At 41.9% G+C, this 71467-nt stretch overlaps 2 protein-coding genes across 6 annotated transcripts; one reads left to right on the top strand and one right to left on the bottom strand.

The window, feature by feature from the left end:
- Positions 1-30085: 30085 nt before the first annotated feature.
- On the top strand, positions 30086-48987 carry USP44 (ubiquitin specific peptidase 44). 4 transcript variants are annotated; one of them, XM_040061765.2, is made up of 6 exons: positions 30086-30209; positions 35975-37483; positions 45409-45607; positions 46080-46188; positions 46977-47182; positions 47588-48987. In XM_040061765.2, the coding sequence occupies exons 2-6, from the start codon at positions 36056-36058 to the stop codon at positions 47785-47787; spliced, it is 2142 nt and encodes a 713-aa protein (XP_039917699.1). In that variant the 5' UTR covers positions 30086-30209; positions 35975-36055; the 3' UTR covers positions 47788-48987. The 4 variants fall into 4 exon arrangements, with proteins under 4 accessions (XP_039917699.1, XP_039917696.1, XP_039917698.1 ...); XM_040061762.2 differs by lacking the exon at positions 30086-30209 and adding an exon at positions 30466-30521; XM_040061764.2 differs by lacking the exon at positions 30086-30209 and adding an exon at positions 30720-30806.
- Positions 48988-53861: 4874 nt separating this feature from the next.
- On the bottom strand, positions 53862-71251 carry METAP2 (methionyl aminopeptidase 2). 2 transcript variants are annotated; one of them, XM_040062371.2, is made up of 11 exons: positions 71043-71251; positions 70152-70253; positions 66672-66737; positions 66227-66329; positions 60883-61044; positions 59027-59208; positions 58848-58942; positions 58665-58761; positions 58017-58120; positions 55656-55771; positions 53862-54574 (listed from the first exon to the last, which is right to left on the bottom strand). In XM_040062371.2, the coding sequence occupies exons 1-11, from the start codon at positions 71197-71199 to the stop codon at positions 54322-54324; spliced, it is 1437 nt and encodes a 478-aa protein (XP_039918305.1). In that variant the 5' UTR covers positions 71200-71251; the 3' UTR covers positions 53862-54321. The 2 variants fall into 2 exon arrangements, with proteins under 2 accessions (XP_039918305.1, XP_058276290.1); XM_058420307.1 differs by having other exon boundaries at positions 71061-71214.
- Positions 71252-71467: the final 216 nt, after the last annotated feature.

The following is a 71467-nucleotide window of genomic DNA, read 5'->3' as shown; positions in this document are numbered from 1 at the left end:
TCGCATATCTGTACCTCCACAGAAGCAGCACATCCTGCCCCGTGACTTGGCCCTGGCCGCAGCCAACATCTACAAAGGCAGGAGGAAAAAAACAACAACAAGAAAACAGAAGCCAAGTTATGCAGCAGAGGGGGAATAAAAATATTTCCCTGGTCGCAGCGGGTGACCGGCAGAAACCCCGAAAGGCACTGTAAATACAATGTGCCGCGGCTCGGACGAACAGCCCGGCCTCGACGCTCCGAGGAGCAGCCCCGGCGGCAGCGCTCCAGGGACCAGCGACTGTGGCGGTGCCGGTGGGACGGGCCAGCACTCCCAGTCCTGGCCGGGGACATAAACAGGACGCCCCACCTCTGGCTGATACCGATCAGCTGGACAAGGCAGAAGAGGGAAGGGGCAGGGGCCCCGCTGCGCCCCGGTCACCTCTGAAATGACAAAGCATTATTGCAAATGACAAAATACAAGCGATGTTGCAAAGAGCTTCCACACCGACGGGCAAGAGGAGACGATCCGCGGGAGCTCTGCCGCAGACTGCAGCCGGGTCTCCTCCCTTGCCTGTGCTCCACGCTGGTGACTATTTAACACATTAAAAGCAGCAAAGACTGAACTCCTCTGAGCAAAAAGCACTTATAATTGGATAATGGCCACTGAGCATCAGTAGGTGGGTTGCCTAAAGCCTGAAGAAAACCATGAGAATTTTTTTCCACCCAGAGCACTATTACAAAGCTGACAAGGTCCTGCTCTCTGTAATTCCCATTAATTTTACTGCCTGACCTTCAAGATTTATGACAGCTTTGTCTGACACTCATGGGGCAGACAGGTATTGTTACATGCCGACGTAACCCAGGTAGCAGCCACAGGTTGTTCTCCACAAATGACTGCACTCCAGTCAGCTTTGGAAAACTCCCTGCTTTTGTACAGGGAAATACTAAATGAAGGAGAATCGCTTTAAATTCCAGGGACCCTTTCCACCCTCAGGGAAACACAACACATGCCAAGGAACAAAAATCACTGCTCATCCCGTATTCAAACAAGAGGCTAACTTAAATCCTTAGAAATCCTTAAATACCCAGCAGATGATGACACATGCTGAGGCCATAGCATACCTGTCATTTAAACCTACTGTGACTTGAAAAAATCAAACACACTGCAGTTATACTAGCCAGGAGCAAAGGAGGAGTGACCAGCTGGCATCCTCATTCTTTTTCTTCTAGGACTCTGATTTCTCCAGCAGAGTCTTTTTTTTTATCCTCTATGTAACATCCAAAATAAAGAGAAATCAAAAAGAACTAAAATAGCAACAGTACAAGAAAAAACACCATCAGGAGTTCCTGTTCACAAGGCTGTCCTGGCATTCATCTGGGGCTGTTGACGTATTTAATAGTCATCCAGTCTCTGCCAGCTGGATGCCAGCTTCAACCTCGAACCCACAGCTGTGCTAACTTCTTGCTTCATGCTACAATTCATGCACTGCTATTTTTCCTGTAGTGTGTTAGAAGCACAGCTTATTCTGAGGAACAGGTTATCTGAAGGCATCCTGAAAAACAGATCTACACAGATAATCTCCAAGTTTCCCTCAGCTGGGGAAGCAAGGATTTTGCTTCCATGTTATGTTAAGGAAGGCTTTTTCTGAGTGACTTGTAGCAAAGAAAGTCTATTGCTTTGCTGGCAAAGAAATACAAGTGTAACCATCATTTTAGTACAATTTCTGTAATGTTATGAATGTTTCTTCATTAATTCCCCCTCTCAAGCTGGTGCAGAATTGCACTCTGTTGGTAGATGCTGGTGCTGGATTATACTAAGTGCTGTCCAAAGAAGTTTTCTCCCAAAAGACTGCGGTGTCTGAGGGGTACAGGGAAACCAGAGTTTGGGGGAGAAGTATTGTCCCCTTTGTCTTCTTTGGAGGATTTTGTTTTCCTTCCCTGGCATTACTTGGGAGCAGCGGGGAGCTGGGCCTTCGCAGCTGGCAGGGCTCACATGGTGAGACCACCACACCTCCCACCTTCCACAGTCCCAACAGAGGTTTTGCAGCCCATCCACTCTACCAGAAGGCCACTGTCAAGCAGCAGATGCCACAGGGTGGAGGCAGAGACCACTGTCTGGCTGCAGGACCCCCTGTCCCTGGGAACGCCTGCTAGCTCACAGACTGCTGGTGACAGCTTAGCTACCGTGGAACCAGCCTGCTGGAAACCATTAATATATGGCACTTCAAATTCTCTGGTTTGAATCCACCCACCTTGCCATCCCTGGAAGTGTTCAAGGCCAGGTTGGATGTCTCTGTGAGCAACCTGGTGTAGTGGGAAGTGTCCCTGATCGTGGTAGGGGGGTTGCCAAATAATCTTCAAGTTCCCTTCTAATCCAAAACCATTGTGTGATTCTGTTTTCCAGCACATATGAAAGCTGTATCAAAACATAAAGTGTAGCTTTGGAGCCCATCAAATGCCATTTCTTGTAGCCTTGGGGCAGGGGAGATCCCTCAGTGAGCATGCAGACATCTGAGAGTCAATAAGGGTCACATTTTGCAAACCAGAGGTGCTACAGACTTCACTCACTGCAACCAGTGGGTTTATCCTAATGACTCACAAGCTGCTAAAAGTACCACTTCCACTGCAATTTTCTCCCTGCCACTCACTGATTAAATACTATTTTAATAATAAGCCATGAAGATTAATGACTCTTCCTTTCTTTTACTGTTAAGGAAATGGTTAATTAGTCAACTATATTAAGCATCACAAAACTCAAAAGAAATGAGATTCCTGTGAAGAGATCAACTGTTTTGCCCTTTACAAACTGAGAAACAACCTTCAGGTATCAGTTCCCAGCCAACACAACATTTGCATGTGTTATAAATAGATATTGGTTTTGTTGCTGCTCAAGGCTGCAGTTAAGGCGCTTTTCACTGCAAACCTACTTGAGCTGTGGGACTTGGCCAATGATTCTCCAAACCTTTTCTCATAAAAAAACCACAAGTTATTTTTGAGAGAGCTGGTGCCTCCACATGCTTTTCTTCCCTTGATGCTGCCATGCATCCATGATAACCTTATTAAGCAGAGAAGGAAATAATAAAAGTGACCTATTGTAGCATACACTGAGAAGGATTTTTTTAAATGCAAACGGTACACAATAAAATCCATTTTGACTCTGTACCACATTGTGTGACAAGGGAATGAACAAACAGAGATAGCTACTGTTCTGAGCAAACAGACACAAAATAACACAGTTAATAAAATTTTTCCTTGACTTTGCCTCCCTCATATTCACAGCCTTGGAGCCCTCCAGTATCTTTAGCTGCTGATACGCTGGATGCTGTGCTCAGTGTGACAGTGAATTCCAGATCCCTGTGCTGTGCCTGTTCCTCCAACTCTTGCTGCCCTGGGAAGGTCCTTCCTGGCACTGGCTTCTGTCACATCCTTCACACAGAGCAGCACAGGGGGCCCTTAGGGCTGCTTTTCTCCCACATTCACGGCAGTTCACCACACATTTCAGGGCACTCTTGCATGAACAGCATGTTCTTGGGTGCAAGGGCAGTATTGCTGCTGAGCGTGAGTGCAGGGAGCTTTTCCAAACAAGTGACTGCACAAAACAGAGACAGGAAAGGAGACAAAGTGACAATAACATCTAAATGGAGCAGTGATTGTTGCTGCAGGCAGAAATGTTCCCGCTACGCATGAGTATCATGCATGGGCACCGTGAGCTTCTCAGAACAGAGCATCTAAAAATAACCTTTTGTAAAGAGAAACGGGTAACCTTAGCTGGTGGCAAGGAAGAATCTGTACAAAGATATCAAGTATGGTATCATGGGTTGGCACAGTTTTGTTTTCTGGTTATAGAGAAATGTGAAATGTTTTTCCCTGCCATGACCATGGAGTGGTTTTGTGGGGGAGGACAGGGACCTATCAAAAAGCTAGCCAAGAAATTGGCAGCTAGGGTGACCAATAAGGAACGTCAGTGCGACTCTGGAGGGGACATTTAAAACTAACCTGCAGCAGATCAGGGTCTCTCTCGCTTCAGAATCAGCCATGAGGTAACATCAGAGGCGGCGGGCTGGCTCGGGTCGGGCCCTGCTGCCCCTCTGGGCCGGGCCGGGCCTCTGAGGGCCGCTGCCCGCACAGGGAGGGCCTGGGCCGGCTGAGCCCCTTTCCCCTGCTGCCGGCAGGGAAGAGGAGCGGCTGCAGCTCGGCAGTGCTGGCCACGGGCTCAGGGCCATGGCAGAGGGGCCAAGCCTTGGCCCAGCTTTTAATTGCTGCTGGCAGCAGAGAAAGAAAGCCTGCAGCTCCATAACAACTCTGAGCTGAGCCGCCCTGGATGAGACCGAGGGGTGGAAAAAGGCCATGTAGCAGCTTCCTCCATCAGCACAGCTTTGCATTTCCTTCAGCCTCATGCACCTTGGGATGTGCACTGGCCCTTGCAGTCCTGGGCGGATTTAACCATTTCCTAGCAAAATGGAACTTTTAAAGCACAACACTTCTTTGAGAGAAAGAAGAAAAAAACCAGAGGGTACGTAAAATAGACACTGAACGAAGTCAATTAAGTTAAAAGTGAAAGAACTAATAATATTGGAACATTATTGAAGAAGTGGACATTTTTAACTGGACTTCTCTAAGGTAAATTATGGAGAAATGGACTGTTCTTTGCAGCATCCTAGTGTTGTTGGGTAGAATGCAATTCTAATCAAAATTGAGAACTGATGTAATTAAGATTTATTTAGGAACTTTAAAGCCCCCCACTCCTGGGTTAAAAGGAGGTCTCAGCCTTTGAGACGAAGATGATTTTAGACTAGAAGTATTCGTAAATAGTTCCCCAGATACACTGAGAAGTTTTGCTGATAGAACATCACACTCTGCGAAAACTCCGGGCAACAGCAGATGTGTGACATTGGGAGCACTGGATTATTTTGTCTTGTGACAAATGTCTTCATGAAAAGACCTTAGAGAGACTCTTCTCCTAAAAAGTAATGAGTGATTTTGTCTAAATAATGAAACTGACTGAAGATCTCAAGTTGTATCTTTCTATGTTAGTTAATAAGAAAGTTAATAGATTGTAAGAAGAGAGAAAAGTGTTTTAAAGTGACATTCTGTTTTAATTTAGGTTTTCTTTTTCTCAACTTGTTTTTCATTCATTTAGTGTGTGTTAATAAAGCCATTTTTGTTCATTTTTAAGCTTAAGGCTGCTTTGTTTTTTCTCCTAATCCCTCCCTCCCACAGAAAAATAATAAATACTAAAACCCTTACATTAATTGGTGTTTCTGCCTGGTTTTATTAAATTAAGATCATTACATATGGCCAAAACCCTGGAAGTGGAAAAAAAAGACAACCACTCAAAATAATGATAACCACCTCAAATGACCTAGCAGGAGCTGGTAGCCAAGGGCTTGAAAGAGCTGAATATCTGTAGGTCTTGTTTTCTTTTCCAATACAAATCAACCAGGCACATTACAAAACACTGAAAGCTTGCAGTTCATGTTTAGTAAGGAACTTTCAGTGGCAGGTATGGGGATGCATGTTGGGGAATCTCTGAGAAGCAGTCTCAGCATGGGTGCTCAAAGACTTGCCCTTTTTTCAGCTATGCCTCTTGGTTTAGTAAAAGGTGTCACTCCTTGATGAATACCTGCTTTTACATCTTCCCTTAGACCATCACAGACACAAGGCTGACTTGATAGCACTCTAAACCTCAGATCCCTAAAGGCAGAGATATTTTTGCCCCCACCAGCGCCTGACCCCACTTGGGCCAGGGCTTGGCTTCTGCCCACAGCCATCCAGGCGCCAGCTGGGAGCAATGTCCACATTGGGAATGGCTCCTGGCTGACACCTCGCCGGCCTTGCTCTAGGCAGACTAGGGCAGAGCTCAGTTCCTCGGGTTGATTGCTGCACCGAAAGCCTGCAGGGTAAATTGCACCACACTACCTGGCACTCCGCAGGAGGCATGGATGTGCACCCGTGGGCCTGCAATTTACATTTAAAGAATTAATAAAAATTCCAGGCTACAGAGCTTCTGTGGAGTTTATAACCTTGACATTTTTTTATCACCCCCTGCCTTGTTTCTTTTCCCTTTTTTAATCAAACCAACCCATACAAATTAGTATTTGAAAGTATGCAATTAGCAAGCTGCTCCTGCAGCTATGCAGTTCTCCTGCCACCCAGTTTCCCAATGGGGGGCAATCAACAATAAAGAACAAAGAAAAGAATTTGCTGCCTCATATTAATGACTGCTGTTTGAGGACAGCATTTGTATTTTAAATGAATAGCTTGCTGAGGACAAAAAGGTCAGAACTGCATTTTATGGTAGTGATAGAATAGCAGGAGGACAGAAGAAAGGTGAAAGCTGCGAGCAGACAGGCGGAACAACATGCTCTGCCTGCTGGAGAGGCTGGGATCAGCACCCAGACACGCTGAGGCCACGCGTTCAAGAGTCAGGATATGGGCACGGCCCTGCAAGGGGGTGAGGACAGCAGTGGGAGAGAACACACATCCCAGCCAGCTCAGTGAGGTCTGAGGCATACAGCTCAACCCAGTGATCCCCCCAAAATACTTCTCTTCTGCAAAGCCATATGGATCCATCTCCTTGGAAACGGAATTTTTTCATGAACTCTGAGGCCCTGATTGTGCATTGTACATCAAGACACTGCCTATGGATACAACAAGATCCTGCCAACATCCAGCAAGAAAACCTGTGCCTTTGTGTTGAGTGCAGCTAGCTGGGAATGTGCCCTTCGGTACCTTAACATCTTCTAATTGCCTGAAGTGAAATCTAAATTTAGGAACCCAAATGAAACCTGATATTGATTCAAGTATATTGCAGAACTCCAGCCCATATCCATGGGAATTGACCAGCACCTTCCTGAGAGCTGAGCCTGCTGGCTCTCTGAGGCTTCAGGAAAAGGTGGGCCAGTATGGGATAATTTTAACTAATAATATGCAATCAGAATGAAATAGTCACTCCACAACTGATGACAAAGCTAGCCAGAAAGGAAACACAAAGTCACCCAGGGAGCCCTGAGATGCACACTCTACTGGGGTATTACCTGAGTAGCCAACTTATAGTCAACTTCTGCAAAGTTGTTGAGAGCAGTAAGAAGCTTCTCCAAGCACAAGGGCTTGGGCCACTGTCTTGGTTTGAAAGACAGGTATCTGCTAGGGAGAGGCGGGGCCTCTCTAGGAATGGGGAATTCCAATCCCTTCCCTCCAAGTTATTATAATTTAGAAGATTAAAGAGGCTTTTCAGGCAGAGCTATGGGGAAAGGAATAACAGTTCTTTACCAGTAAATATAAGAGGACAAACAAACAACAACTACTACAGCAATAATAATAATAATAATTATCAGAACCAAGAACCTCGAGGGGCTTTGTTTCACAAGCCCCAGGCAGTCTGATCTCTTGGGACCCTCTGAGCACCAAGCCGAAATGGTGGAAACTCCGGTGCTGATGACTGGAAATGGTGGGTTGTCCCGGCAGGCAGGGGGGTGTCCTGGCAGGCCAAGTGAGCAGTGCTGAAGAAGCCACAATGGCTGGACAGGGGCTGAACCAGATCCAGCAGGGCAGGCGAGGGGCTCCGAATTTCTGGGCACTCCAGCAGATGATAGAATTCCCAGGACCAGACCCTCCGTTAACAGTGGACTCTACGCAGCCAGCAGTCGCCCGACCGACCTCTCCAATGCCGAGAGCAGGAGGAGGGCACACTCAGCTCCTGGAGCCCCTGAGCCTTTCCATCCCCTAAACTTAAGTCATCTTCCCCCACCCTCGACATTTCTTTTGTGTGGGTCAAGTAGCCTTTAAGCATCAGTATTTAGTCTCTTAGCAAATTATGGTGGGGGAAAAATTCCATAGGGAAAGAAAAAAAACCTGAAACTAAACCTAACCCCCAACAGCCACTAACCGTTCCTGGTGTGAAGCAGCCCATGGTCCCACTGGGCCACAGGGACTGACTGGATCCCTGCAGGCTGTGTCTGGGATGTATGGCTCCCTGCCAGACCCCTGGGTGAGCGGTGCCAGACTTGACATGCACAGGACACCTGCCCTTCCTTTGCTCGGGAACATCCCCAGCCTCCTGAGCAGCCTCCCTGCTGCTTTGAACTGCAGCACTGTGACTGTACAGCTCCAGCAAGGACCAAACAGCAGAATCATATTTGCACACAGTCAGAGAGAGAGTAAAATCTGGGGCTTTGCACCCACCATCCCTTTTTTCCAGTGGTTTTATTCCTGGTGCTCTGCAGTGCCCTCTTCTCCTCCTTGGGGTCATTCCTGTTGCTGCCACCACCTCCTGCTAACTGCACGTCCCGGCTGTATTAGCAGGAGGCCACAGTGGCTAGTCTGGTCCTCAAGCGTTTGCACCCATTTAGGGCCTTCCTCAAAGGAAAGAGGGACCTCTTGCCTCAGCCTCACAGCAGCTCTCACTCCAGAGCAAAGCTTTTGAGGAAAAAGTACGGTATGTTAAAGCTGGGTGACTGTTGAGCTCTCTTATTGACCATAATAGGACAGTGAATGACTTTTCATTAAGTGCATGTTTCTGGCAGTGTAACAAGCCCTTACCTGCAATTGTGTGTGAAGCAGAAGTGGCCTAAAGGCATTACACCTGAAGGAAAAATTCCAGGCCCTTCAATAATGTATTAACATTTTTAGCATACATTCAAAATGTTTAGTGCAGTAAGAAAAGCATGTGTTCTGTTCTCTGATGCCTTGGTAGTTCCTGAGAGACAAGAAAGAAGGTTGCAACTTTCCAGCAGTGACTTCCCAGCATGCATATTTCTTTTAAATATTCAAGCCAGGACAGAAATCAGAAAATGAGCTGGAAAGCAATGATGGCTGTTCAAAGAAAAAAAAAAAAAAAAAAGCACTTTTTGAACCAGAGTAGTTAGGAATGTGCTCCTGGAAAGTGACTGTAAATCCGTGAGCCAGATAAAACTGATCCTCTGCCACCCTGACTCCCCGACCTGTGATTCTCCTACAGTAGCTCAGAGATGCCTGAGAATCACTCTTGTCCTTTCTCCAGGCACTTTGGCTATGAAAAGAAACAGCTAAAAATGTATCTCTTTAAATAGGTGTTCCCATGGTGCAGGTTAGTCCTTACCTTGATTAGAGGTCACAAAAAACACACTGCAGCCAAGGCGGGGTGGGAAAAAGGTGTTCTTTCAGAAATCATCACCCAGTAGGATTGACAAGCTGTTTTGTCTGTTATGGAAGTGGAGAGAAAGAGGTGCTGGTGTTGGACAGGACGCAGAAGCAGCAAAGGTTTTACTGATTTTTCTTCCACAATGGCACCAGAGGCACTGCGTGGAGTCCTGGCTGAAGAATCCATAGCAGCAGTGGCCAAGCATGACTGGGAGCACGTTGCTCTGGGCTTCTGCATGGCACCAAATGCACCTGCAAGAGCAGCTAAGAGCAGCTTCATCAGAATTTGCTGAATGACCCCAGGTGCTGGGAGAGGCTGGTGAGAGCTGGCCATCACCCTAGAATAGGGTTTCCACAGCAATTCCAGCTGCTGAAGTGCTCCTGAGAATAGGTAGCACCCTGACATGCAGCACTCCTCCCCCAGTTCTGCCACAGGCTTCTGGGGACAAAGATGCTATTTTTTGCCTTGACTTTTAATTCTTCTTATCTTAAAAACCCAGTTTGTTTCTGGCTTACAGGTATTAATCGGACAAAGGTGCATGGATACAGGAAAACAACTTTGCACCTTCCAAAGATGATTTCTGGTTTTGCCATTTTTCAGTGCTTGTACCAAGGTTTCACCAACCTACAGCCCAAAAGTCTGCCTGGAAATATTCTGTATAAACTGTGCCAAAGTTCAGCAAAACAAATTTGCCTGGCATGAGTGAGACTGGGAGCAGGAATTCTTCAAAAATGCTAATAATGTCTCAAACTATTTTTCCCTTTGCTGGGAAATCATTCTGCTTGAAATAGAACAGGCAGGAAGATGATGGAGAATTTTTATAGCAGTCCCTGAGCCACTGAACATGAGCAAATTTTGTACTTTTTGGGATGGCTTAGAAAACACTTTCAGCTGTTTTGTGTAGATGAGTTTTCCATTTAGTGGAAGGGAAAATAACAATATTACTGGCCTCTGTTTGCACTGTCAGCCTCTGTACTTCCATAGAGAGGGAGACACAGAATCTGCGTGCGTCCTTTTCCTTCACATTGCATTAATGTGAATGAAACACATTCACACTATGTAAATGGAGGACTTAGCACAGCAACCCTGCTTGCATTAATAAGTCTTTTAAGCCCCTCTGCCCTTTCTGCCCCATGGCTGCATAGATAAATAAAGAAAAAGCCTTATTTGTGGTGGCTAAAATTACAGGTCTATGCTGAACAAAGTAAACTAAGCCTTCACACTTGTCCCCTATCGCTTGCTGCTCCTTAATTCCCTTTGCTTAGGTTCTCTTAACTTGGTGGGAGCACACTATTCTGGGAGAGTGCTAAAGCTGGAGGTGCAGTTGTGTACTGACAATGGTGGGGGCTTTGCCATATATGAAGCCCAAAGGCACAAGACTGATACTTTGCATCCCCTATGTTTATATAAACAGAGAGTGCTTTATCCACATTATTTTTATAGTTACTGAGATGCTGTTAAAAGGGAGAGAGAATCCATGACAAATTTTCAGACTTGAAAGCCCACCAGGTTTTATATCCCAAATACAAATATATTATATTGGGATATAATTGTCTGGGTAATCTGGAAGAGGATGAACGAGCCACCCCTTGTCATTTATGCATGCATCCATCTAGGTGATGGCTGACATGTTTTTTGGAAACAGAAAAAGAAAGGAGAGGGTGAGGAAAGACTACTCCACCCCAACACTGCATCCCACATTCTGCGAAGCACAATTTTGCCCCTCACATGTGCCTCCATTCCCCTAAAGGTATCATCCCAGTCTTGTCCACAGCCAACTGGAGCACTGTACTGTGCACCACCACTTTTCCCAGAGCCCTCCCAAGATCCTGCAGCCACATCACAACTTTCCTTCTCTCCAGATGTCCCCACTTCTCCTTCATGTCCTGGCCATCATTCACTTTTCTCCACCAAGCGTGTTTAGTCCTCCTGGCCTCTCTCCCAGTCCTGCTCCCCAGGTGTTTGGGGAACATGGCTGTTGTCTCCTCACTCCCTTGTTGTCCCATAACACTGTTCCTGCCATGGCTGGTGGAGTCACCTGTTCCATCCCTTCGTGGGCTCACAGATCCTCTGTGAGTGGGTGAAATCCCAGGGTATGGCACCATGCATCTTCCAGGCAGTTTCACAAGAACATCATCCCTCCTAAGTAGAGTCAAAGTTTCTAGGGGATGCAGAACTAGAGATGGGATGCTGAAAGTCCCAAATTGCTAACACTTACAGACATGAGAGACCTTTCCTATCACTTGCCCTGACCTCTCCACCACAACCTTACTCCTTTGTGCTATGACAGTCCTCTCCTCCAGAAACCACGTTGCTTTTTTTCCAAGGAGTGGGAAAAATTGCAGGGTCTGTACCGCCAACCCTTTGCCTTTAGTCACCTGTTAAAAGAGCAAAAATTAGAGGCTGAAGGTCATGACAAAAATGGTGATGGGAATGGGTGGGATGAACATCTTCAACATCCCTCAAAAAAACCTCTGAGAAACATGCAGCTTTCCTGGGATGTTTCAAATGTTACTCTTCAAAGAGAGAAACCTAACAACTAAAACAGGCTCTTGCAGAAGGTAGGTGCTGCCCCTGGGTACCAATCAGCATCTCCCTCCTTACTCCTGCTGCCTTTCAGCTCACAGCCTGATCCCAGCAAATCCTCCCACCTGGCAAACCTTTGGATTTGCAGACTCAGAGTAACTACCATTTTACTGCTCACACCTGGCTCATGTCACACTCCTCCTCGCAGAAATAGCCCTGTTGCCACAAGCTTTGCTGTGTCTTCAAAGTGTTCAGGTCTCCATCAGACCAGGGTGTGCAGCAGAAAAGAAAATTCAGACCTTTTTTCCTCAGGGAAAGAGAGCCATCTCAGTGTGTGGGCAGCCAAAGAACCAGCACTAGGACTGGCTGAAAGGACTTCATCCTCTCCACACTTGCTGTCCTTGCAGCAGAAATATTCCTGCTGTGCTAATGGGATTAAAAAGATGGGTACCCAGGAACTTTGAATTAAGAGAATTTGAGTTCAAAACACCTTTGAGGTTTCTTTTGAAATGGCTGTGTAAATTCACAAATTATTAGCATATAGGGATCAAAACTTCCACGTTAGTAAACGCAAAAATGGACTTGGCACTTTTTCTTAAATGAAAATGTTATGAATGTAGTGGAGTTTATTTGTAGACCAAGGCACTATGGTAATAGAACATATATTTTTAGGGCAGACAGTTATCTGGCATAATAATTCTGTCTTTTCTCATTAACAAACGTCAGTAAATGCATGCTGTAGAGAGCAATACAGGGAAGTGTAGGGTACAGTGGCTTCTTTGTGAATGAATCGCCTTTCTCTGAGAAGTAGACCACTGATAATTAATTATCTCAATGTCTTTGATCTATTTACTTTGCACATATTTCATCTGTTTTGGTTTGTTACTTACATTTCAATGACCTCTCACATTATGGAGCAATTCCTTCTATTGGGAAAGTTGCCTTTTCCTTTCCCATGGGAGGAGAGCAGTGGACTAACTGCTTCTCAGAGATGACAGGTCCATTTTTTACTTCTGTGAAGAAGACTGCATTGATTTAAGGAATCTGCCCATATACAGCAGAGGAGTTCACATTGCTCCTATGAAGCCTATGTGCATTTAGAGCAAACAGCAAACTCTCTTTGGACTGTGAAGCTGTTTGCCTGTTCCCTCAGTTTTAAAGTATAAAAGCAAACAGAAATGGCAAAGGATCACTTTCATTAAAGATCTGTATTCTATTCATAAAAAGCAAGATCATCTCTATTTGTAATTATGAGTTAAACACTTAATTGTATTTAACACAGTAATGACAGTGAGATGGAGTGTGTTTTGATTTACTATAGATTTTCCCAGGAGCAGTTTCATAAGTATTACTGTCTTGGTTTTGAAAGACAGTTGTCTGCCAAGGAAAGCTAGAGCCTCCCTTGGAATGGAGAATGTAAAACCCCTTCCCTCCAAATTATTATATTTTTGCAGTTAGGGGCTTTCAGGCAAAGATATGGGAATAGGAGTAACAGTTCTTTATTAGGAATTAAAAACAAACAAACAAACAAACAAACAAAAAGCAAGGAAGCAAACAAAAATCCTGGAAAAAAACCTTGACAGAGTCAGGGATATGATCTGGCACCCTGGTGGTCAGGGTGTTGGAAGCAGTCCAAATAAGTCCTCCTGGAGTAACAGATGTGGTTCTGTGGAGTAGAGATGGTCCTGTAGAAAGTCCAGTGGTGGCGAGATGGGTCCAGTCTTCCTCCAAGAAGCCAGTGGAAAAAACAGATACCTTGTGTCCTTCAGTCCCAGTTTTTATCTAGCTGGGAACAGTTGGCTCCTCCCCCATTGTGTGGAGCATCTCACAATGGGACGATGGAATGTGTCATGTCATTGGTGGGCCCTAATGGCCCATTATCAGAAGATGTCCCCCTGGAGGATGGAGGGGTGGTGAAAGAGATAAGAAACACTGCCCCACCTGGTTTTAATGGCTGGGCCATTTTCAGAAGGCATCCGCCCCCCTCCCCCCTGGAGTTACAAGAGAAGGATAACACATCTCCCAAAAAATGATGAAACAAAACACACATTTTTAGGTTACATAGTCCAATACAATTATAAGCTTGAGTTTTAAAAAAAAGTGTCCTTCCTTCCTTCCTTCCTTCCTTCCTTCCTTCCTTCCTTCCTTCCTTCCTTCCTTCCTTCCTTCCTTCCTTCCTTCCGTCCGTCCTTCCTTCCTTCCTGCCTTCCTTCCTTCCTTCCTTCCTTCCTTCCTTCCGTCCTCCTTCCTTCCTTCCTTCCTTCCTTCCTTCCTTCCTTCCTTCCTTCCTTCCTTCCTTCCTTCCTTCCTTCCTTCCTTCCTCCTTCCTTCCGTCCTTCCTTCCTTCCTTCTCCTTCCTTCCTTCCTTCCTTCCTTCCTTCCTTCCTTCCTTCCTTCCTTCCTTCCTTCCTTCCTCTTCCTTCCTTCCTTCCTTCCCTTCCTTCCTTCCTTCCTTCCTCCTTCCTCCTTCCTTACCTTCCCTTCCTTCCTTCCTTCCTTCCTTCCTTCCTTCCTTCCTTCCTTCCTTCCTTCCCTTCCTTCCTTCCTTCCTTCCTTCCTTCCTTCCTTCCTTCCTTCCTTCCTTCCTTCCTCCTTCCTTCCTTCCTTCCTTCCTTCCTTCCTTCCTGCCTTCCTTCCTTCCTTCCGTCCTTCCGTCCTTCCTTCCTGCCTTCCCACATCCATGAAATCTGTGTGGGACTTTTTTTCAGATTATTGGGATTGGAAAATCTTGGGGCTGTTACTTTTTAGTGTCTGGTGTTTTTGACTTTTAACAATTTATGCCATGCATTATATGTTCTAGTAAAATCAGACCTGTTATTTTTTTAGTGTCTGGTGTTTTTGACTTTTAACAATTTATGCCATGCATTATATGTTCTAGTAAAATCAGACCTGAGGAGGAACTAGCAAATATTTTATATACTTTTGGTTTCCACTCTTGAAAAACAACATTGAAAAATGTACAGCAAACAACTTTAACTGGAACTATAACCTTGCCCATTCCCATACAAATCAGTACTTTATTTCAGACAAAAATAGTTCTAGGTTGATCTATACTGGACAGATTGAGCTCAAGACAAGGATGGTATATTGCCAGAAAAAAAGTTATGTCACCTCAACACTGCAGGAGAGGGACAGCAGGGGTCTGCCAGGGACACTGGAGTGCAATTCACACCCTGTGTCTGAAGTCCAGGCATTCAACCTCCCACCCTTGAATGCTGCTGTGGTTTGAATGTAGCCTGCTTCTGTGCTCCAGCATCACACTGTCACCAGCCCTCTCTGGTGTTTGCCTCCCTTCATGGTTCTTCTTGCAGGAAGGGCCAAATTTGATTGGTTTTGCCTTGCTGGGTGATTCTAGGGTATAAACAACATTTGCTCTCTTTTAGTTTTTTTAATTGACTGAACAGCTGCCCTTGAGCTGCACCATGAAGCAAATTAATTTGTTTGAACTGATAAAGTGTAAAATGTATTGGACAAAGAGCACAGCAAAAGGATGTTTTAACAAAAGATGTTTTGTACTTATTTTGAGCCGTATTATGATGCCCAGGCAGAGGAAGGAAGAAGAGGTGGCATTTCACTACCTCTCCCAGCTCTGGACCTGAGGTGCTTGCAGCCAGACTTGGAGTTGTCCTATCTGCTACTGCCCCACTAGTCCCTCAGCAGTACCTTGATAGGCAGCAGCCACTGCAATTCTAATCCTCTTCTCCTCCACTTTTTGTGCCAGGCCAACAACAGAAACCAAGGGCTGGAATGCCAGTGCATTATATATCTGACATGGAAGAGCAGTGCTGGCAGCATTTTAGGGCAGTCTTTGAATGACCCTGTGGGAAGTATCCTGCCTCCATTCATCAGGGGCTTATGCTTAGGGGACACAAGTGCCTTGCCCAGAACCACAGAAAGATAAGTTGGGGCTTAAAGAGAAGGAGATTTTGTCTTCCAGACCCCAGCAATCAGACTAGCAGCAAGCAACCATTTGAAGTCCTGGACCATGCTGGCATTTTCAACATTAGAGATTGTGTGCACTGGGAAAAACTCAGCAGGAACTAGGTGGGTCATGGCTTTTGGCAAGACCTAGTCTTCTCAACAGAAAGACCTCAGAGCCCCTTATAAACACCTCTCCAAAGATGCCATAGTGCTCCATCCTTGTGTTGCAGTTACTCTGCTCTTTCACCATGAGTATGTGCTGCCATGATTTACTTCCCACATTAGACCCCATAGTTTTTCCACTGAAAGGAAAATTCAAAATTTGTGTTCCTAGTAGGAGAATACAGCTGTGCAAAGAGGAAATCTCATCCCCCTGACTCCTGAGCTCAGAACTCAGACAACATTTTATGTCTCTTCCAGGAAAATAGAAATTTGTGTTTACAGCAAATGCTTCCTTTTACACTCATTATATGACACCAGTTGCAAAAATTCCTTCTAAAATTTAATATAAGACTTCAGCTTGAGACAAGTCATTAATTCCTACTTTTTTTTTTTTTTTTTAAGGAAGAAAAACTCAGGTCCTTGCAAGGTAACTCGCCTATGTGGTTATCTCAGACTGCCCTCTGATGGCAAAATTTTAAACTGTAAGCTTTCTCAGGCTTTTCAAAGGTTTTGCAAGTTCAGTTACTGAAAAGTCTAGTCTTAAAAATTACTGAACCATGAGAGGGAAGAAGCCATGGTTGCTTGATTGATTTCTGTTCCACACAGGTCCTGTCACCCAGTCATCGTGCCAGTCCCAAGCACTGCCAATCCCCTGATCAGCCGCTTGGCCAACGCCTGGTACCCTTGTGTTTGCCCATCCTTCCTCCTCTGGCAGAAGTATGCCCAGCTGGTGCGTGCGTTCAGCAAGTTTTCTAACACACCTATGCTTTACACACACATACACACTGCTCTTCACATACATTAGAGAAGGCCTGACTTCTTGGAAGTGTGTCTTTCATGCAGGATGAAGGCTCTCAGTGCTCTCCAAATCCCTACAAACTGGAGGATTTTTTCAAACCCAGGGCCAGCTGTAACGAGGTTTTGCTGAAGCCATAGGTGAGCTCTTGCCATGCTGCAGACAGCCCCAGAAAACCAAGACTGAATTACTGGCCACCAAAGCGATCCTAAAGGATCAGCTGGCTATAGACAAAAACGTGAATGTTGCAGAGCTCTGCACGGAAATGAGTGGAAATGAGCAAGCAGGCAGGATAATCTGCAGCCTCCACCCCAGATCTTTGACGCTGCTCTGATCACTTTGGTCCTGGCTGCTCCTCCACAGGGAACTCATCTTGCCTCACACAGGGTGGCCTCTTTTGTGGTTGAAGAAAGACACATGCAAAGGAGCTTCTCGGCATTTTAGAGCAAGGGTGGGGAGGAATCGACCTAACCTGTGCATTCACTCCATCCATTCAATGCACAAATGCCTTAAAAAACCAGCAGTCACTTCAAAGGCGAGGTCTATCCGAACGGTAGAGAGGGCCGGAGAGCGCACTCGCCCTAAGCCTTCCGGGCCTGGCTGCGGCGGCTCGGAACCTTGCTGCGGGGCATGGGCCGCGTCCGGCCCTGATTCTCACCCGGTGCTCCCACTGGGGCTGGGCGCTCCAGCGTGCCCGAGCTCTTCCACATCCACCCACTAGAGGACGGCAGGAGGGTGTCCCACAGCCGGCGGCTTGTCGCAGCCCGCAGGCACGGCCGATGCATCCGCCTGGGTATAAACACGTCGAAGTTAGCAGAAAATAGTCTGTGCGCACGAGAGCGAGGGACTGACAGCTCAGGTGACTTTTTGGTAGCAAGGTCTGGCTCAGGAAGGAAGCCAAAAGAAACCGCTCTGCTCCCAAGTATTGTCAGCTTAAGCCACTACTGCTTTCTTCTAGGACAGTGCCCTGGGTCTTTTGTAGATGCGTGACAAGGAAAGACACGGAGGATGTCACCTGCGGTGTAGAGACCCTTGCCAATTGCTCGAATTCCCAGGCAGAGAAAGGAAATTATAGTGGCAGCATTGCTTGTTCTAACAGTGACCTGGAGAAAAATTGTCACTTCCAGCCATGCAGAGCCAGAGATCATTTAATCCACAGATCTATTTACATTCTCCCTCCAGCACTAGTGTGTCTGAGGAACAGCCCTCTCCTGATGGCAACAACTTACAGGCTGGGGAAGGGACATACATCACCTCTACGACCAAACAGTCCTCTGGAAGAAGTTATTTCCTCTTACAGCTGACTTATAGATAGTGAGGTAAGTGGAGTACAGGAACAGTACATCAACAGTTTTTTCAGTCCCATTTGGCTCCCAGCTCTTAGTGTATGTTACCTTGTCTGAAGTTACAAAGCCTTGATGTGACCTCTTTTATTTAGATATTCAATCTGGAAAATCAATACCCTGTGCTTTTGATTGCAAAACCAGGAGTCACACCTGGTTAATGCATTACAGTCCTGCACAGACTGAGAAGGGAATCCATTTATAACCACAAAACTGCCACTTCAAAACTTTTCTATGGGTTTGACATGAGAAACTGTTATATTGTATGAATGTCAGCAAAATGTCCTCCCTCAAAATTAGAAGAGAATAAACAAGAAAACACTGAGTTACCAGAAGACCAAAATTCAACTCATGAAACCAGTGAGGAAGCAAAATAAATAAAGGTCTGGTTCCTTTCTAACGAGCAGGTGCTCCTGCTGTGAAAACTCTTTTCCCCTAGGAGACACTCGGGCTTACCTGCTAATTCAGCTTGGGAAATGGGGCTGCACTCCCTGTAGTGATTTAGAATAAGTAATTTCTCTCCCTCAGCCATCTGCTTCCCTGTGTGTTAAGTGGAGATGATCATCATTATGCTTACTGCCTTATCTATGTTGGATGATGGATTGCACGAGCCTGAGAACTTTTACAGGCTCCATTTCATTTGTACAGGGAATGTAACATTCGAGGCTCTACTTTCCAGGCTGCAAGCTTTGGTCCATGAAGGCCAGACTCAAGTTCCCCAAACAAGAGTAGGTTTGAACATGTCACAGTAAAGGACAGCTGTGTCAGTGCCAAAAGACACTCTGCATACTCCTGTGTGGTTCCCTTTTCAGCTGTTTCCTCCAGAGCCACTGTGAGTGGAGTTTGTTTCCTGGCCCTTGTCCTCAGGCACCCTGAGATCCAGCAAACCCTGATGTTTGCACACAGGACCCAAACACATTTTTGTCCCAGTCCCTGAGCCAGGCACTCTTCTCAGGCCATGACTGCCTCAGTGAACCTTTAAAAATCTTCCTTCTGCCCTTGGGATCTTGCAGGCTGAGGCACAGATTACGTGTTTTCCTTTTTCCCAGCTGTTTTCCCCCACACGTGGTTGCAGACAGGCAGCATGATGTGTATCTTCCCTCATCATTGACAGAGCAGGTGGAGCCTCTGACAACCCTTTGTGGAGGGCATGCAGCATCCCATACCTCCTGCTGTTTCAGAGGGGGAGAGGAAGCTGTGCATGAGGTGCCTGGGGAGAAAGGAAGTTTAAAAAAGAGCCTTTAAACCATTCAAACTATTAAATATGTGTCAATTCCTTTGAGTACATAATTCATTTATCTCCATTCTCTCCCACAAATAAAGTCGGTATGGCACAAGCAGGGAAACCCCATGCAAAATTCTTAAATTGAGGACAGACCAATTCAGTGCAGTGCAATTGCCACTCGTAGTGAGGATGAGGGGCTGCTTTTGCCCCAGATAAACCTCTCATCTGGACCACCTAGGTCCAAACCTGTCTTTGCCCAGCCTCACCCAGCAATGCTCGGGTTTATTCAACTTTCTCACACATGCTGACATCAAGACACCTGAATCATGAGATATGAGAGCTCCAAGTGAAAACACACCAGAAAGACAGCATCCTTCCCCCATGAGGTAAGAGTAAAATCTCTGCTTAAGTTGTCCCAGAGGACCCTGTACAGATCTGGCCCTGGGCTTATTTACCAGGGAGTAGCAGAAGTATCTGTGGACCCTTAGAGGTCAGTTTATAACCAAATGAAAACAAAGTCTGGATTTCCTGAGAAATGTTGCTCATCGTTTAACAAAATTGCAAGGAAAAAAGAATGACGAGGTTTTTTTAGTTTTAAAAATGCCTCTGTTAACTGAGGACATTGGTAAAAATGGGCACTTTCTGCAGCCTCAGTGACTGCCTTGTTTTCCCTACAACAGTCTGAACTACAGAAAACCTTGTTTTCCCCACAATAGTCTTTGCAAATGCTCACAGACTCCTGCTGGCTTTACCTTTTGTTTTAAATGGCAGTTTGAAAGCTCTTCACTGTGGTTGCCATCCTTCTTACTACAAAGTACCTCCAGTGGTTACCACTGGAAAGCTCCAGTTCTTATCCCCAGTGATCACACAATTTAAGGCCTGGACATTGCAATTTGCTGCACAGCAGCAGTCTGGTCATCCATGTGATGGCCCTTGTGTCATGCCCAAGTCACCACAGGTTCTATAATTAGAGCAGGACATGCCTGTGGCATTGTGGTGAACACTATCAACAACTTCCTTTCTGCAGCTGCTTGCAAGAGGTTGCTGCTGACATACTCAAGGACTTACGAGCCTAGCAGAGATGCAAGAGCAGTGTTATTTTCTCCATCTTCCTACTCCCCTGTCTGTACTGATGTTTATTTCCCTTGTTTCTGATTTGCTCTAAGTGCCTCAATGGAGGGACCATCTTTTCATCCTGCTGTAGCAGCATCCGTGACTGTGACGCCCCAGTCCCTGCTGGACACAGTGGCAAGATAACAGTTCTGTGTTAGTGATGAGCATTCTCCTGTCAGTCTGGAGAACAAACCCTCTCCAACACAAAAAGATGTTTGAAATAGGGTTCATGAGGTATATAGGAGGACCTAGTTCAGTGCTGTATTCCCAGGTCAGTGTATGCCCCAAGGAGAGGCCTACCAAAAAGATTAATTGTGGTGAAAAAACTGGGAAGTCAGAAAGACAGCCTTGAAATCTAGTCAGTTTTAAAAAAGCAAAGTAGTTTCTAAAGTCATGCCTGCCAAATGCTCTTTGCAACAAGCAATGATTTCACAATCTTGTTTTCCTATTTTATTGCATTATTTTTTTCACCTTTATTTCATAAAAGGCTCACTTGTGTGGTGGGCACAAAAAAAAACCCCAAACAGCCAGACAGTAAGTCCACAAGGTTGTTGAAGGTTTGAAGTAAACAAACAGGAAACACATTTCCTGGTATTGCTTCAGGCTCTAGTACACTAAGGAGGTAGTTTTGCCCATATTAGGTGAATTTTTTTTCAGAACTGGGTTTTATACTGTAGTTTTTTAAAGAGACAGCTTGAACTTCTCACTGCCCACAAAGAGCACAGCTAAGTCTGCAGTGAGTCCCGGTTCCTGATTGATCTGGCAGTAGAACCACAAAAATTACATCATCTCCTCTTCTACATAAACTAGAGTGCCACATCTGTTTTGTAACTGCAGTTGCATCTTTTATGAAACTTTGCCACAACAGCACTGGGTGACTGTGCAGTAAACTGTGCTAAATGTCAGCACTGGATAACTAGAAGTTGTCATAATCCTAGGTTAGGCTTAAAAGTCAATGCTTTCTTTTTATATTTTTCCCTGTAAGCAACAAAAAGTGGAGGAAAGAGAAACCTCCAAAAAGTTTATAAAAAGTGAAACATAAATGTAAATTATTCTATTGCCATTATTATTAAAATAGCATCAAGCATGTATTTAAAAAAAAAAAAAAAAAAAAAAAAATTTGTAACTGAAAGGAAGACGTGTGACTTCATGTACAGAACAGTGGGAGCAGGCATTACAGTCAGGGGCTACCCTAGGGGCTGAGGAAGCGCCCCTGCTCCTGGATCTGGCCACTCTTCTCTTCCCCTTCCCTCCTCTTGTTCACAGCCAAGGCTTGGGCGAGGAAAGAGGCTGATTTCTGAGCTCCTTTCATGCAGAAGTCCATCCTTCACTCTGCTTTCCTGGACCCTCCCTGTCATCTGGGGAGGGAGCTTCCACCCTCTGAGAAAACATCAATAATCTTCCACCATGTTTCCAGATGTTCATTATTTTTCTTTCTTCTTTACGTAATGGCTTTCTGAAAGACACCTCAAGGTCTGGCAAGCCAGCTGCCACCCAGAAGAACTTACTGGTACTTAATCCCATGCAGGTGAAGCAGCCTAAGAAGTGTGACAAATACAGTAAATTAATATGGCACATTTCCTCTCCTACCCCCTGTGTCTGTATCATCCATTTAAATGCAGTCTCTTCACTATAGGAACTTCCTCTTGTTGTGCATTTTTACCACACCTAAAGGAGTAGGATGCTGCCATTTGTCTGTCATCTTGTGGGAGAGAAACTTGTACGTGTACGTGGGCATGCACTGATCTTCCATCCAGACCTGTGAATGTTCCCAAATACACAACTACTAAGGGAAAATAAATATATGAAGCATAAATCATCCTTCAAGACCATGTCTGTAGTTCTTGCAGATCCTCAAGCTCCCACTGGAGTCAAGGGAAATATTGTAAGCCCAAAGAGTGCATGCTGCATTCTTTGCTGTGTGATAGGTTCATGTGAAGCAGCTGTTGGCTCTTCACCAACAGTGTTTCAGCAGTAATAGAAGGAAAACAAAACAAAATGTGGTCTGCGCCCCCGGAAATGCACAAGTAGATATAAAAAACTGGGTTAGAAGAAACAAGGGGGTTTTTTCTGCCCCTCTGTAAGGTTTTATGGCTTTTATTTCTCCCACAGAGGGGTTTCTAGGTAAAAGTTATCTCACCCATGACATATTTGAATCATTTGAAAGTCTGCTTTATACAAAGTTGCAAAGCTGTTTAATTGTTGCAACTAGAAAGCTGAAAATTTCCTGGGCTCTCCTTCCTCCCCCCCCCCCCCACCCCCCCCCCCCCACCCCCCCCCACGCCTTTTTTTTTTTTCTTTTTTCCCCCTTTTTTTTTTTTTTTTTTTTTTTTTTTTTCCTTACTTTCTTTCTTCTACTGCAACTGCTTTTTCCTGCCTCAAAGTCCTCGTTTAAACATGCATGAGGAGCAATGTCTGGCAGAGAATTGACTGATCACACTACAAACCTGTCACCAGGTTTCCATTGGTTTATTTAGGGGACTGTTCTTTCGGGGACTGTGTCAATGGCAGATCTCTTGCTGTCTCATATGGGCAGGGTTTTTGTCTGACGCTACTGTGAGAAGGGACTAGGGGAGCCAGAGGGCCCCTCTTTTACACCCTAATCCACCCAATGGCAAATTCTTATTTCCTGGTCTCCCCTTATCTCCATCATCCTCTTCATATGCTTGTCTCACCACCTCTGAACTGTGGATGACTAAAAGCAAACATTCAAACTGCTGTTCTACAGTCAGGAAAATGACAACAAATTTCGGGTTTACAGGTAGTTATCAAAAAGCAACTGCTTTTACAGCAAAACTGCCCTTGCTTTATGTGCCACTTTCACATTCTGGTTTTGTTTCCTCTCTGTAATTCAATCGGCAGGGAAGAGACATATAAATTTCCTGTGCATGCTGCCAGACGTTTTGTCCTCGAAAGCTCAGATCAGCAGGTCTGCTGGGGCTACTCGGGATCCCCACGAGAAGGGCAAAATAAGCGCCGGGATCTGTAGGAAGCAACGAAATAGTACTAACTTGGTAGAGGTGTGATTAAGGAAATCTCTCATTGTCACATACCTTAGAAGATAACGACCGTAAGACACCCCGCCCCCCCCCCCCAAAAAAAAAAAAAAAAGCCCCAAACAATCTTTCATTGTTTCGCAGGACTGGTCTCTTGCAAGTTGAAATAAAGTACTGGAGCAATATACTGTTCTCTAGGGGTTAATGTTACATTAATCAGAACTGACAAGCATGAAAATCATTCTTTGTTGTCTTTAAATTGCTAATTTAAGATTGAAATCTAAAACGCTTGAGCACTGATCGTTAACACTGACGCTCAAACAAAACCCAAGTAAAATCTTCTCTCCTATGGGCCACTAAACAATTGTTTTACATTTGGTTGAGAAAGCAAATGCAAAGTCTGTAACTAAATCCTAATGTATCGTTTAAGTGTTTCAATTCACAGGCTTTCTTTGGCTAAACTTCAACGAATTGTACTACAGTTTAATTGAAAAGAAGCATTTGCACAGGCATTTACATCTGAAGGCAGAAATAGTGGCAATATACCGTGTGGTGCAGTGGCAGCAAGAATTCCCCCCAACCCAATTTTTTTACAGGTATTTCTTTTTCCAGTTGCGGAGATATTGCAAAGACCTGATCCTCAATTGAGATACTGAGCGAAGTCTGAGATACTTAGTAAAAATAAGCTTATTTAACAAGCTCATTAAAGTTTTGAAAATGTATTAAAGGGTACAGACACCAGATAGAATCAAGGGGAATAACACACCATCAGCTCTGCAGCTACAACACTAACGAAAAAACAAGTATGTAGCAGCAAAACAAATAGACAACCATGTCCTTCTCCTGCTTCTTTAACGGAATTACAGCTTGTGTTAGGGGCCAAATCAAGTCCAGTTTCTTTTGCCAGCTTGAATATTTGCAGGTTCAGATCTATTTGCAGACACAGCTCCCACCGAAGTCCTTGGACACATGCATTCGCCGCTGAAATAAGCTGAAGCTGAATCTCCACGTTGGTTGAAACAAACTCTCTGGCCTAAAACCATTTAAATTCAAACCCACCCGTGCATCTGTTTCGACCTGTTCCCTCCTGATGAGGAGGGCGGAATAAAGACATCTGCAATAGAGTCACTCTCTGTGTGACTGTACGGATGCTCCAATGGGAGGATGAGAGTAGGAGAAGGGCTGGGGGGAAAATCAAGGTGTGCCCTCAGTCTCACTGCGGAGTCTGTGAGCTACAGTAGCTGTGACAGCCAGCATCCAAAGTGAAGAATGTCTCATTTATCACATCTGAGCACTTTGCCTTTCTTCGCAATTACAGTAAAGCAGGGTTGAGCTATGCAGACATACTTCCCACATCCATTGACCTCGATGGGAGATCCATAGCAAATCTTAGGGCAGAACCTGCTACACAAAAGACGTGTTAAAGACAGAAGCACTGTCATGCAGAACAAGCTCTTAGAGCAGAAGAAAAGGACTCAGCATTTGGCCAAGGAGAGGGGTCATGCACTGAGTGTGCTTTGTATTCTAGGAAGGACGTGGGATGATGACTCTCCAGGCTCATGGGGAGCAAAGGCAGAGGAATATACGGTTTAAGAAAAGCGAAAATCCAAGAGATTCGGAGCACTCTTTCATCTGGCAGCCAAATCCACAATATGAAGGTTTCTGCAGAGGAGAGCACTTCTGGTTGATAGGAGTGCAACATTGTCCTTGAATTAAGAATTAATTGTAGCAACATTCCTTTGTTTGTTAACCCCAACATCACATAGAAATCACTTTGTGCTGTCTAGACTCGAAGTCAGTTCAAATCTAAGTATAACCAAATCAGATATCCATCATGTGGCATGGTCCTAGAGCAGGACTCAGTGGAGCAGGTGAAGAAAATATTGACAAAGGTATTTTCACCAGTATACTTTGGATTCATAGTCATAAGGGATAACTCCTGAGTCTGAAAATTAAAAATGTTTTACCCTGTACACTTGTTTTTACAAGAAGCAGTGGGAAGATTTGATTTATATAATTCTGTTACATTAAATTCTACCTCTTGACACTTCCAATGCATTTTTAGCTGTTTTCTATGAAAGATTGGCAGAAACAGGACCTGTCTGATCACTTTTAGTAACAATATTTGTGTTAGAGTTGGAACTCAGAAGCTCACCGGCAGCACAAGGAGAACAAGCCAAATAGTTAATAATGAAAAGGAGTCTCAGACCTTTCAATTAAAATCAACCGCACATGCCTAAACAACTGTTTGTTAAATGTTCATTTCTATTTCAAGCTCTTTAAAAATAAGAAATAATATTATTAATAATAAAAAAACTACTCTAAAAAGTCATTGAGTAATTTAACGTATTTAACATTGTTAATATGCCTTCAAAGCCCTGGGTCCAAATACTTCTATACTGTTTAACCACTCTACCCATGGAGATAGTTGGTTTGACTGCATTTGTTTGGCAAAGCCAATATGAAGAAGTAAAGGGAAATCAAATGGGAGGAAGAAGGATGGAATAAGCATGGCATGAACTTTGACAATGACCATTTTCACTCAAATAAGTATTAAAATTAGTATTTTCTGTTTTCTTTATTCTTATGAAGGAAAGTATGGAAAGTCTTGAAAATATTTCTAGCGATTCATAATGTCATATGTACAGTTTATAATGTTTGTTTTGCTTTTAAATCTGAAGATTATTTGAAAACTCAGCAATCATAACAAACTTTCACCCCATTTTTGAAAAATGCATATTTGCAAAATACATCTGTGTTTGGACCCAGTTGAAGTTTGACAAAATAAGTAGGGGTGCGATGCAGTACACTGTCAGACACCCAAACACAAGTATCCCCCCACAGGCTAAGTGCAGGATTCAATTGCCTAAGGGTAAGTAAGGCATCTGTCACACCTGAGGCATCTGGGTTGGGGAGAGACACCCAGGCCCACAAGCAGCTCACAAGGAAGATTTGGTTCTTAAACTCTCCCTCATGCCAGTCAGCCTCCAAGGATGTCTTTGCTGCCCAGAGGCATCTATAGAGCCTATATTTAAGCAACTAAGCACAGTCTGCATTCCTGCTACAGGCAATGGAGAAACAAGGCCTTATTCAGTTGTCTACATGATGGCATCTAATGCAGAATGAAAACCCCTAAGGTTCTGAGATGCCTGCCCAGAGCCAGCAGATATGGCACAGGACATATGGAAACTGATGCATTTCCAGAAGGATACCCACAGACCAGGAAGGACACCCCACAGCCTCTCAAGTGGCACTTGGTGTTCACAGAACTGAGCTCTTTGTGAGTGGATTCAAAGGAGATTGCATTCTAGAGTTTCACTGAACCAGCCATCAGCTCTCTGCTTATGGTCAGCCTAAGGAGAGCTGAAGTGCTCAGTTCAGCACCCAGTACCATTTGAGAAGTCACAGGTTAGCCCATCTTGTCTCCAGCTGCTGCTCCAGAAGGGCATTACAGTCCTGCAGGTTACATCCCAGGGGGGTTAGCCCTGTTTGAACATCTCACACCACAGAAGTACTCCAGATATATCTTATGCAAGATCTCCCAGCCCCCACCCCCGGCCCTACTGGGAATTAAAATACTTAGTTCATATGTAGACACCAACATGTACAAGTGTTCATCTTGAATGGAACTGCAGCCCAAAAGCTTCACAGGCGCTGGAGAAAATCCTGTTATTTTCAGGGTTACGTGCAGAAATTCTCTTTGAGCCCTGAATCCGTTTATAGATAAATCGAAGTGATTTTTTTGTATCAATAAACGTGGCAAGACAATGAATTCCCACTGCAGATGTTGCATGAAGGTAAGCATGCAAATGTTCCCCAAACAGGCAAATACTGGTGCATATATGTATTGAGCTTTTAGCTATGCTTTCCAAGACTCAACTTCTTTTGCACTGTTTTAAAATGCTCCCACTGTTCAAGAAAAAAAAGTTTTCTATTTATCATCGAGGGCTGAACTAGAAAGCACCAAGCTGCTCATACTAACATATGTAAATTTGTGATTTATTATCACTCCCTTCTTGTCATCTCTTTTCTGAGCCTCGGATGTGCAATTAACTCCATGTTGTCAGGCCCGTCTGACAACATCTACACAGGACATGACTGCACTGTTGTAAAAGCAACAGAACAAATTTCCTGATCACCAATAATGCCGTGCGCTTCAGGGAAGCTGGTTGGCTCTACAGGAGGAGAAATTTCATATAGGAGCAGCTGGACCTCAGACACTCCCTGTGCAAGCAGCGCAGGTGCAGGCAGAGTCAAACCAGAGCAGCGACCGCACATCCGAGCACTGTGGCTGCCAGGATGACATCATACCCTGCAAGCACAGGGACATACATGAGCACCACTCCTAACTGAGGAGCTGCAAACAAGCAAGTGTTTACCCCAGCAAGAACAAAAGATGACTGGGTTTGTTTAAAGCTTGCTTTCCTTTCTTGGTTTCACACATCATAGGAGGTTACTTATTGCTTATAGGAATTTATTACATTTGCTTGCTTCTTGGCAATATATTCTGTATCTGTCATCCATTTTTATAAATGCCCAATGAATTTTAAATTAAACTACATTTGGGAAATCAATTTCTGTCTGTCTCAATAGATCACAACATACTAGCTGTAATGTCTGGATGGTGGAAATGACTTGAGTCTTATTATGTGTCCCTAAGGCTCAGGAATTCTCTTATCAGCCTTGGATGTTTTTAAGGTGGATGTTACTTAGAAGAATAAATATATGACTCAGAGAGAGGTTAAAGGGAGGTGAAAAATTATGAGCGGGATATCACAAAAGGCACACATGAAGGAGGGCAGATATGGTAAGAGCAGCACATAGCAATTCAGTGATTTACTTGTTATGCCAAAGCCAAACCTCAGCTCCAAATCAATGTTTTGCTAAGGATTAGCCAACATGGCAGGAACGGAGATTGAAATCTGCCTTAACCCAGTAAGGGTATGAAATGTGCTTAGTGAATATCAGCTGAAATATTGTCCATTAACACAGGGAAACAACACATGAACATGAAAATAATAAGAATAATAAAATACTAACTTTATTCTGCATTAAATCAGTTACTTGCAGATATAGCAGGGACATGGCAAATCTCTTTTATTGGGACAGGGTTTGGACATACAGGCACTATTTGATGAAGGAGAAAGGGGTGTTAGAGAGATGATAAGACTACAAAAGTTAAAATTGGCATAAATAAAAATGAAGTTTTGAGGATCATAATCACTTTGGGAATAGCTGCTTAAAGTGGCCATTTAGGATGTAAAGGGAGCTGGTGACAAGGCCTTAGGCTGTGTCTGAGTGAGCCACTGGCTGGGAGTGGGGATAAGTATGTGCATGGCTGAGAGCTACCATTTACCATTTGCATTGCTGGCCTCAGCCCTCCTGTGAGCAGCCCAGATCAAAGTCTCCTCAGGATGCTTAGGAAAAACAGGATTTGGGATTCTTTCTTGATGCCCTGGATGGTAATACCCTGAGCCTCACCTGTACTTCATTCACCCGGACAAGACCTCCAAAGTGCGCATCAGGAGGCATCAGGAACTTGGATGCCCTCTCTAGAGGCTCCAGGAGCTGAGGAACCCGGGTGAAAGCAGGCTGCAAAGGCAGCTGAAGAGGTCACAGTAGGGATGGGAGTCAGACTGGTCTTGAAAGCAGATCCAACATGCACTTAAACAATGCACAGACACATACTCCAACTGCATTGAGATCCTGAGTGTGAGAATAGTGTAATAGGATTCCAGCAAGAAAAAGCAAGTTAGTTTGCCAATCATGACTCAAGAAGAAACTGCTACTGTTAAAGATAGGAGATAGGAACTTGACAAAAAAATTATTTGAAAATTGTTAAAGTTATCTTAAAACAACTAATAGGGATATGCAAATATGTGGAATCACTAAGCATGAAATTCCCATAAATATTTTGATTAGGCAATAGTATTTCTCACTTTAAAGTCAGAAGTTTGAAACATGAAGCCTGGTGACTTTCTCTGTAAACATTTTTTCTGAGCTTCTGAAAGCAGACAAATGGAGACAAATGGAATTGTGCCTCTTTGCCACATCCTGTAAGTACCATGTCAGCAGCCTCATCAGAAACAGAAAGAATGGGAATGCGGCTCTGGGGCATTGAGGCAACCAGTGCCTATAGATTTCAACTTTTAAACTGAAACACATTTTCTATGATGACACAACTAGAAACACAGAAACAGATGTGCGAGATTTTGATGCTGTCATGAAAACATCATAATGCATAATGGATCCAAAACATGGGGGGGGGGGGGGATCTGAAATGCCCACACTGCATCAGACCACTACTCATTTATTGTGACTAAGCAGCAACACACGCATCACAATCACGTCCTGCAATGGCCAGCAGCACCATGCACTGACTTTCTGAGCAGGTTCACATAAACCACAAGCCAGCCTGCTTCAGCTGGCTGCAGAAAGTGATGCTGCCCAGTCAGAAGGGGGTTTTCACCAGATTCCTCTTGTCCCAAACACAGCCTGCCTGTACACACAGGGCAGAGCAGAAGGCATGCACAACTGTAAATTAATTCAGCGCTGGCAGAACTGGAAAGCAGCTAAAACAAGTTGGTTGCACTTCAGAAACTTTAGTTCTGAAAGTAAAGAGGCATCAGATTTAAAAACCAGGACATCTGCAGGACGTGGGTTTACAAGTCGTTTGCCTATTTAAGTTTTCGTAACAAAACCTGAGACTGAAAAAGTACTCAATAGATGCGTAAGAGAGTCCTGATAAGAGATGGGGTTATCACGTGAGCTGCCTTGCAGAAGTTTCCACAAACAACATGCACAGAGATATGATATGACGGATTTTCATGGGTTGAGCTCCCCATGTACGGTGTGTGACTGTCACGTCCAGGCGGCTCCCCAGCCAGGGATGGCTCCTGGCGGCACCTGCGAACCACTGAGCGAGGCCTGGGGCGCAGGGCAGTGCTCAGCCCACCCCACAGAGCTCCCGCTGTGCTGTGCTCGGACAAGGACGACGCCACCGATGACAAATCACGGGTGAAAACGTAGGAAAATGCCCCCCTCATGGAGGGGCCAAGACCCCCCTTCTTCCCGGCCGGGTACAGACCCACCGCAGGGCAAACAGGTGCCCCGCGGGCACGAGCCGGGGCAGCGGCAGCTCCTCGGCGCCTCGGGAACCGGCTCCCGACGGGCCCCGGCGCTCCACAGCAGGCTTCCCTCGTCCGGCTCCGCGGGACCGGCCCGCTCGGCCCGGCGGGCGGGGGAGGCCGGGGGAGGTGGGAGGAGACGTGGGAAGGACTTCGGTTGCCACTACAAATCTGGTGACAGACCCGCCGCCAGCGCATGGCGATGGGGAGGTGGGTGCGGGGCGGCCGCGGGGATGCGGGTGGTGGGCGAGTGCGGGGATGTTCGCGCCGCTGCCCCGCCACCGCCGCGCGGTTCCCCGCGGGCCCCCCTGCCCGCTGCGCTCCCCGGGCGGGCGGGGGCGGCCCGCGCGGCACTGACGTCGCGGAGGGGCCGCTCCGAGGCGGCGGCGGCTCGGGGTGCTCAAGATGGCGGCGGGTGAAGGGTGCGTGCGGGACCGGCGGGCGGGAGCGGCAGTGGCGCTGCCAGCCCGCCCGCGGCCGGTCTGCGGGGAGCAGGTGCCCGGCGGAGGGGAGCGTGGGGCGGGAGACACCGGCGCCTTTTCCCCGGGGAGGGACGGTAGCAGCGGCGCGGTGCCTGCGGTGGGGCACCTGAGGGAGGGGGCGCTCGTTTTCGCGGGGGCGAGCCGGGCACGGCACGGCGTGGGGTCGGGGGAGCGGGACCCTGCGGACCGGCCACCCCCGCCGGGCAACTGCGGTTCTGCCGACTTCCCGCCGCGCTCGGTATGTGGCGGGGAGCCCTTGCACGGGGCCCGCTCCCTCACACGTCCCTGAGGGGTAGGGAGGACGTCGAGGCGAGGGAGAGCGCGGGGAGGAGCGGAGGGCGGCGGTAAGCAGGGCCCGCTGCTGTCGGCTCCTGCGTGTCGTGGCCGGAGGCGAAGTCGCGCCATGTCACGGTGCGCCGGGAAGCGCCGGACCTTCTGCGGGAACGGCAGCGAGCCCTGGGCCACCCTCGCCGGAGTGTCTGTGCTTGCAGGGGCTGTCAGAACAGGGGCTGTCAGAGCAGTCAGAGATGCTCGTTTTTCTAAACGGGAAGAAATGTCAAGTGTAACTTCAGATCAGTAAGAAGTGCCTTGTTTTTCGTGCTTGTGTGAAAGTGCTTCGATCGGTATTGTTTGTTTATCGTGAAGTCTCCACTGCAGGAAAAGCGCGGTTATTTGCAGTAGTAGACATCGATTGTAAAGCTGTACCGCTGTCACTGGTGTCCTCGTGTAAATGACCACTTCTGAGCAGCACACTGCGATGTACAATCTTTAGCTGGTTTAAAAAAAAAAAAAAAAAAAAAAAAAAGAATAATGGCGATCTGCACGGCGTTAAAGAAGGGAGACCTCGGGGTTTCTTGTCAAAGGCTGTTCTGTTGGAAATCGGAAATAATTCAAAAAACATCTTTTTGAAGTGCTGCTTTGATTTCAAGTCTAGAATGTTAGGCCTGCAGGACTGTACTGCAGCTGGAAGTTATGCACATAAATGTGTCGTTAAATTATTTCCGTAAAGAAACCTCGTTTTAAAAAGCAATAAAGCAGGACATCTGCCTTCTAGTTAGTGTATTTATTATCTAAAACTTTGAGTTAAGTACCCATGATTCTTGTTTTCAGATATTCAACTGGTATTCTGAACCTGTTGAAAATCAGTTGGTAAATGGTCATCTGATTTAAAAGCCAGAATATAAATGGGGCACAGGAGCACACGTACGTGTATATATAATTGTAAAATTCTGTACTGTATTTCTGGTCTAATATTTGAGACTTCTCATTTATTTAGTCACAGGTAGTGACTAAAATAGATCCTTTTGTTTGTAGTTACGTTTTATAAATTTATCAGCTGTGAAATTACCCTTAAATTGTTAGAATATTGGGTAGGTTTTGTTGTGTTTTGTTTTTTTTTTTTTTTTTTTTTTTTTAAATGGATCAGAAATGAAGAAAACAATCAATTTTCATGACTTCTAAGTTGGTTTTGGCATCAAGTACTTTTTCAGCTCATGAGTTACCCAAAAATGTACATTTTGCCAGCTATTCTTGAGAGGAACAAAAGGAATGGGCATGTCAGGAAGGTTGAAATATGGTACAGTTAAAAAATCCTTTTCTATACATCTTTGTTTCTGGCTTGTGAAACTTTAGTGCCAGAAAAAACTTCTGTGTACCTCTCTGTTTCCAGACAACTTAGTGCTTTCAATAGCATTCTGTATGCTAGTAGTTGTTATTTTGCTTACTACTTCAGCTCAGGTCTGTGATAAGAACACAGAGGGGGGGCTTGATCTCTGAAGTGCTGCTCAACTGATTCAAAGTTTCTTTGTGTGTGTGCACAGAACTGAACCTCAGGAGGGAAGAATGCAGAAACTAGGGCTGAATAACTTCCTTTAGGGAATTCTAACATCGGAGCATTAGATTGTACTGTTTTATTCCAGCTGCAGTTTTCAGGTATGAGAATGAGTATATGCAGTATTTTTCTCATTTCTTCCACCATTATTTGTCATGTCACTCCTGTTTTTGCCCTGAGATCTTTTGCCAAGTTTTGGTTCTAAGGTACAGTTTTTAAGTGTTGTGGGTTGATGCAGTCTCACTACTTCAAACATTCCTGATGTCAGTGTGCTGCCTGGCGTTCATCTGACGTTTTCTTGGTCTCACTTTTGCACTCTAAGCTTTTCTGCAGTGTTTTCAGATATTGCTGTCCTTTTGACCAAACTGCATTTTGATTTCTTCACTTTTTTTCAAAGAAAGACTTATCCCATGCTGTTCCCTCCCCCCTCCCCCTTCCACCATCTCTTTTCTCCACACATCGACGTAGGTGGGAAAATGTCATGCTGGCTTGGTTGCTGTTGGGGGAGCTGGGGCTTTAGGTTTTTCCCTTCGAGGTGCTGATCTTGCGCTTTCGTAGAATTGTGCTACTTTTGCATGAAAAGCTTAAATGTGCAGTCCTGATTTACACAATGGCTGTCCACTGAGGACTGCTTCTGTCCTCAGTCCCAATATCTGCTTACACTGAGGCATGTAAGCAGTTTTAGTCTTGAGAATGTTTTTAAAAGTGTGAAAAAACCAATCTGATCATATAGTATTAAAAGGAAAGAAAAATAAGGCACAGGCTTTACACAGTGCCTTTTAACAAATGCAGAGTTGACCTGTCAGGTTCCTCTGACTGACAGCATTGCTGTGTATTTCAGCCCCGTGGGAAGGCAGGGTTTAGTGTTCTTTTCTGGGCTGCTGGAAAGGACTGTTACTAATACGTTATGCAGTAGAATCTATGTATGTTAGCCAACACAAAGATGAGTCTTGTCCCTTAAAATTCTCTATACCATATTTAATTGTTGCAGCACACTTTACATACATATTACTATCCTGAATTATATCAGTGTTGCAAAAGTTCCACTTCATTGTGGAAAAGAGGTTGTCAGACTAGAAGACACGAGATAATGCTGATTGTCTTATTTATAAAGACAATATAAAAATAAACTTACTGTGCACAACTATTTGTGAAAGAATCTAATTGGCAGCCTGCAGATTAAGATTGCCTTTTAGAGGGAATGAATGTTATGGTTGCAAGCAAGATGGAAAAAGTTATGCAAGCCATTACTTTTGTGATCTGTTGACCATAGCACACAAGAGATGTCGACCTCCCTTAATGCACTGTGGCTTGGTACTTGATCTGGGAGCTGCTGAATGGCTCCCCAGAGGTCATGGTGCCTGAAATTCTTTGGTGCAGTCAGTATGGACTGGAAACAACTCTTAGCAGGAATGAATGAGAGATTAATGTGGGCATGTAAAACTGTGTACAGTTTCTTAGATTCTCTGCAGCTGGTTCAAGCTTTTCTTCATTACAGCATAAATTCTATGTGACACATGCAATGCTGGGTGTGATTATGTGCTTAGGGAGGTATTACAGCTCTTATGTTGGTATCTGTATAGTAACATTTTAAAAGGCACTAGCCGTGGGTCAGCTAAACAAACCAAATTCATTTTTGGTTGAATTTTTTAATGACAGTTTTTATTTAAGTACCAGATGAAAATTAGAGCTTCTTTTCTGGCCATCTGCAACCTTCTACCTGTTTCCCTTCTTTAGTGGTGTAATGTCGTTGTACATTAGAATTTCCTTTATCTTACTTTATTCTCTTTATCTTTTTTCGCTTTATCTTATTTTACACTAAACATCTGTTCTGTATTGAATAACCTATTCTTGTGTGCTTCAGAACTGTAGAAATTGACAAATATTAGCATATTTAAAGCTAATGGCCGGAATATAGTTTTTTTGGTTCTGTCAAGAGTTGTGTAAATCACTCACTACTTTTGTAGTATGGCTTATTTACCTGTAAAGCATAGAATCCAGGACCTTGATACTGAACAGCTTAGGCCAGGTCCAGAGCAAGTATTTGTAATGGCAAGCTCATCTCACTTGGCATAGGTTGAATATTTGACAAAGCCTTGAACTCCTCAGGTGAATTAATTGTTTTATCTGGCAAGCACTGTACATATGGTGCTGTGTGCTCTTTGGCCCTTCTGGTCAGTCATATGGTGGGCACAAATGCCCGAGATCAAATGTAATCACTTCCTGATTCATCATAGCACCATTATAATTTATCTCTAGATGTTGTACATAAACAAAATTGTCTAAGAAAATGGTAAAAACAAGAATGAATTGCTGTCTCTTTAATTTTTTTGCTAATCGAGACTGTCTGTTTTGGGTAAATGCACCTTATAGGAGGAAGCAAAAACAGCAGTTGTGAACAAATAAATGCAACCATACAAACTTAATAAAGGATGTAAATCAGTGCTAGCTGGATTTTTAAATTATCTTTTGAAGACCTGGATTAGAAAGTTTTTATGAAGTTTGTGGTAACTGATGTAGATACCTCCTTGTATTTCTGTCTTAACAAATCAAGTTCTGCTTTGCCAAGTTACTCTTTCAGAGGTGTTAGGATGGCATGTTAAAATGTAGGTATTTAAGATAAATTATTATAGAAATGGTATAATGGGCTTGACTGAGCACAGAGGGGCAGTGAGTTAATTAAAGGTATGGATTAATTAAGGGTTTGAGTTGTATAAAGCCTCATTTGTCTGAACTGTTGGCACTGTGTAAATATAATAAATTTAAGTGAACTTTGCACTTCTGCATCTCTGTGCTTAGGGGTTGAATTAATAGGAGAATTTTGGAATCACAGAATGGTTTGAGTTGCAAGGGACCGTAAAGATCCTGTCGTCCCATCCCCTGCTGTGCGCAGAAACACGTCCAGTTAGACCCAGTTATTTAAAGTCCAATCCCACCTGGCCCTTAACAGTTCTAGGAGTGGGGGCATCTACAGCTTCTCTGAGCAGCCTTTCTCACTTTAGATTGTGTTTATATCCAAACTCTGTAACAGCATCTTTTAATGAATCAGTGCCCCTTAATTAAACCAAACCAGGCCTAAAGTGTAGCTAGTATGCTTCAGTCATGAGCCACGAAGCGCTGGGAATATAAACAGTGGTATACAGGCAATTTAGTATGAACATGGAGCTGCTGTTGCAGGTGTTGAGTGTGTTTGTGGCTCCACGTGACTGATTTCTTTCATGTGTTTGGTGGGACTCAGCTGGACGATGGTAGTGATCTTCATCTCAAAATGAATTTGGTACACTGACTTCTGTAAAAGGGATATAGTTGGGTATTTATGAACTATAACTTTTTTTTTTTTCTTTTTTTAGTTGCAGATTGAAATATCATGGGCAGAAAATAGTTTGGATTATGGGTTTTGCGAGCATATCTCTGCAGTTTCAGTTTTAACAATGGATAAGTGTAAACACGTAGGACGTCTGCGACTGGCCCAAGATCACTCCATTCTCAATCCTCAGAAATGGCATTGCATGGACTGCAATACTACGGAATCTGTGTGGGCGTGCCTCAGCTGCTCGCATGTGGCGTGTGGAAGATACATCGAAGAACATGCACTAAAGCACTTTCAGGAGAGCAGTCACCCAGTGGCATTGGAAGTAAATGAGCTGTACGTTTTCTGTTATCTCTGCGACGATTATGTTCTCAATGACAACGCAACCGGTGATTTAAAACTCTTGCGGAGTACATTAAGTGCAATCAAGAGTCAAAACTATGAGTGCACTACTCGAAGTGGGAGGACTTTGCGTTCTATGGGTACAAGCGATGATTCCTACCTTGCGCACGGTGGTGCCCAAGCCATGCTTCGGAATGAAGACAGGATGTTCACAGCTCTCTGGCACCGACGGCGTGCAGTCCTTGGCAAAGTATTCAGATTGTGGCTTGAGTTGACACCTACTGGAAAAAGGATTTTGGAAAAGGAAAGACGTCAAGAAGAAGCAGAGCTGAAAAGGGACAAAGCTAGGAAGAGAAGACAAGAACGAAAGCGTGAGTTGAAAGCAGAGATGGAAAAGATGCCTCCAAGAAAGAGCAGTCGTTTACAAAATCAGATTAGAATGTCCTTAAAACCAGAACCCTGCCCTCAAAAAACGTCACAGAACATGGAATTTTTGGCAGAGTTGAAAGAAGCATATACCTCAGAAGAGCTGAGATTGAAAAAAGTAAGTGACTCTCCAATTAAACGAAGGCCTACAGTGACTCCTGGAGTGACAGGACTGAGAAACCTGGGAAACACATGCTATATGAATTCTGTCCTGCAGGTATTAAGTCACTTACTTATTTTTCGAGAATGCTTTTTAAAGCTTGATCTCAACCAAACTCAGGAACTGCTGGCAGCAGCGACCAATGGTAAAACAAGATCTTCATCTAAACACCAGTCAATAGCTGCCTCAACATTACACATGAATGAAAACCAAGAGACAGTAAAGGGATCATATTCTGTGAGGCGGCCTAGTTTATCCTCTGGATTAAGTGGAGGAGCATCAAAAAGCATGGAACTTATTCAGCCCAGGGAGCCCAGTTCAAAGCATATTTCTCTCTGTCATGAGTTGCATACTCTGTTCCAGGTTATGTGGTCTGGCAAATGGGCACTGGTGTCTCCTTTTGCTATGCTTCATTCTGTGTGGAGACTAATTCCAGCCTTTAGAGGGTATGCCCAACAAGATGCTCAGGAATTTCTCTGTGAACTTTTGGATAAAGTACAGCAGGAACTGGAGACTACAGGGACCAGATACCCAGCTCTCATCCCTGCTTCTCAAAGAAAACTTATAAAGCAGGTTTTGAATGTGGTTAACAACATTTTTCATGGACAGCTGCTAAGTCAGGTATGTTTTATGATTACTTTTTTCAAGGTGTTTAATGATTTATAGTTCTAGATTTGCTCTAGTCAGTCAGGGATGGACATATCTCAAAGGTTTATACAGTTATAACTATTGAGGCTGGATGGTGAGGATATATTACACAGTTTTAGAAGAAATATTACAGTTTCAGTAGCCACTCTGTAGCCCTCCCACTACCAAAACCTAAGCCCTTCAAACCCAATACACCTTTTAATCATAAAAGTCTTAAATTTGTTATTTTGAAACGCTCCTTTCCACTTACTGAGAAATACTTGTATTTTCTGTTGAGCACTAACTCATTTGAAGGAGTGAAGAATTTACAATTTTAAGTATCTGGCTTATCACTATAGTGCTACTAGATAAAAGGTGTTAAGGAAGGTGTTAATCTTCAATGTAAGTAGAGACTGATTAGGTAATGGATGTCAAACAGGGTATTATTTCACTAAATAGCTTGAATTTGAGATTGGTTACCAGTGAGTAATTGCATGTAATGATTTTATGTACAGAAATACTAATACTTCTTTTCTCTTACAACACAAAGATACAGAAGGCTCTGTCAACACAGGAACAAAATTTGTGGGGTGGAGCCAGTGGTGGTTTTCTTTCTTTCTGCATGACTGCTTTTTTTTTTTTTTCTCCCCGCCCCTACTTTTCAGCTCCTTGTTAAGTATTTCACTGATATTACTCATATCCCGACGGTATGTGTGTAGAAATGTCTGAATACTGATTCAACAAACAAATGCTTGTTTCTGTTAAATTAATCTGAAAACTAACCACATTGAAGGAGGAACAGAAGTTGGTAAATTCTTGGCTCCTGGAATGGATCTGTAGTATACATGAATATGTTACTGAGGGAGTGTGGAAGCATTTGATGAATATTGTGTGTAAAGAAAAGGCTTATCACAAAAGTGTCTGTTTCTGGTATTCTGACTATTTGATTGATGGTTTAATGTTTTAATATGTAAAACTGGAAATTTAAGTGGTTTTTGACTAAGGTAGGATTGTTTACTGCTGCAATACATGTAAACTTCATAGGAAGGTAACAGGGTTGTTTGCAGCATAGGTCAGTCGTCAGTCATTTTAGGTTTTGTGAAACTACTGAAAACTGTTAGATCTATCAATAGAACTGGATCTACCAGCTACCTTCTGTCTGGCCCAGTGTATGGGTACTTCTGTGGCATACTTCCTTTCCTTGGGTAGTACATATCCCGTGTCTGTGTTGCACAACTGGAAGTATTTAGTATATTATGTCATTAAAGAGTTTTTTGTTTAAAAGTTCCATTCCTCTCCAAAATAGCAATTTTGTCAGCAAAATAAAGTAATTTTTTAGGAATACTGACGAGGTTTGCTTGCATTGTGAACCTCCTTACAGGATTCATTGCTTTGATGAGAATTTTCAAGAGTCTAAAGACACAGCATCATTTCAGTAATAACTGCTTTCACATATTTTTAGCTTTATGTGAAGAGGTATCCTGTGATTTCTGTTGCTACATACAGCTCTTATTGCAGCTGTTCCAAATGTGTGTGTAGGATACAGCCTTGATGGACTGAGGAATGCCTGAAGTGAGAGGAACAAGGAAAAGAGTATCTAGTAATTTCTCCCTGGCTCATTAGACAGTTCCCATGGACTGTTCAACACTTTACCTCTCCCAGTGTTCCCCTTCTCTTCTGCCACTTCTTTTTTAGTTTAATCTTCACTTGTGGTTTTGAATGTGATAAATATTATAAGGAAAAGGTAAGCCCTGAAGATTTCTTCCTTGTAAAATATATTCAAGTAATCTTAATGATTTAGTCCCTGGTGTTTGCACATGGAAAGATGAACTTTAAAAACTCTGTTGGGCAATTATTTTCCTTTCCTCAGTAAGATTCCTACATCATGATTTCACTAGGCATTTGTCAGAACTTTAATGAAGTTAACAAAAAAGGCAAGAAAACACTCATGCAGGGCTGAAAAAAAACCCCAAACTTCTTGCTATGTCATTGCGTCTTGGACTGTGTTAGCTCTTAAAAGCAAGGAGTGTATGTTTAGCCCTTACAGGCTTAGCTTTATCTACCTACAAGATAAAGTATATACTGTGATAAATATAGTAATAAAAATAAAGTAATGTGTAATACTGTGACAGTATTACAGTTTCTCTCTAGAAGATAGTTGGAGCCATTCCCAGCTGGCCTTATTAAAAATGAGACAGGATTTTAGTCTTAGCGTGTTGTTACATCTTGCTTCATTGAAAAAGGGGAATTGGGAAGCGTGTTTCTGTGTGCAGTTGCCTTCCATTTTAGAACCCCTAAAATGTTATCATACTTACTGCCCATATGTACAAAAATACAAGTTCAAGATACTTGATTCTGTGGGATACTCAAGTGCCATGAACTCAATCTCTCCGACCTTCAAGCCTCAGGAATACTATGAACTACTCTTGATAAAGTCTGCAGAGGATCCCTTACAGTGCTGATAAGCTGTGTATTTACTTCGGTATCACATTGCTTTCACATGTGCAGCTAAACTTTTCCCCCCTTCTAGTTCTAATTTAACTTAAGGGAAGTCATAATCTTGAGTTTGCCATCAGTCTGTTGCTATTGAAGTGCTGCCTGGTTCAGCACTAACTGAATTTAGGATGTAAGATTAAGAAAGCAGAGAACCGAGTGTTTGAGAATCTTACGCAGATTACTTTTTGATAACTAGGAAAAGTTTTGGGTAATGTCAAAACAATTTAATGTTTTATATGAGGTGTAGTTGGCTTTGGTTTGCTGTGTTCTCAACTGATTTAAAGGACATTTTCTTCATCTGCTTCTTGAAATATTTTACTATTTTATGGAGTACTAGACTAGGTAATGGGTAACTCCAAGAATAGCATAAGCAAATCTGTTTTTTTATTTTATATTTACTCTAATACCCATTTTAGGATTTCAGCTTTTTACTTGGCAGTACTATGAAACTGCAATACCCGGTACGTCTAAGAGAAGTAAAGATCTGCATTAGAGGTGCAAAACCCTTCCCCTCTGTTCTGTCTTTTCACATGCTAGTCTTCCCGAAGCAGTTATCTGGAGAACGTGGCTCATGCCTCTCAACCCCATTGGGACTCTGAGGAGACTTCAATATATCTGTTAAAATCCTCGTTGTTTTAAATCCCTCAGTGCTTGTAGTCTTATGGCAGGTACTTACTGTCTCCTGTCCTGAGTCCTTCAGTGGGAAAGGAGAAATTACTGTGCTGTGACCTCATGTGGCAGTGGTAAAGTGATCTTTATGCCACTCATGTGGCATTGGCTCACAGATCTTCAAAGTACTCTTCAAGAGCTTAAGTATGTTCGCTGTTGTCTCAAGTGTTTTTTGGCTTGTGTTTTTTTAAATGGTACCAGCTAAATAGCGCAGTGTGCAACAATTTTTTGAAGAATCTTTATTTCAACTTTGTCCATATTAAGCAAGGAAGGGGACAGGTGTCTTTTTAAAAATCAGAAATTGAAAGAGCAGATTTTATGGTGTGCCACATGTATTCAGAAATCATATGAGCAGAAATTCCCGTACCAAGGATAAAATCCACCTTGAGCTTCCTTCTCTGAGCTGAACAGTCCCAGCTCTCTCAGGCTTTCCTCATAGGTCAGATCTGTCCAAGGCCTTTCATCATCTTCCTGGCCCTTTGGTGGACTCAGTCCAGCATATCCATGTCTTCCTTTTTTCCAGGCACTGGGCCCAGCACTTCAGCTGTGTGGGGGCTGAGGAGAGAGCAGGGATCACGTGCTTGGATCTGCTGGTGATGCTCTACCAAATGCATCTCTGGAGGCTGCTGGCCTCCTTTGCAGTTACTGGCTCATGGACAGCTTGTCCCCCAGGTCATTCCCTTCCCCACAGCCTGTACTGGTGCCTGGGTGATTCCTGACCAGGAGCAGGATGTGGTATTACGTTTTGTAGAGCTGCATAAGGTTCCTCTTGTCCCATTTCCCAGCCCTGTCCCATTCCCACTGGGTGACAGTGTCCCCAGCCAGCCTACCAATCACTCCTCCTGCTTTGTGTCATCTGCAGACCTCTCAGAAAAATTTGCTCCGATATTTTTTATAGCAATGTGTGATAGCTTTTGATACCTCTAGTCATGCTTAAAACTTCCTAAGCAGTTTGATGGCTTCCTGATCATTCAAGGTGGAATCAGAGCAAAATGCTTCCCCCTGCTCCTGCTCAGCCCGACAGAGTAACAGCACGCAGTGATCAGAGAAACAAATATGCCAGGTCTCAAAGAATGAAGAAGGTTCTAACCAGGGTAGTAGATGAACTATTCTGAAAGCGTATTTCAGGACAGATTGTCTGAGAAAAGGGGAAATGTGATTTTTGAGTTGTTTGAAAGCCTTCAGTTTTGGGTAGTATGCTGTGAGTTAGGTTGGGGGAGAATGCTGAAGGTGATCTATGAACTGCTGCGTATTAAGTCTGCCACTGAATAGGCTTTTAGAAAGACGAGAACTTGAGGCAGGTAATGGGAGGGTTTGTACTTAAACCAGTTGATGTCATGTATACTGATTTCTGTATTTTGGTGTTAGTCTTTGGCTTTTATGTTTGGCCTGAACTGCAAAATGATTGTCAAGTTGTTTTCCAACTAGATAAAAGTAACATTTTGAATTAATCTATAAGAGGCCATTGAATCATTGAACACAGTTAGCTGTGGTTATGCTTTATGTTATTCCCCTAAATAGATAAAGATCACTTTGATTATGCTGTATGCTTATCACTGCAAAGTTCAGTTGGGTTTTTTTTATTCCGTCATGTGAATTCTGAACTGTAGCTGTATTTCAGAGATCCACTTTAAATTCAGTTACTTTCCTGTGCAAAAATTGAGTTACCAATCATTATATATAAATGTCTCATCTAGTGAAAGCACAAAAATGGGACTGGCTATTTTACTCTTCTTAAAAACAAACGAAAAATAGATTTGGAGCAGGGGTGGTTAAGAGTTTTCTTTCTTCCGTGCAAGTGCAGGGAACATAGGCAAAACAGTTGATGATAGAGTTGGCTTTTTCTGCAGCAATATGTTAACTATTTTCTTTGGCTGCATTTACACTGAATGCCATCCAGGGCAGTGGCTGTCCATCACATTATTGTGGCCACAATGATGCTTGTCTGAGTAGTCTCTGTACTTAGCTTGAATCAAGCAATTTGATCCACATCTTTTCAGTCTGGCCTTTGGCCCATGGTTGAATTGAGCTTTAACCAAACAATTGTATTTAGTACCCGTGTTTCAAGGCATGAGAGGGTTGTCAGGGCAGAACATAAGGTAGAGATTTCAGACTAGTTAAAACCTGTAATTTACTTTGCTCTAATGTGAACTTCTTGTTTGCCTTCCTGTAAATGACTGCATTAAAGCTTCTTATAATACCAATTCTGAATTATAATGGGAATTCTGAATTATTATATGAAATAAAACTCTGAATTTATAAATTATAATCATAAAGATAGACATCACTAATGAAATTGCTAGGGTAGACTCCCTTCCCTATTATTGTTGTGCATACTTACACTATACAAAGTTATACTGGACAAATTAATAAAGTTTTTGCTCTTTGAGTTCATGTTTGGAGTTCTTTTTGTTTTGTGTTTTATAAAATCTCATCTCACTCAACCAACTTTTGAACAGTTTTTACAATATTTGCCCCTCTCATGGAGAAAGAAAATCTGGGTTGCACTGTGTGAATGATAATGGAGTGTGAGATAAAGGAGTCCCTCTTAGGACAGAAAGAGCAGTGATGGGAATGTCGTGAAGCCAGTGCCAATGGACAGGCCAGTGTAGATGGATTCCACAGAAGGCTGGGAATCCTCCTGCTCTTTGAGTAATCCAGTTGGTAAGCGCAGGCCTGGCTAAGGAAGCGACTTCCACCCTTGCTGCAGCCATGCTTGGCTGTCCTTTCCCACCATGTCCAGGAGCAGTGAGCGCACAGGGGCTGATGGGGTTGGGCGCACTTGTCCAGGTGTGTCGGGTTGCCGGGCTGTTGGCAACTACTTAAATCCCAGTTTAATTCTGCTACAGTGGGGACTGGCTTGGATTTGAGGAAATAAGTGCAGCTGTATATCAGTATATCAGGGTTTTGTCCCCACGAATCAGTTTTGCTCACAGTTGCATGATGAGATAAGAAGCAGATTTATTGCATCTGTTTGTCTTCTTCAGGTTTTTTGACTGGCAAAACTGGAAGCTGGGTCTGTTATTTATTTCTTTTTCTCTGGAATAGTACTCATTAGCTAGTTGGGAAATAAGATCTTGATCTAGATTATTAATATAATACGCTAAATTTTAAACCTCAGATTGTGTTAAAATTATTTGTAGTGAGGTCATGTGTGTTCTACATCCTGAGTTCCTTAATCTTAAGTGCGCATTCATGCGCAACAAATTCTGAAGTAACTCATCAATTAAATCAACTTTTGGCCCAACAAAGTTACCCATTTGTACAGCAGAAATTTATTAGTCATTCTGGGTTTAAGCTGGAGTGTGGTTGAACTGTGGCCAAACATACCGTGTTGTCTCCCATGTCTAGATTTCAGCTCTGAATTACTAATAATTTATCTTTGAAATGTTGCCAGATGTTAGCACTTACAAAAGACGCTCCTGACAGTGTAAATTAAAACAGAAGAATCTCCTCTTTTCTGCCGTGTAAGTTTGAAGTTTTGTTTTCTAAGAACAAGGCAGTGGCATTTTCATCTTACAACAGTTAACAGCTTTTCTAACTGCGCTGCTAAATGTTCATGCTGGGACACAAATCCACACGTGCACTAGGTGGCTAATGCAGAGATGGAGTATAAGCTGTTGCAGCTACTGAGTGCAGTTACAAGAACATCTAGGAGGAAGATACCATGAGGTGACAGATAGGTCCTTGTATAAATGAAGTAAGAAAGCAGGGTGAATAATTACCTAACAGCAAACCTTCAGAGGAAAACAGGGGAGCATCTGAACACAACTATGTGTACTTTCACACTTGTGTAGGCTTACTAACCAAACTGAAGGGGACTACACTGAATTTATGTAGAACAGCAGCAGCATAAAGGGGTCTCTGTGAAATAAAAATCTTTGGATGTCACATGAATTTTCATTCCTTTATTACTATGTCTTTGTGTTAGTTGTTCCAAACAACTTGTGGTATTTTCCTAAATAGGAAGCATGTAACACCTAATGTGTCGTTTTTCCAGCTTGGAAGAGCTACTGCTTTTAACTTTACTTTCTTAAATATTGATTGTTATAGTAAATTATTGTCTCCTGCTGTAGTATTTGCATTTTCCAGGTTGACTCACTTCACTTCTTTACATTTTATTTATGTTGTCTTACTGCTTGTCCTTTCCCTAGTGTGACGATGGATCCACTTACTGAAAGAAGAAATAAATTATTTTTACCTGTTAATTTTTCTTTGAAGAAGTGTGCTTCCTAATCCAGGCTTCCCTGGAAGACTTACAAAGTAAGAAGGATATGACTTTAAAATCCCCAGCTGTTCCTTTTTTTTGTTTTGTTTTGGTTTTTTTTTCTTTTTTTTTCTTTTTTTTCTTTTTTTTTTTTTTTTTTTTTGTGTGTGTGTGTGTTTAATTTATTTTTATTTATTTTAAAATTAACTTATATTATAATTTCTCATGTAAATTTTCCTTTTGGAGAAAAGACTCCTGAGACTTCACCAGCTGCTTTCTTTTGGACAGTCCCAGACAGAACGTTTTGACACTGTTTCTGTTTCTCAGTAAAACATAAGAACACTTGTTTGTGATAACAGTTTTGGACATGCTGCTTCAGAGAAAAGGAATTAGGTGTGTCATCTCTGTTGTTAAAACATTTTGTCTTGTCTTTGGTTACCCTTGGTTATCTCAAGGAAAAAGAATCTCTTTTTAGAGCTATGTTATGGTACGTGTTTAGCAACGTACATTTTTAAGTGTAAGCAGCTGGTGAATATCTTTTTTGCAGGTTACATGTCTTGCCTGTGACAATAAATCAAATACCATAGAACCTTTCTGGGACCTGTCCCTGGAGTTTCCTGAGAGGTATCACAGCAATGGCAAGGAGATGTCATCTCAGTATCCATGTCTGCTGACAGAAATGCTGGCCAAGTTTACAGAAACTGAAGCTTTGGAAGGAAAGATATATGCATGTGATCAGTGCAACAGTGAGTAAAGGCAGTATGTACTCATGCATACGTTCTCTGTGTAAAATATAAACTGACAGTGCAAGTATAGAAGTCTTAAAAGTATACTGCAAACAAAGACTTTCTTACGTCCCGGTGTGGTCACTTGGCAGCTGTTAATTGCCCCCCAGAAGTTTAAATTGTTCAAAAGATGTTTTGAAGTGTGATGCTTCATTTAGATACAGTCTCATGACATACTGATGGGGTTTCCAGTACTCCCAGCTGAAGAAGCCATCACCTTTTCAAATTAAGGTGACTAATGTAAGTGACCACAAGTATTTTTCACTTGCATCATAAAATAATCCTTGCAAAATGGCTCTCAGAGTGTATCCTTTTTAAGGGGGATGTACCACAGATATTTAAGTCCGCACTCTTAAGTCTGTGGATAAAGTTTAGACTGAAATACAAGGCTGTTACCAAGATTTGTATTGTGTAACTGTGTGTTTGACCTCAGCAAAACGAAGGAAGTTTTCTTCTAAACCAGTTATACTCACAGAAGCTCAGAAGCAGCTTATGGTGTGTCGACTACCTCAGGTTCTCAGATTGCACCTTAAACGGTTTAGGTAAGTAGTACCACAACAAGAAGTGTTGCAAACTGACAGATTCAGTCTTGCTCTACCATTGTTTAGGATCAATGTTATTCAGCATCAGTTTCATTTCCCTTTACTACTATAGTGAAGAAGAGTTACTGGAAACTTCTTTTTCTTGTTCACTTGAAACATTAGTAAGATATCAGTAGGGAATTAACTTTCTGGATTTCAGATACTTGCAACTTTAGTACCAAAATTATTTTATCCTTGTTTTTGGTCAAAATCTACTAACCTTGCTCTGAACTCTATTGGTAAAAATTAATCTTGTGATATCTTGAGGTAGAGTAGGATGCTCATAATCACTAATGCACAAACCTGGACAGTATTCAGTGGAAGTCTCAGATAACCTTCCTGTGTCTAAATACACAAATACATTTAGCCTCAGAGTAGGGAAGCTAACACTGTGTCTCTCTGAACTGGTAGCCCAACATCAGTACCATCTCTCTCTTGTACAAAGAAAACTGAAAATTAGATAGAATAAATGAGAAATACCAAAGAGGTATAACAGGTGGGAAATACTTCCTACTTACCAGTGCACAGATCTTAAGATGGATGTTTCAGAAGATGAGAACAGTAGGTACCATAGACACATTTAAAAAGCCTTGAAATAAAAAATTGAAACAGGAAGCCTAGGAAAAAAAACCCTAGCATTTATTTGCTGCACAGAATAATAGTGAAAATTTTATGTTACGTTCAAACATAATTCAGAATGCTGTGCTCTTTCTTTAAAAAAAAAGGTAAGTTTTCATTTAACTTTCCAGGTGGTCAGGACGCAATCACCGTGAGAAGATTGGTGTACATGTTAGTTTTGATCAAATGCTAAACATGGAGCCTTATTGCTGCAGGGAATCCCTCAAGTCTCTCCTGCCTGACTGCTTCATATACGACTTGTCTGCTGTGGTAATGCATCATGGGAAAGGATTTGGCTCAGGGCACTACACTGCCTACTGCTACAATTCTGAAGGAGGTAGGAACCAGCTGGGAAATGAGCAGTGAGGGAGATAGGGGTGTTCCTAATTCTAAACTGATACAATGACTGTCTTTTCTCAAAAGCAAAAGGGAATCAATTGTAGCTGATCTGCCTGGAATGAGAAGTGCAGCTCTATAGATCAACAGTTCAGTCTTTGTATTAGTACAAAACAGCAGATAAACAGTCCATATGCTGTTCCAGCTATAAACTCCTCTAAAGCTGAGGAATCTAAGCTGGGCTTCTGAAACACTGAGGCAAATAAACCAGATCAACTGAAACAGTTTACTGTTTGTACACAACTCATTAAATGGGACCAAACACTAATTAATTACTAGATATGATGCAATTACTTAAAATCAGTGTCCTGATGACATTTTTTTCTGATATATTTCCTTATTGTAGGATTTTGGGTACACTGCAATGATTCAAAACTCAACACGTGCACTATGGAAGAAGTATGCAAAGCTCAAGCCTACATTTTGTTTTACAGCCAACGACTTACTCAGGCAAATGGACGTGGTAGAGTCCCCTGTCCTAGCACAGCTGAAAGTCAGCAGCTCACAGAATTAGCTGGCTGTTCCATGGATAACAGTAGCAGCTAATCCAAAGCCAGTTAACTGTGTGTATGGTAAAAGTTTAAGTTGTCATAACTATGTATTTTTAAAAGGAAGTATAGTGTTGTACTTTTTCAATGTTTATATAGTTTTGTATTAGTTTAAGTACTCTTTACAATGGTTAGCAGAAGTTTTTATTGACAATAAGTAACTTTCTAAGTACCTAGAATTTCAATACAGCTATTTTTTTAAGGAAGAGATTGCTATGTGCATTTAACTTTTACCTCAGGCTATTTTTTTTAAGCTGGTTTTGTATTTTGATAATATTTTTGAATCGGTTTAGAAGATTTACTTCAATGGGCAACCAATATTTTTCTGATTAATTTTCTGTATATGCTTGTGTACATTTTATAGTATAGTTCTAATGATACCATGATTCTTACTGTCTTGTAGGAATTGCTACTAGGTCTTAGAATATTGACATTCACCAGCAAGGAATGTTAAAACATGTCAGTCAGTAACTGATTTTTTTGTAGGCAACTTTCTGTGAAATTATTTTGCAAGCTTGAATGGCTATACTAAAGATACACTGATAGACTTTCTTAAAATCTGAACTTGAGGAAGTAGAGCATTAAGTTATTTTCATGTAAGAATTGTAAGAGGAGTGTTTAATAACACAAGAATGTATCTTTACCAAGACCAGCGTGTTTCAGCCTTAACAAACCTGACAACTTAAAATTCAAGTGCCAAATTCAAAGTAATTTAACAAGGGGCTTTTATGGTCCAAAAATTCTTAACGTTTTCTTAAACAAACAAGTAAAAAACTCAGTAACCCCCCAACAATAAAACCACACTCACCTCATTGTCGTTGCTACAAGAACATTAGCATCCCTTTTCTTGAATTGGACCAGCTTACTTTAAGCTGTAGCAAGCATTGTCTTGTCTCACTCATCCCTGAACAAACAGCTGAGGGAAAGAAGCTGCAATGTTTGCATGAAAGTATTCTCAGTCTGGTTTCATTACCCATAACTGCTGTACCTTATACTACATGGTCTTACCACTAGCATTAACAGAACTGCAGTGAGGAGAATTTAACAAGCAGGAATTATCAATCCTCCACATACAGTAGTTAATGCCAATTAAATTGTAATTGTGAAGTTAGTTATTTTGTGTAAGTCCTATGCAAATTGTTACCTCATCTTCTGCAAAGTTTATACCTCAATAAAATGCCTTGATATGGACAGAAAAGCATGTGTGTACTGGAATCAATTCCTACATTTTCATTACATTTTTAAAAATTTATTTTTAGGTTTTTCTAACAGGGGTTAAGGTGTTATCTGTACAACTGCTTTGGCTATTTGTCAGTGATTTAACAGCTGGTTTTATTAATGACTTTTGCTATAATTTCTGTTTCTGAAAGATGCCATATTATAGCAAGGATATAGCCTCAGATCTCAAACTTCTCGGTCTTGTGCTCATCCTAATTAAGTGTGCAAAACAGTTCATGTGTTGGCTTGGGGAATTTTTTTGGTTTCTTTGCATGGTGGGTCTTTTCTTTTCTTCTTTTCTTTTCTTTTCTTTTCTTTTCTTTTCTTTTCTTTTCTTTTCTTTTCTTTTCTTTTCTTTTCTTTTCTTTGCCAAAAGCCATGTGCTGAAGTTAGTGATCTGAGAAATGTACTTGTTATGGCTGTTCAGTCTTTCAAATATTTTCTCTGCTGTCCTTGCTGGTGAGGAAATTAATGTAATTTGAACACTTTTTTCCTACTTACAGATAGTTCAGAACACCTTTCAGGCTTCTGATACTTTTTCTTCCTCCAAGCACATATCTTCGGACATCAATAGGGATTGTTAGAGAGTCAAGTATTAATGGAAGATTCTGTCTTTGGATGCGTTGAGAGCAACTTGGATGTGAGAGTTCATAAGTCTCAATCAATATTATTAAGCACATACTCAAGTCCCTTAGAAGGAATCTTACCATGTCATCTTTACTAGAAAGTGCCTAGGCTCTGCTTCCAGCTATTCCCCTGCTTCGCAGCAAAGATTGCTAAGTCTCAAGGCTTTCTCTGAAAGACATCATTACCTCTGCAAAAGCAAATCCAGCTTTCTTCCCATTGCTGCTCTTGGGCAGAACAAGAGAAGGGGAGGAGAAAGAGTTCTAGTCCTACTAATCAAGGCAGTGGGGAGGGTAGAGATGATTAGTGCAGTCCACCACAAGGGTGAGCTGATTTTTCTGGTGCTCTCCTCCACAGCTTCTGCTTCAGTTCTTAATACTTAACTAGTTCAGGTAGTAGCTCTGCACCCTTTAAGCAGATTAGGGCTGTTGGCCTCCATTTCCATGGCTCATGGACAGCTTCTACCCCAGGTCCTTCTCTGGGCCGCTGCTCCCCCCTTAGCCTGTGATTCCCACCCAGGAGCAGGCGTGGTGATTCCCTTTGTAGCTGCATTGAGGTTCCACTTGTCTCATTTCCTGGGCCTGTCCTGCTCCCATTGTGTGGCAGTGCCCCCAGCTGGCCTCCCAGCCGCTCTTCCTGTTTTGTGTCATCTGGAAACTTGCTGAGAGGTCATAGGGATGCAGCACACAGGCCAAAGTAGCCTCCCCTTAAATTGAAACATAGTAACAGTTTCCAGCCCAAGGTGGTGATTGCATTGTGCATCCTAACAGCACATGCCTTCACTTTTCTCTAGTATTAGAGGAAGCTTCTATAGAGCTCTCTCCCATTTAAGGGATTCAGAGATTTAGCCTTAACTGAAAGAAAAAACAAAAATGTCGTTTCAAAAACTGGGGGCACAGGCACTTCCAAAACAACTATGGAAAAAACTTACTTTCTCTGAACTGCTGACTGTTGCATCGTATGGCAACAGTGAGCATCGTGTCCAGGGATGTTAGAACCTCCAGCAGGGTCAACAGACAAGTCTTTGTGGTGGTGCTCGAGAATCCATTTATTCCCCCCCCAACTCCCTGCCGGGAGGGGGGGGGGGGGGGGTGGTGAAAACGAAGAGAAGACGAAGAGAGGGTGAAGACAGTGAGAAGGGGCAGGGTCGTGGGTTTTATAGGGTATTCTAGGGGAGGAGTCTTAGGGTTTAGGTTAAGGGAGGAAATCAGATTTCAGCCTCCTCAAAACAGGACTCCACGACGAGTAGCCTACACAGCTTTTGGTTTTTTTCCTAGAGCCCTGTACCTTTGTAAAACAAGGGGAGATGTAATCATCAGCAGAAATGCAAATCATAAATTATTATGACTTTGAGTTAAAGAGTTAGGTGCCTGTCATGGCAAAAACACAAGTCAGAAATGATAAAAGAGCCACAGCAGAGTTGTCTGGTTTTCCTTTTACTTTAAAAATACTGAAACATTCAAAATAATAATAAAAAAAAGCCTCTTGAATCTGTGTAGAAAAAAAGTAAGTCTTAAAAAATAACCTGCTTCAAAGCATGCCATGCTTTTCTCAAGCTACACAGTCTTTATTTCTAAACACACCTTCGTGAAGGTGTTTGGACTGAGGAAAATACACTGCCCACCTCCCATTCTGGACAGCTGACTGGACAGTTCCACAGAAGGCTGAGTACCAACAGTGCATGATCCTGGGAAATTAGTAACAGTGAAACACCTTACCCTCTTTTTTTTTTTTTTTTTTTTTTTTTTTTTTTTTTTTTTTTTTTTTTTTTTTCTGAAGAAAGAGGATTTGGCAAAATTCCTATCTCCAATTATGTTTACACATCCCATCATTAAGCTTCCATACCATCTTACTGTGGTTTTGTACTGTTCTGAAATAAAAGTGGTATTTTGAAACACTGAAGTGAACACGACACAGCCACGTAGGAAGACGCAGTGGCAGTTTTCTTGCTAGAACAGGAACTCCACTTGCCTCCCCACATGCCCCACCCATTTCAGCCTCTTCTTTGAAATGTTGCAGTTATACTCACCCAGCTGTGTTTGTTATACCCACCAGCCCTGTCTTATCCACATCTAAGAGAAGCATGGTAGTCGAGTCTAAAATTAGGAAAATCTTAGGCCATGCCTTCATCAAAAGGATACAGCACTCAGGGTGAAGCTGTACATGCCCTAAACGGTGTGTCCCACAAGGTCTGTGTGAAAGAAAAACCCTGCCAAATAGCTTCTGAACTCTGTCTCCTAATAATTTCTACAAAAACTAGTGTCGTTTCTGGTCCTGCACGTAAAAGAAACATGACCCCATCTTGTGGGTATTTGAAAACAGACTTCAACAACTGGCTCAAAAGTCTTTTGGTAAACCTTTATCAAGTGGCAAGAGAGCATGGTTCACTTACCAGACAACACAGCCAGGACTTTCACCACCTACAGCAACAGGAAAAGGCAGCCTTGAAGAACACGAAAGCACTAGGAAATTAATTTATTTTAAGGAGACAGAAATAGGGTTTGCCTTTTATATTGCTGGGCAGGAGGACGCAGGAGGGCCAGCAGCACAGGACACTTGTATTCAGATACACCCAGTTAAATTTATGGTCAATGGTCATGACACTCTGCAAGTATTTTTCTGAGTCATTTCCACTGCAACTTGTTATACGTGATTATCAGCCTCCACCTGTGAACTAACAGCCAGCAAGTTAAAAAGTTGAGGCCATAGTCCAAACTAGGTCTGCTAGTCTGCATCTATTATATTCAAGTCAAAAAAGAAAGGGGGGTGGGAACACGTAATTGATCTATCAAACCAAATGGTTTTAAAGTAACCATCAATGAAGTTAAGAAAGCCTTAAGATGTAAAAACAACACCTACTCACACAGAGCTACTACTACTAAACAGGCACCTTCTAGAGACAAAAGTCTGGACATTGCTGATAAGCAGGAAAGAACTGAAACAGATTTGCCTTGCTTGTTTCTAGCAGACTTTGTACAAAAATAGGTGAGCTGGAAGCCAGCCAGGCTACAAGAACCTGCTCGTATCCCGTCAAGTAGTGCAGAAGGGTATGGTCTTGTTAGCATAAATGAAAAGCGCAGCAATATACTCAGCAACCCCACTCACCAGAGATCCTTTCAAGTGCCAGCTCTCACTCTGCAATGCACAACCGATGCAGCTACTGTACTCACATAACCACACAGCTGCATAAATTAAAACTCATTGCTGAGATGCCAAGATTCCCAAACAGCAACACTAGAAATACACATTTCGGTATCCCATTTCATCAATTTCCGCAAGTTTAAACAGTACTGAGTTTAAACAATACTTGTAATTTGGGAAAAAAAACCCGAAAACGGCACCAGTGTCTATTATGCAGCTTTTACGCAAAGACGGAAGAGAAAAAAACTGGTATTTCTAACTCGGAACTCTTCTATAGAGACAGGCTGTGACTGTAAAGGAGCAGGTGAAGTGTCTGTTTCCTAAGCACTTATGTTTAAGGCACTTCTACTGACATGTTAACAGAGCTGTAATTTTTATCACCAGTAACTACTGAACATTTTAATATGCAAGTAATGAGGTAAAGATACAGCATTTGAAGACATATTGCATATAGGCCTGCAGAGCCATAGGTTTTAGTTTACCTTTACAAATGAGATTCAAGTCAGATTTCACTGCAGCAGGAAGAGAGATAATGACTTTTTATGTCAAGAAAACATCAAATGCTCCAGATTATTTTGCCTGCATGAAGTAACTTTTAACACTCAAAAATAGTTTTCCTTGTCCCCGACCACTTGTGCAATCAAATGTGAACTTTAAAAAGACAGAAAATGGCATGAAATTTGATTCTGTGCAAGAGGACATGCCAATGGCAAAGATTATGTAGGCACATAGACTAAAATTGAATTGACTTCAGCCTGAAGCTGCATGTTGATGCCACCAGCAGCAGAGACATGTTCTAATAGGGTTAGCTGAAGTCTACACTAAAGACTGGCACATTCAAAACCTTTACCACACACCTTTACTGTAGTTGTCACATTTTGTCCTGTAAAGTGTTGATGATTTCTTGCCCTGTATCCCAGCACTAACAAGACTATTTAAAGAAGCATGAAAAGCCGAGTTTCATATGAAGGGTAAGACAAGGTACCATTTCAAGACAAGAAATGGCAAATCGAGTTTGTAAAATATTTAATAGAGCAGTTCCCCAGTAGACTCCTGACCAGAATCATAACCAGACTTCTAAAAAGTGTATGTATTTCCAGATTTGAAAATTTATCTTTATTTTTTACAAAATGGATTCCAGGAAGTTTAAAAGGCAGTATCATAGAGGACTGGGGTGCAGAAATCAGGTGTAGTCATTCAAAGCATTCAAGTAGGAATATGATCATATAAATATTTGAAAAGCATCTTTTATAATAAATGTTCAGAACAAAATGTATAACTCATTCCAAACTAAAAATTGAGCTTTATAGCACGTATTTCCCTGAACAGAAAAAATAAGTAACTTTTGAAGTATTTCTAAAGGCCTGAAAGCTTTTTTCCATGGTTAGTTACAATTAGAAGACTTGCCTTAGATTAAATTCCTTCCTTTCCAAATATGGAAAGTATTAACATCAGTCCACTGTTAAAACAGACAACGTGTTGCAAATTAATTCTGGTATAGTATGTTCCAAGAAAGCCTAGAGTATAAAGGTGCTGAGGTGGCTCTGAGTTAGTAGTCATCTCCCCTGCTGACAACCTCCTTGCAGGTGGGGCGCAGCAGGATGGTGTGCTCGAACTGTGCCGTGTACGAGCCCTTGATGTCGCACAGGGGCGGGTACGGATCCACGATGCCCAGGTCACACAGGTTCTTCAGCGCCATCAGGTATTTGCTCTCCCCCAGGCGATCCAGCCACCGGCGGCAGAAGGCGAGTGTACCAAAGTTTTCATTGATAACATTTAGCAAGTGTTTCGCTCTTGGAAGCCTTGAAGGAAAAAAACCAAACAAGAATGTGCTAGAGAAGAAAGAGTTACCAACATCACGTATTCACCGCAGAAATAAAACACACCAATTAAGAATAAGGTTAGATTGCAAGGTCTTTTTTCAGACTACCTAGACTTGGGATGTCTTTCTACATCAATCACATGTTCGCTTTAGAAAATAAAGTGTGCTCTCCTCCTGCAAATAGATATCCTTCAAAACAGATTGAGAACCTATCTGCAAGCTAAACTAAACATAGGGACAGGAATCTTTCTCTTAGAAAATAAAGACATTTTATAAAGAAAAACAATTCCAGTGGTCAGTAATCTGAACTAATTTTGTGAGAAGCTTGGTGGTTTAAAATGCTGAGTTTTCACTTCTGAAGTCAAATACTCAGTAAGCTTTTTATTCATACTTCTTACAATATACAGGCATAAAAAAGTATATATTTATAGATCTACTAAGAACTAAGCTTATTTGCAGTCAAGCAGTTCCTTCACGATCTTCAGTCTAATTCTTCCCATCCTCTCTAACATTCCTAGCATATGCTATGGAAAAGCACGTCTGCCTTCTATGTTTCTGACCAGAGTAGTCTTTGTTTCAGAAAATATGCTGCACTCCTAGAAATAGCAAAATGCAAACCCAGTGAAACTAAAAATGAGTAATTTCCTCATCTTACAGCAATGCACTAAACAAAAACTCAAAACTCAAAATATCTATAAAATAAAACAGGCGGTGCAAATAGCTCAATAGATTCTGGGAACAGTTGTAAGGCAAAGATTGTGGCACACAGCAACAGTACAGGTATTTACTAGAAAAACCCCCACTATGCATTTAATACACAGATGAATACAAAAATAGAAAATTCTGAATATAAAAATAGAAAATATTTTCTCCATTTTCAGTCTCTTGGAAAAAATTCCATGTTGTTCCACATTAGCAATCAGTGTGATTTTGTAACAATGTTGCTAGTACTGCCCTTTGACTCCTCTGACAGCCCATTAATTAGTGGAGAGCATGCATTGTATCAAATTTGAATCCCAACAGGGTGGGAGCTCTATCAAAATACACCAACAAAATCCAACCTTATTGGCACATGCCCGACATCAAAGTTCTTCATATAATGAGAACACTCCATATCATCATGAACAACACCTTTTCCTGTGCTACCGAAGGTTTCTATAGCATACACTTCACCTTCCTAAGGAGAGAAAAAAGGAACATGTTGCAATATGAAGATGTGACACTGTGTCATTCTGGTACAACATCTCAGTATTACCACTTCTCAACACAAGTAATTAAATGTGAATAGATTCAATCGCCAAATCAATGTAGAAAAAAATCCAGCGTGGAGATTTCACACATTAGTTACAAGTATGCCCAAATCATCAACTATTTACATAAGTACCATTTTATTTCAAGCCAGAAGTATCAGCATGTTTCTAGACAATTTCTCAAAAGTCCTTGCAGTTAAAACATTGGCAAGGCATAAATCTAACATAGCTATGAAACTACACTTGCTAACTGGAGGTACTTCTCCTGTGCTATTTAGATAGAAGTCCTAGGAAATGTATAGTTTAGACATAGGAAATAGATGTTAATTACAGACTTTTACTGCACTGATGAACTTTCTGCCCAATTTCTACAAGAATTTTCTAGTAACAGGTGCTAGTATATACCCTTAACCTGCTCATTTTCATTCCACAAGATTAATTTCTTCAAGAAATGAAAGTGATATATATCTGTAAGGGCATTATCAATATTCTAGCCAAGAACATACTAAAATGCCATTATACAAACTCATTTTCTGCCAAGTGCATTCACACATCCTTAATAGCAGGACTGTGACAGTGACTTAACAAGCTGGGGCATCAAACACTGACAGACAGTATGAGTTGCATTGTTTATTTTATTAAGCTACTTTTCAAAGTCACAAGCCCAAAATATGAAGCCGTATGAAAAGCAGTAACACAGGCTTCAAATTCAAGACAAACTCTTGAAGATGTCCCTGAATATTCAAGTGACTCATTAAGACAACACAAACCCTCAAAAACCCCCCCACAATGCTGCCACAAAATTCACTTAACACCCACTTTTTCTGAATAGGGATCATCAGAGGCTCTGTTAGTCACAAAACTCATGGATTGCACTTTGATACTATAATTAACGTAGTACAGTAAGACCTTGGCTATGCTTCACATTCTTCATTGCTAAACTCACTGTACTTAATGATGCAGGATTATGTCCTAAGTAACCTACAGAAGCTGAAGAAATTAAAACATGTCTTCTCCGCAAAACCAAACCATGAATAAAGTCAAACTAAGAAGAACACACAAGTTTTTCTACCTTCATTTTCCAATACTCTTAATCCCTTTGCACAGTCTTATAGATAAGATGATAGTTAAAACTTTGGGCTCTTGTGCACATCATAGGTCAACAACTATGATACAAGTTTTGAGTGATGAAAGTGAGCCTACCTCAAAAACCAATCCTGTCCAGACCACACCTGTGCCTATTCAGCTCTTACAAGCCTTATCTATCCTGATAGACTTACTGGTGATCATTAGTGATAAAGCTTAGAACGAAATGAAATGCTTCTTGTCTCAACCATCTTTTAAATCTTATCTCATTAGAACAAGAGCTTCAGTGAAAATGATGGCTAAATCTCAGGTTTTGTGTTTTAAAACTGCCTTCCCAACTCGTACTTTGTCACATTGTGTACAGCTATTGCCATTTCCCTGCTCCAGAACACTATCCAACCAACATCTTTCGACTAGTCTCTCACATTAACTACATATACATTTATAATTATTTTGCATCTGCAGAGAAAAACTGCACTGGAAGCTTTTCAAGAAAAGTACTATATCTAACAGTACTCACAGAAAGTTCTCCAAAACTACACTATGGATGTATTTATCAAGAATTACCTGAGTGAGAGAAGATTTCATTAGAGAAGAAACAAACAAGGAGTATGAATGACCTGCCAGTCATTCAGGAAAACTCTGATTTCCTGAATTCCAGTTCACCCCCAAATATGAATTTCTGTCGTTTTCCATGCTCCTAAATGCAACATTCCAACACTCCATTTAATAATGTATACACACTGAGAAATAAATATGCAGGAGTTTCAGTAAGTATTACTATGGCATTCAGATTTCAACAGTGGTGGGTTTCTTTCCATTTTTTTCTTTGGTGGTTTGTTTTTCAAACAGCAGGGTTCCAAGGCTGCACCAGACAGTGTTAGATACCTGAACACTCCAGGACTAAAATGAAGTAACCACCGAGACAAAACTACTCCTGTACAGGAGCACGATACAGTACAACAGTTAACCCACTGCAATTATTCACCAGGATCACAAAAACTACAGACTGAAAGTGCACAGGAAATACTGTTCTTGCAATGATACGGGGGAAATTTAACAGAAAGAATAAAGAACTCAACTGACCTCCATTCTTGTGGCTTCTCCTCCTTTCACAATGGGAACTGTTTTTCCTGCATGTATCCTATACGGTCCAATGGAGTGTCCATTCAAGTTGCGAATTGGCTTCACTTTGGAAGAAAACATTAACATGACCGGCAATTTCCTAACAAATGGTAAACCCTTTAGGGCAATTTGGTTTGTTAGCCCATATTAAAAGTACAATAGTGAGTCATCATATTGCAGAGCAACCAAACACAGAACTATCCACACATCTTGTACAAACACCAGCCAAGACATGAGTTAGTTTTGTAAGTGACATAACTTAGTTTTGTATGCTTAAGCAAGGCCTCATTATGAAAGAGCAGCAACTCCAACAGCAAAGAAAGCTTATTAATAAAGCCAAACAACAAGTATCAAATTATCTCTACAGTTCAAAACTGTTGTTTAGCATTCATCTTATCTGTTAAAGATACAATACTTGGAAGGATAAACCAAGAACATTTCTCCAAAGGAAAGGCAAGCCAGCTGTAAGCATGTATTTATGCAAGACTCATATCATACTTCTAGCAGAAAAGTCTTCTCAATATCTGACATCAAAATGAGTATTTGTACAAATCTATATACAGATACACACTTCTAAACAACTATCCCTATATAAAGAAAAGAACTTGCCTTGGTATGTTTTGCCATCAATTTCAACTTCGTAAGACTCCATAACTTCTTGTATGGCCTCTCCCACATCACAGAGACGTACATCTATTCCAGCACACTGAAAATAAAGTGCAAATATAAACGGAAAATAATCACAACATTTACTGAAAAAGACTTTGTCAATTACTTATATAATGATCATACCTTTATTCCAGTATTTGTGGCATCCTTTACAGCTTGTAATAGTCTGTCATATTTTGGATTGAATGTGACTGTAAAAGCACAGTCAATAATACGACCTGAAATCAGCAGAAGTTAGTTAGCTTCATAGTATTTGCATTGAAGAACATTCTCAAAGTTTTAATTAGTAAATAAAAACTAACCACTAATATGTGTTCCAAAATCTATTTTGCAGATATCATTGTATTGCAGGACTGTTGGATCTCCAGCATTGGGAGTGTAGTGGGCAGCACAATTATTCAGAGAACACCCCGTAGGAAATGCAAGACCTGCATTTAAACCATTCTCCTTTATCAGCTTACGTGAGCAGTCTTCTAGTTTTTCACTAAAAGGCAAAGGGGAGGGAAAATATAAGAATAGGACAGCTGTCATTAGTATTTCTTATGATGACTTCAAATAAATCAATGCAAGAACAAAACCTCAAAAAATATTAAAGCAAATGTTTTTATGTCAGACTATTTGTATGCTAAGTAGACAGACAACCCTAGGCTGAAAAACATAAACACAACACAACAATATTCAGTTCTGTGTTGTTTCCTCTACCCTTTCTTGGGCAAAAACTAGTCCTTCTCTACTATTTTTATTCTAAGTTTAAAATATTTATCCTTACAAGCATATTTAACCCATTCTTCCTGAGCAGCAGAGGTTAGACAACCAAAGTTTAGGTGAATTAAATGTATTTTTTACAATTACTGTGATTTAAAAGGAGGTGGGAAAAAGGAAGTAAAGCCTCTTACTTATTAAAAAAACCCCTTTGATTATAGAAGGACCTTTTTTTTAAAAAAAAAGAGTGATAACTATGATAAAATAAAACCTGTGAGACTAGCATTTGTTTTTTAGTTTTGTCTAATTTCAAGATGGTAGCTACTGCAAATCCACAAATACATGTCCACCAGTGCACTCCTTCAGTGTCAGTGAATGAGCTAAGCTGCAGCTCACTGCAGTGCACCAAACTCTGATTTTAAGAAAGGCAGAAAAATATGAAAAAGGAGAGCATATTTTAATCAGCAAGGCCCCATAGCCTGAGGTACTTTAGGAAGAATAGTCATGTTTTGAGAAAATGACTGCTTAGAACAGTCAAACTGTACAATTCACTATAACAGATTTGGTTCACCCAAACTAGTGAGCTGCCTTTCTTCTACTTTCCCTCATGGTATATTATGTCTTTCTGTTACCCTAGCACAGTTACCTTGGGGATCAGCTCTCATTAGCTTTCTTACTATCCTACTCTTGTCAGCACAGTCCTCAGTCACACCAGGCTGAAAGCACCTAATTTTGGAAGCTAAACTGTTCTGGATCAGTGCAGTACTTGGACAGTAGACATTCAATCTAGATAAACTGAAGGACAGAAAAAGTAATAGTTGGAAGAGTCACAAAAATCAGTCCAGGGTAATTATTTCTTTAAACTTAATCAAATTCACGTTCATCTGAATCCATTTGCTCAGTTATTTCTTACTAACTGAGAATAATAAAAAAACCTCACTGTGTTTCCACCAGAAACTGTGTTTTCACCAGAAATGAAGACTAAACATAGTCCAAACCTTCCTGCCCTGGACCGAATACACAGCCATGCTGGTTTTATGCCACTCTGCCCATTCCCGGGCACAGACTGCACTTGCACTGTCCACATGGCATTTCATGACAATTCTGGCAAGCAGCAGCAGTGCTAACTGCTATTGCTGCTACTCCCAGCATCACTGCAGAGTAGCAAAAGCACTAAAACCTAAATGAAGCATATAATTGAAGTAAATGAACATCATGGAAAGCTTAGTTTAAAATTCAATGTAATCCCAGGCCCTGCAAAGCTGCATAAGCTAAAAACACAACAGGAAGCTTAAACGAAATAATTGGCAACACTGGTTTGTGTACTTCAAACACAAATCTCCCCAACATTCATTACACAGTGAATTAAGCACACAAAACAGAAACTAAATCTCTCCCCCTCTGGAAAATTAAGGAAAATCTACAGCAGAGGTCTTCCAGAAGACGGTCTCCTCACCAGATTTCTATCATTGTCATTCCAGGTTTTATCCAGCTCATAACGTATTTCCTCACTTGTCTGTGTGCCTCTGCAGCCTCCCGAAAATCATTCCAGATTTCCTCACTGGCTTGGTCTAGTGCTTTCTTTTCTTCACTAGTTATTCTCCAAGCAGCAGTTCGCCTTGAAAATAAAGGAAATGTTGCAAACAAGTTAGTATAATCTCAGCAGTCATTACAACTTCTGTCTAAAGCCTGCAAAGTGTTTATTAACCAGTCAGGTCTACATTCCCCTGTGTAACAGAAAAGATGCCAATTTATGTAATTTTCAGAATAAAGGAAGTCTATTAAAAAACCCCAAAACTGTAAGTACTACAGACTAGCAGCTGAGAAAGGCAGTAACATCCTACCAAAGGCCAAGACAAGCAGGGTGCTTGAAGAATGCCCAAGTTTTCAAAGAGGCAGAACAGGCATATAAAATTGATATTAATGCCTGCAATTCCACCTTAAGTTTATCAGGGCAAAATACTGCAACAGGCTCTACTCATGCAAAAAGTTTATTTTTTTCACAATCTCATTCATTCAGACAATGTTGTTCCTGTACAGCGACGAACCTCAGCACCGTAGTGTGGCTGCTTGGCCCAGAAACTGATACTGACACAGACAATAAGCATCTTCAAAATTCAAGAGCTTGCAGTTCCAGTATTATTTTCATTCATGCTCAGAATATTTAGGTAATAACACCTAACACAGTGCATGGTAACTATGACACATGCCAGAATGTTACTTTCTATATAGGCTGGACAGTGAATTAACATTTGTTATGGGAGAGCACCACTCATTCTGGCTCTTTGGTAGGTTCTTAGAACAAATACAGGACTAAGTATAAGATTAGCTTTGAATATATTTTGCATTATGCAAAAATCCAATGCAACTAAGGTTCCATGAAAGCAAACAAACAAAAATGTAATTTAAGTATTTCCACAACTGTCAGAACTTAGCTAGAAGACTAACTACAAAGTAGAGATAACCCTTCTAATGGAGAAGCTGCAGCCACATAATAGCACAAAAAACCCTCTGGTGATGACTCAAAGAACTCCGTACATGCTACGCAAGGAAAAAAACTACTAAGAACAATACACAGCCACACATGCTGGCAGGTGGGTCTTTAAAAAAACAAAAGGGTGGTGGACAAGATGGACCAAAGATGCTGAAATAACACTGGTTTTCAAATTTCGGAATTAATGCAAATGAGTTGATTCTAAGCAAACTGAGTACATGGAATTAAAGGATTAGTTTTTGAAATCCAAAGGTGTAGCTTTTTACCTGTTTCATAGACATGTAACTTAGCTCCACTTTGAGAGTTTTCTTTACAGCCAAAAAATAGGTACAAGTGAACTAAGAGACTATGCAGTTTTGCTGCATTTTGAACTAAGAATATATATTTATACTGAGTATTTCAAAAGAGTTGAAAATACATAGAAGGATTACAGGCTATTCCATAAATCTTTCTCAAGATGATCAGAGGATACAAAATATTTTGAGACCCTTTAGCTTATTTCCATTGAACTTTCTGCTTCTTTTCAGATAAAAGTGCAAAGGAGAAATCCCATTTACCTTTCTGAGCAGTTTTCTTGCTCCAAGAGCAAGCAACACACATACTACTCTTAAAATTTGCCTCAATCTGGCAAATTCTATCAAAAAAAGAAAGCAATGGGCTGCAAGACCTGGGCCCCTGCACTGCCACTAGACAACTGGACTTCAGCCAGCACAGTAGTCATTGAAGATGGAAAAGGTGCACTGCAGAAAAACACTGGGGACAGAGACTCAAGGATCCTTTCAGACTGTTCTGGATTCCAGCAGCGAACACCCCTTGGTAGCAAGAACTGCTGACAGGGTCTGGGCAGCTGCTCTGCCATCTGTCACAGACTGGAGTGCAAACTCCAGCTAACTGGCACCAAGCCATCCTCACTGTGTCTCACTCTACTTCAGCATATAGTCACCTCACGCAAGTCAACTGGGCGACAGAACAGCCTCTACATGTAAAAAGACTGTCTCAGATCCAAAGCATTTTGCTGACAAAGCTGCACTCCTGGGAGCTCAGGAAGGGAGGTAACAAGAATTTCTGCTAGGGCCTAAGCACTTCAGGACAGGTCAAAAATCAGCTGGTCACATGAAGGCCTCACACCAAACATAAAGTCCTCCAACAGGTACATGAGCTAACAAGCTTTTGGCAGTTTCTTAATGTGCTGCCTGCCATGTGTCAGCTGAAGAAATTCAACTCTTGCTCCAAGCCATTTGGTCCAGCTTTTCACTCCACAGCCTACAGTTTTCACTAGTACAAATCTTTACAGGATCACACTGTAAACTAGATTCCAGTGATCAAAGAATTCCAGAAAATAATTTCCCCAGATTATTTTCACCCAGATAAACTAGTCATGCTCGAGGGAAGAGATGCCATACAGAGGGACCATTACAGGCTTAAGAGGCCTGTGTGAACCTCATGAAGTTCAACAAGGCCAAGTGCAAGGTGGTGCACCGTGGGTCAAGACAATCCCATCACAAATACAGGCTGGGTGAAGAATGGATTGAGAGCAGCTCTGAAGAGGATTTGGGGGTATTGGTAGACAAGAAGCTCCACATGACCCAGCAATGTTCACTCACAGCCCAGAAAGCCAAATCACACACTGGGCTGTATTGAAAGCAGTGTGACCAGCAGGTCAAGGAAGGAAATTCTGCCCCCCTACTCCATTCTTGTGGGACCCCACCTGGAGTACTGCATTCAGCTCTGAGGCCTCCAGCATAAGAAAGATGGGGAGCTGTTCCGGTGAGTGCAGAGGAGAGCCATGAAGATGATCACAGCTGTAGCACCACTCCTATGAAGACAGGCCAAGAAGAGCCTGGAGAAGAGAAGGCTCTGGGAAGACTTTATAGCACCTTCCAGAACCTGAAAGGGAGAGCTTTTTTCCAAGGTCATGTAGTGACAAAACAAGGGATAATGGCTATAAACTGAAAGATGGTATGTTTAGACTAGAAGCTAGGGAGAAATCCTTTACTGTGAGGGTGTTGAGGCACTGAAACAGGTTGCCTGGAGAAGTTGTGGAAGGTGTCCCTGTCCATGACAGGGAGTTTGGAACTAGCTGATCTTCAAGGTACCTTCCAAAGCAAACCAGTCTCTGACTCTGTAACAGCACAGAGGCAGAAACAAGTAGGCAGGGTCAAGAATTCCTTAATTCTACTCTAACAAAATTGGTGTATCATGAAATATTGCTTATTTATTTTCTGCCCTCCCAGTTATATAATTTCAAATCTCCATGTATTCAAGAAAAGAGGCAAGCTTCAAAAAAACCCCATACTGGCGATATAAAAATGTTAAACCTGTTAGTCTGTCTATGGAAGTATTGATTATCTGCTATTATTTTTTCTGGAATTTGAATGACACCCACTGCTAGCTGAACTTCTGACACAAAATACACACTTGTATGTTGATGAGAGGTAACTTTAGAAAGCATGTGACATCAACAGTTAAGAATAGAAGCGCAACTCCTAAAGAAATCAAAGACAAAACCCTACTGACCTCAGCATGAATAAGACAAAGCACAAAAATGCTCCACTAATATATAAAATGAAGCTATTACTCAGAATATGAAATACCCTGGCATTAATGTCAGCTAATAATTTAAGCAGTTGCTTATATTAGGAAATACTAAAGTAGCACATTAAGACTTAAATATTTAAATCAGGAAGAAAACTAAAGCACATATTTGCTAAAGCACATTAAATGAGGAAACTGTTTTAGGTTCCGTAGAGGCATATATTCTTCCTCCATAGCAGAACACCATGGTACAGAAAACACAGCCCTCTTAAATCCTGTTATGAAAAATGGATTGTTTTTATGGCTTTTGTCACTCTTTTCAATAAATAGTAGTTAAACCAGAGCAAGTATTTTAATCTTCAATAGCTGTGTATGTATTAGAGGTGTAATAATAGCAGGTTATTCGTTAATAAACTACACGCCTCAGTTGTTTATTATCTAGTTTCCTGATTTGCTTAAATAATATTCTTATGAACATGGCACATGATAAATACTTAACTGTCAAACATTAAAGAATCACTCCTGGATCAGTCTCTCAGAACTATCTTGACCAGCTCTTCATTAGCATGCTGATCTTTCATACACAAACAAGGTAGTAATTTATAAATAAATAGGAGTACACCTTATGTTCAAATTGAAGTAATGAAAAAGACAAAGCTTCCTTAAAAGCAATTTTCATCTCATAATAATGAAACCATATTATCTGAATACAATCTATAGGGGGTACTGGACTCTTAGTTTACTTACATTCTATGAGAAACAGGGATTGACTTTAAATAACCAATTAAAAAAAATTCAAAGTAATTTCATTCTGAAGAAAAGTAATTGAAAATTACTTTGAAGTCATTGAAATAGACAATGCTTTCAGCCATACAAATATTTACCTACTCTCTCCCTTTGGTTTAAACTATTTTTCAGAGCTTCGATTCAATATTTCTTGGGAAGTTTTGAAGTTTTCAGTAATACTCGGTCTTTTCATTCAAGTTTGCATACAATTCAAGCTAATTCTATGCCATGTATCCTGTGTGTCTCCCAGGTAAAATATGATTGTCCACAACAATTCACATAGGGGGGGAAAAAAAAATCAGGAAAATTCCTTCAAGTTGATATGCCCTAGTTCTAACAATGCATAAAGAAATAATAATCTCCTGTAAAAACATAAGGATGCAAATCTCTGTTCCAGTGAACCACTGGAAGCTGTTACTTGTTTAGTGGAATTGCACATTATTCCCACATCACTGTAAGTTACCAAAACAGGTGAGGTTACAAAAACTATATATTCATTCCAAGAGAGAGAAGCAATGTACAGAATATAACATGTAGGCTTTCAAATTAAATGAAGAGATTGACCATGTCTCTACCAAAAAATAAGTAAGAAAAAGTTGGCATCTCAATGGTCATAAACTACTGCATAATAGTGTCTCCATCTCCCTGAAGTTTAAACCTTGACTCACTTCTAATTTAGACAATGCTTTTCTTACAAGCTGCCTACTGAAAGCCTGTTGGTACTGTGGGTCGCAAGGGCCCCCTGCCTCACAGCAATTCTGCCCATACTGGCTACACCTTAATTAAACGGGTAGAAAAAGAAACATTTCTGGCCTGAAGACTTGAATTCATTGAGCTCCTGGGTAATCCAGTTAAAGAAAAAAAGGGCAAACCCCAATTTTTTGTTAATGAGTACATTACTCATTTTGTCCATTTAGTTGCACATCAATATTTTTTTCAGCACATCAAAATGAAGGCATTTATTTATTAAAACCAAAACACTTACCCATCTTGAGTTGGTGGATATTCACATTCTTCTCCCTTTGGGAATACATTGCTGGGAAATAGATCACATATTGGAATAGAAGGGGGATCTGTCTGGACCTTAGCTGTTGAGCACAATTTAAGAAAGTGTTACACATGGGACTCTGGAAATACTAACCATCTTATTTCAACCATAAAAGTTAAACAGCAGAAGTTATTTAAGTCCCCTTAACTAGAATCTGGGCTTTAACCAGGACAACATTTTATCACAATGCCCTCATATGACTTTATTTAGCCAATGCATGCCCTCAGTGGCATTCAGGGATACCAGAAAGAAGACAACTTGGCCAGATTTAACTTACAAATACAAACTGCACCCCTAAATTTGTTTCAGCTGCAAGAACAGCACTTGCACATGCTTAATACCAAATATTCACATAGTCTGTATTTTTGTCCTTGATACCTACGTCCTTTCTTCTTTTTCTTCTTCTTCTTCTTTTTCCCACTTGCTCCATCTCCTTCACCCTCTCCATCTAGAGGAAAGAAAGTTCTCAGCTGAACATAAAATAATTGTAAAAGAACCAAAGAAGTCTGAATAAAACATAAAAACATCTGGACTATCTGGAAATACTTCTCTCACAGCAGAATTTAATGGATTAAAACACAACGTCTAGAAACTACCACCAACCATCAGCATTTTCAGTCCCTACACCAAACACAGACATAAGAAAATAGCTGTGAAAGCTGACAACAAATGCATCACCAGAGGAAAAAAAAAGAGCTCAGGTTAAGCATTTTCAGGAAGTCCTACTTCAAACTCCTCTGTTTTCAGGCAAATAGATGCCTGGAATTGTTGAAGGACATAAGAGAGAACTGTATTAGACACAACACCTAACAAAAAGCTAGAAACTACTGCTTCCACCCCATCTTCTCATGCTTCAGCTAAAAGAACTTACTGCATCTGGAAAGATAAAGACCCCAAAGAAGTAAAGATGACAGCACTCTAGGCCAGGATAAGTTTAATCTTGAGATAACGGAGAAGGTCACAAACAACACTCAGCAAAACCACTAAATGTGGGAGATACAAGGGTGATCAAAAACTGGAACAGGTTTCCCAGAGTGGCATGGAAGATGCCCTATCCTTGGAAATAGTCAGGATCAGGCAGAATGGGGTTTTGAGCAACGTGATCAAGCTGAAGATGTCCCAGCTCACTACAGGGGCTTTAATCAGATGACCTTTAAAAGTCCCTTCCAACCCAAAACAGTCTATGAATATAGTAGTGGGAGGTTTCCAGGGAGCACAGCAGGTAAGCACCAAGAATCAGCCACACCGCTTACAGTCACATTTGGGAGGTAACAACAACCCTGCAGACTTCACATTTGGCCGCATCTAATGCCTACTTACTTCATACGCAGTATCTCAGGTGCTATCAGCTACCTAAACCTTCTGGCCCTAAACATAAATACTTTTCAAAGTAGACATGTACTAGTCATCTACACATTGAACATTTTCAACTACAGCAAGAAGTAAAATTAAAAGATCTTCTAGAATCAAGTCAAAGAATTTCATTTTGAGTATATTTATACAGAAGCTTGTATTTAAAAACAAAACCAAACCAAAACATTGATCTGCCACTCCAGTCACTAGATTTCAAGCCCCTAATGATGGTCAATATCACTGGCAATTTTGTGCCATAATGACTGCTGTAATTCTGCAGCTGGGGCAAATTTCATAATGTCACTCCTGCCCCTCCCCAGCTCATTTTGCTATTAAGTATATTAATTTAAGTTTCTCTAAAAAATTGCAAATATAAATATGCAAATATAAATACTTGGTATCTATAACACAGTCCCAGATTCTTCATCAATCTGTATTTCATAGGCAACCAAAATCCTTACCAGGGCATATAAATTTCTTTAAAACGTGGTAACTTTGTCACATTTGTTTTGACCTTGAGCAGTGCCCAAATAATTCATAAAGAAATTAATCAGATATACTCCAGTTCATTCACCAAGTGATTTTTTTTTTTTGAGTTTTTTTTAAAGGCTAAGGCCTAAACTGAAGGAAAAAAAAACAACCCAGCACTTCTTAAGTATCGTTGCCGTTGCTATCTGTGTATTGTAGCTTTTTCATACATCACTGCACATGAAACTGCCAACTGCGAGCCAAACTAACCCTGTCTACGCTTTCATGCCCTTGAAGACTGCTGCAGACTAGCTGTGCTGCCAGAAATACAACTACTGCATCTGACCGATTCTCTGTCTCCAGGTTATTTGGCTGCTAAGGAAAAAACTGTCACCTGAAAAGCAAATTCAGATCTTTGCAAAACAGAAGTCCAACCATATACCATTTTGGTACAGCCATTTAATAATGTAGCACAGTATCATGCAAAAATGTTACAGACTAGCATATTTTAACACAGCAATGGAAATTCAAAGAGCACTTCCTACTCTCTTCTGGAGCTGAAAAGTTATAGAGTCTCCTTTTTGAGGTCACTCAGTTACAGGCTTATCAAGAGGAAAAAAAAAAGAAAAAAGGAGCAGGTATTTTATTGATTCTAATCTAATGCAGAATGCCTTAAAGAAACAATTCTCAAATGACACAATTAAGATGGCAAACAGTGAGAACCAGTACAGGCAAGAACACAGCTGTCTTCAAAAAACTTTAATTAGTTTTAATTTGTCTGCAAAAGTATAAGTTTTATTAAAAACACATCCAAGTCTAATATGTGGAAAAAGAAGATTATTAATTCAGTCATAGCATCACTTCATTTTTTTATGCTTTCAAATCCTGTAATACAGTAAAAAGGATAAGAGAGCACAGCATTTGATCTGCAGCTATCATTGTTATTTCTCCTGAGATAGAACTTTAACTATTTTAATAATTTTGAAGATTTCTTTTCATGGCATACACTTTTCACTACCCTCCTCAATACTTCTTCCTCAAGTAACAATGATGGTAAAGCACATATTGCATTAATTTCAACTCCATAACCTGAAAGATACAAAACAAGCCACTGGAATACACTTCTATGCAAAATACCTGCATTAAACTTGATCCCACAGATTGGTAATGGTTGAAGATGAATTTGTTACTTAATGTCTTACATTCTGATTTAACTTTTTTAAAATTCCACACCCAATTCATTAAATGAAATTCTGGAAGGACAAATTCCAGCAAGTGAACTAATAAGATTTCTAAGCAGACTGCTCGAAGTGCTGAGCCAACTTTATATGCTAATTCAGAAAAATGAAACTAAATTACTAATTTAGAAATGTACTTTCTTGAAAACCATTTCTGTTGAGATCCGTTCATCAAGTCAAAGGAAATACAGTACCTTTATCTAATATTCCTACAGAAAAAAGGACCCAGTCTGGATTTCAATACAGACACCTTCAATGTTCTGGCTTAGAACATCAGCTACAGCACACAAGGAACACACAAAGCGTGTGTCTTGCTTATGTATTAATCACCCCATGATTAAGTTTTAATTAAGAATTGTAAGTACAGATGAGCAGCTTTTGAGTCACTGGTAAAGACTCTAAAACCTATTAGTTAAAATGTTCCCTTAAAATTTTCTCTGTATGTTTTGTTTTAAGACAAGAATAAGAGACACAATTTGGAACATAAATGTCTACTGACCATGGTAATGCAAGTGAGAATGAATTATAGTTTACCTTAACTCAAACTAAACATTTTTCTTCAGTATGTAAGATCCTAGAAGGCACAAACCTTTAACAAGCCCTGTATTCCTGCTACTTTATATATATATGCTTGTGTGACAGCAAAATCGTTGACAAAAAATAGAAAGTATAAAGAGCTGCATCTCACCTCTCCAAAAAGAAACCATCAAATCAAGCAAGACACCTGTAAACAGTCTGTTAAAAGGGAGTCTCGGAAGAAGCTGGAACTGGAAACGTTATCAGAAAATATAAGTTATACTTGCCATCATCATCATCATCTTTTTCTTTCTCCTCCAGTGCTTGCTTGTCCAATTGTCTTGCTACTTCATCAAGAGCACCTTCCATTTCTTTATCAGTTTCTTGTCCTGTTTGTAAAGTTAAAGCATGCCTTACAGTAAAGCATTAGCTCCACGTTAGTAACCAAAAGCCCCCAAAACTTTATAAAAATATTATGTTGTACTCATCCCACAGACACTTGAGCACCTAATGCTTTTTTCTGTCTTAAAGCAGCCCCTAAGTGTAAGGCTGTAGGACAATACAGTGACAGGTGCTGTTAATGAAACCTGCATATAAAGGTAGATTACCCTGACACATCTAATTACTTTTTTCTGCCAGAGTAACTAATTCTTCCTCCCATAGCAGCAGCCTGCTCTTGTGAGATAATATGGGCGTGAAGCAGATAATTATAAACGCACAGCACGATCATCGCTAACTGATGGCCTGCTAAAACCAACCCAAACCATCGCGCCTTTACGTTCTTTGCCCAGACTTGCTCCAGCTCTCTCGGAGAGAACTTGGGAGGGATGCAGAGCCTCCATCAGGCGGGATGATTTTTACAGCAGCAGTCTTACACCTTTTCTCCCTTCGGGGCATAGGAAAGGGTGAGGGAAGCGGTGGCTTCTCTTGCGCACACTGGAGCGGGGAGGACATCCCCAGCACCAACCGAACGACAGCAACACCCTTCGGGCACCGCGAGGATCCCCCTGAGCCCGCACCACTGCCACGGGCCGGGACAGCGGCCTCGGCGGCGCCCCGCACCCGGCACGCCGGGATCCCTGAGCCACCCACGTCCTCCCACCGCCGCGCCCGCTTCCCGGTGTGCCGGCCCGCGGCCCCTCACACCGCCCTGCCCGTCAGCGCGGCGCGGCCCCTACCAGCGGGGCCCGCTCTACCCTTCTTCTTCTTCTTGCGCTTCTTCTTGGCGCCATCCTCGGCGCCGAGCCCGGCCGCGCCGTCCATATCCTCGGGCTCAGGGGGCAGCTCGCCGTTCAGGTGCTGCTCCCGCTCCTCCGCCCGCCCCACGCCCGCCATGTCGCCGCGGCCGCGCCGCCTCGCGCGCACGGAGCGAGCCGGAGAGAGCGGCGGGGCCGGCGCCACGCTCTGTGGTGCGCGCGGGGCACGCCGGGACGGCGGAGGACTCCGCCGGGAGGGCGGCGGGGGGCGGACTCTCAGCCGCGCACGCGCGCCGCCGGCGGTGTGCTCGGGCGCGCCCGTGAGGGGGCGGGCCCGCGAGGGGTCGGTGCGCGGCTGCGCGGCGCGATAAGAAATGGAAAGTAGAAATCTTACAAAAACAACCTTT

This window comes from Hirundo rustica, chromosome 4 (genome assembly GCF_015227805.2).
Source record: "Hirundo rustica isolate bHirRus1 chromosome 4, bHirRus1.pri.v3, whole genome shotgun sequence".
In the NCBI taxonomy this organism is placed as follows: Eukaryota; Metazoa; Chordata; class Aves; order Passeriformes; family Hirundinidae; genus Hirundo; species Hirundo rustica.
Note: the sequence above shows the minus strand (reverse complement) of the source record. Positions and strands in the feature narration are given on the sequence as shown.

What these genes read in the sequence shown, in the direction of transcription:
- USP44 (XM_040061765.2), top strand. Translation starts at nt 36,056, where the DNA reads ATGGATAAGTGTAAACACGTAGGACGTCTGCGACTGGCCCAAGATCAC. An exon ending in ATGGACAGCTGCTAAGTCAG is followed by an intron (nt 37,484 to 45,408) that starts GTATGTTTTATG and finishes TCTTTTTTGCAG; the next exon opens with GTTACATGTCTTGCCTGTGA. An exon ending in TTGCACCTTAAACGGTTTAG is followed by an intron (nt 46,189 to 46,976) that starts GTAAGTAGTACC and finishes TTAACTTTCCAG; the next exon opens with GTGGTCAGGACGCAATCACC.
- METAP2 (XM_040062371.2), bottom strand. Translation starts at nt 71,199, where the DNA reads ATGGCGGGCGTGGGGCGGGCGGAGGAGCGGGAGCAGCACCTGAACGGC. An exon ending in TATCCACCAACTCAAGATGG is followed by an intron (nt 61,045 to 66,226) that starts GTAAGTGTTTTG and finishes TTTATTTTCAAG; the next exon opens with GCGAACTGCTGCTTGGAGAA. An exon ending in GAGAAGCCACAAGAATGGAG is followed by an intron (nt 55,772 to 58,016) that starts GTCAGTTGAGTT and finishes TTCTCTCCTTAG; the next exon opens with GAAGGTGAAGTGTATGCTAT.